The 69,898-nt window shown below is 53.6% G+C and overlaps 2 protein-coding genes across 5 annotated transcripts; both read left to right on the top strand.

Annotated features, from left to right (window-relative positions):
- Positions 1-21,204: 21,204 nt before the first annotated feature.
- Positions 21,205-48,853, top strand: ITGA3 (integrin subunit alpha 3; the record flags this gene model as incomplete). 2 transcript variants are annotated; one of them, XM_084239100.1, is made up of 25 exons in its annotated part: positions 21,205-21,410; positions 28,876-29,003; positions 29,318-29,397; positions 31,068-31,317; positions 33,682-33,768; positions 34,118-34,325; positions 34,777-34,973; positions 36,505-36,593; positions 36,710-36,846; positions 37,003-37,089; positions 38,034-38,101; positions 38,174-38,310; positions 38,871-39,020; positions 39,125-39,222; positions 39,594-39,741; positions 40,006-40,074; positions 40,643-40,722; positions 40,834-40,911; positions 41,760-41,862; positions 42,018-42,203; positions 42,374-42,496; positions 43,206-43,319; positions 44,557-44,655; positions 47,351-47,476; positions 48,698-48,853. In XM_084239100.1, 25 exons carry the CDS (start codon positions 21,205-21,207, stop codon positions 48,851-48,853), a joined length of 3,204 nt encoding a protein of 1,067 aa, XP_084095226.1. The 2 variants fall into 2 exon arrangements, with proteins under 2 accessions (XP_084095226.1, XP_084095227.1); XM_084239101.1 differs by lacking the exon at positions 48,698-48,853 and adding an exon at positions 47,845-47,955.
- A 6,761-nt stretch (positions 48,854-55,614) lies between these two features.
- PDK2 (pyruvate dehydrogenase kinase 2) lies at positions 55,615-69,588 on the top strand (the record flags this gene model as incomplete). Of its 3 annotated transcripts, none has more annotated exons than XM_084236881.1 (11): positions 55,615-55,747; positions 57,558-57,699; positions 63,618-63,689; positions 64,067-64,251; positions 64,747-64,836; positions 65,034-65,111; positions 67,496-67,572; positions 67,668-67,766; positions 67,941-68,048; positions 68,629-68,742; positions 69,268-69,588. In XM_084236881.1, the coding sequence occupies 11 exons, from the start codon at positions 55,630-55,632 to the stop codon at positions 69,406-69,408; spliced, it is 1,224 nt and encodes a 407-aa protein (XP_084093007.1). In that variant the 3' UTR covers positions 69,409-69,588. The 3 variants fall into 3 exon arrangements, with proteins under 3 accessions (XP_084093007.1, XP_084093006.1, XP_084093005.1); XM_084236880.1 differs by having other exon boundaries at positions 55,630-55,747; positions 64,729-64,836; XM_084236879.1 differs by having other exon boundaries at positions 55,630-55,747; positions 64,067-64,278; positions 64,726-64,836.
- Between the last annotated feature and the right edge of the window lie 310 nt (positions 69,589-69,898).

Genomic DNA, 69,898 nt, shown 5'->3' with positions numbered 1-69,898 from the left:
TAAAACACTTACAAAAGCATCCCTCTGCCTGCTAGCCACTCCCAAACTTCTGACCACAGAGAGATAGCTGAGAGGGAATTCGAGAACCCTGAGTTCTAATTCTGGCTGTGCGACTAATTTGCAATGTAACCTGAGGCTAGTCATAATGGTGCTCTGAGCCTCAGTTTTCCTGAAGAATTACAGGAATGGACTGGTGGTCTCATGTTCCAGACCAAAGACAGAACACCTAGCAACCCTGAATTGATTAAAGTTTTGACAAGGTCTTGATTTGGGACATGGAATTGTTAGGGGGAAAAGGATGTCCTAAAGCTAATTCCATACAGGCTTTGTGGACTCCACCCCCACCCCAGGCCAAAGCCAAAGACACTGGGAACTCCAAATCCCATCACCACCAAAGGGAAGGTGGCTGGGACCTGAGGGTGGGGTTAAGCAGCCAGGTTGGTATAAAGCCAGACACGTGGGCTTTGGAGGGGCCCCCCATTTTGACTCTCCGCCAGCTTGCAGCGTCCGGCCAGCTCAGAGAGTGCTTTTTGGGTTTCCAGGTCGGCGGATCAGGTAGGACGCATTAAAGACTTTATTTCCCTATTTTCTCCCTGAGTTGTACATTTTCCTTATTTCCTTTTCCCTTGTAAATAAACCTTTTATTAACCTTTTGTGTATGCCTGTAGTGGAGTATTAATAAGTCCTTTGTAAGCGCGCGGGTGAGGACCCACAGCCAGGCAACCCGTTCAATATTGGGGCTGCCCTATAACAGAAGAAGACATCATGGAGGTTTCTGCCTTTGGAGACAACTTCATTTTGTTTTTTTAGGCCACTCCCTGGAGCACCCCTCTCCCCCTCCAGTGTTCCTTACCCTAGGCCCTTAGACCATTCTCTTATCAGAAAAATGTGTAAAAAATAGTAGTACTACGAATATCTTCACACACACACACTCCACAGCCAACATCAATCTTAGTGATGAAATACAGAAAGCTTTTCTTCTGCAATCAGGAATCAGATAAGGATATCACTATCAATACTTCTGTCCAACACTGTGCTGGAGGTCCCAGTCAGGGCAATAAAGCAAGAAAAAAAATGTTATGAGGATTTTAAGAAGGAAACAAAACTGTCAATATTTAAATGGCATAATGAATTTTTGGAAAAAATCCAGAAGTTGTACATACTGTTACAACACATGAATTTAGTGAAATCATTAGCTATAAGATCAATATATGAAATCAAATGTTTTTCAATAAACTTCTCTAATGCACAATTAGAGAAAAGAACTAAAAAGACAATGGCATTTACACACAATAAAACTATCAAATATCTACCTAGATGAAATCTAAACAAAAAGTGCAAGATCGCTCAATACACACAAAAAAGCCAAGTATTGTGCAATACTTAGAAATAACTAAATTAATGGAGGCATATACCATGTTCATGGATCGGAACGCCCATTATTATAAAAATGCTACTCCTCCACACAAATCAATATTAGGTTCAATGTAATCACAATCAAAATCTTAGCAGAAGTGTGCATGTTTGTGTGTATGTGTGTAAATTGACAAGTTGATTCTAAAATTTATTTGTAAATGCAAAAGACCAAGAAATGTCAAGAGAATCCTGAAGACAAGCAAAGCTGGAGAACATCTAGTCCCAGATATGAAGACAGTGTGGTATTAGTGCAAAGACAGGCCAGTAGAACAAAATAGAGAGCCCTGAAACATTTCCACATATTTGTATGGATTTTTGATACAGATCATAGAGCTATACCACACTGGGAAAAAGATGGTCTCTTCCAAAACAGTGCTGGGTCAATTGGACATTCACATGAAGGAGAAAAAAGGAATCTTGATCCCTAATTCAGACCATACTAAAAATAAATTCCAGATACATTTAGATTTAAGTATAAAAGGTAAAACAACAGGAGAAAACATCGAATATCTTCCTGATTTGGGGTGGGCAAAGATTTCTTAAACAGGACACAGAAACATGCTAACCATACAGGAAAAAAAGTTGATAAGTTGTTCTGCATTAATATTAAAAACTTACCAGCAGTCACCACTAAAAAGTGAAAAGGCAAGCTATGGAGTGGGAAAAGACATTTACAATGCAAAGGGCTTGTATCCAGAATATATAAAGAAATCCTACCGATGACTAGGAAGAAGAGAGACAACCCACAGCAAATGGGCAGGAGACATGACCAGGCACTTCCCAAATAAGGTTTTCCAAAAGCCCTATAGGAAGGTGCTCAATAGCACCGTCTAGCCAGCCTAGGGGAGCGCAAGTCGGCACAACCACTCTGGAAAACTTCACAAGGGCATCAACCCCTGTGGTCCAGTAATGCCTCAGGTGGGGCATAGCATATCCAGTGGAATAGCATACAGAGACCCACTTTTCTGACTCACACCTCAAGAAAACATGCAAGTTACAGTAAAATAGAATGGTGGTCAAGAGAGACTCATTAGCTTGCCCAGGGTCACACAGCTCTTACAAAGGCAGTTGAACGTCCTGGCCACCTATTCCTCACCACCTTGGGCCATGGGCAGGCCACTTTCTCTTCAGGGCCTGTTTCCCACCTATGTGGAGAGAGAGGAACAACAAAACTACTTTTGTTGTAAAACCTGACTGCAGAGGGAGAGAACTCTGCCTGGGAACAAGCTTCTGGACTTTCCCTGGCCATGAAAGGGATGAGGGGTGGGGGTGGGGCTCCTGCTGGAAGGCTGGGAGCACTCTGGAGACAGTGCCTGAGGAGGCTGGGGCAGGTAGAGGAAGAGAGGTAGAAAGAGACAGAACCAGCAAGATAACAAGATGGTGGGCAAGCAGGGTGAGAGGAAGACTCAGCCAGCCTGGCCTTGAGAGGAGAGGGGCTGGGGTGTTCAAGAGCAGCGAAATCTGATATTCAGTGGTGGGTGAAAAATAAGCCTCTCCCTCCTCCATCACTCGAGCTCCTCAGGAATGATTCCCCCCACCTGCAGGCCCAGGCCTCCACTGTTCTGCATCTACCATCCCCCATACTGAGTACTTAGGGAGGAATTAAAGGGAGAGGGGCTGCATTCCACACCTGGGCGGGCCAGAGGCAGAGCCCAGAGCCTTCAGGTGAGAGAAGAAGCAGAGATGTTAGTACAAGGCCACAAGCCGGCCACTGGAGAGAGAGGGGCACCCAGCTTGGCTTTCCCTGTGAGAAGGGTGGGCCTGGAAGGATTCAGGTGCCTGTGACTGATGCTTGGGTTTCATGTGAAACAGCAGGAGATTAGATGTAACCTGGGGCCTATCCTGCTCAGAACCTTCCCTTCCGCCCTTTCCTGCATGGGGCACAGGGCTGCAGGTCCACCCCCATAGACACAGAGATGTGTGTGGGCCGGTGACCCCCCACCCATGACTGGAAGGGGCCATGGAGATTCACCTCACCCTCATCCAGAGGCTAGAGCAAGAACCCTCCTTCCCACTCCCCTACCCAGGCCTTGGGTGAGAGGACTCTGGTCCCTGAAGAACAGGGATCAAGACAGTCCACAGACCCAAGGAGAGCAGGCCTGAGGTACTGGGACACAGGGCCTGCTGCCTTGAACTGGGGGTGGGGGGAGTACAGCCCTGGGCCTTCACCTCCCCCACAGGGTGAATGGGCTTTGAGAACCGGTTCCTAAGGACACACTTTATGCAGGATCCCAGCTGTCCCAGCGCCGTCACCAGCAGACCTCCCGTGGACAAGAGGGACTTTCCTATCCCAGGTGCCCAGGTGAGTCATCATCACACACAGGGCGTGAGGAGGTGGGGGGCACAGGAAGAAACCATGGGTTGGGTGTTCAGGAGTGGGGGCAGTAGGGACTCAGAGTGAACTGGCTGGAGGGCAAGGGGCATGCTCTGCTCCTGTGGTTAAGGAGGCTCCAGGTCCTGTTATAGGACAGCCCCGATATTGAACGGGTTCCTGGCTGTGGGTCCTCACCCGCGCGCTTACAAGGGACTTATGAATACTCCACTGCAGGCACACACAAAAGGTTAATAAAAGGTTTATTTACAAGGGAAAGGAAATAAGGAAAATGTACAACTCAGGGAGAAAATAGGGAAATAAAGTCTTTAATGCGTCCTACCCGATCCGACGACCTGGAAACCCAAAGTCACTCTCAGAGCTGGCTGGATGCTGCGAGCTGGTGGAGAGCCAAAATGGGGGACCCCCCCAAAGCCCACGTGTCTGCCTTTTGTATCCACCTGGCTGCTTAACCCCACCCTCAGGTCCCAGCCACCTTCCCTTTGGTGGTGATGGGATTTGGAGTTCCCAGTGTCTTTGGCTTTGGCCTGGGGTGGGGGTGGAGTCCACAAAGCCTGTATGGAATTAGCTTTAGGACATCCTTTTCCCCCTAACAATTCCCCCTAACAGTCCTTGTAGGGGTGAAGGGCGGTGGAGATGAACAGTCTCAGGAGAGATAGCACCCTCTTCACCAAGTGCCATCTCCAAATGCCACCTCCTCCAGCAAGCCTTCCCAAATACCGCATCAGAGAGGCTTCCCCTGGCTTCTCCCCATCCTCCAGTGCACAGACTATACCAGCCCCCCTCGCAGAGTGGGCACCTGCTCTGCCTATCTCCCCATCTAATGCTGTCACCTGAACAGCAGGGGAAGGGCTCCTCTGGTCTCCCTTAAGGTAGCCTGTGTGGATCTGGGGGACGGTAGGACCAGCACTCTCTCTGGAAGACTTCCTGAGGGAGGTGTGAGGGAGCACAGAAAAGGTGGAGAACCTTCTAGAAGCTGGGGCAGAAGTGAGCACTGTGGAGAAGGGCGTGGATCTCCTAGGATAGCCACATTTCCCACCACACACCCTGATTCTGGAGTATTGCCCTGGCTGCTCGGACTGGGAAGGACCAGTCTGTGCCTTCAGCCAGTCCCAGCTAGGAACAGCCAAGGTGGGGCAGGGGAGGCTGGCCCCAGGTGTCCTGGAGTCTCTCTGGCTAACAGCATCCCCCTTTGGCCTTTAGGCAGAATGAGGTGTATCCAGAAGGCAGACTGGGCAACTCCCCCCCAACTGTTCCCCAGGGTATTTGTAGGTCAGGGGTGCCTGGGGGCAAAGGGGAGCAGGTGTTTACCTGGTTGGGAGGGGCTGGCTGTAGTTCAGGCTAGCTACTTAAGCCACACCAAAAGGGAGTGTCCCCAAGGGGGACAACACCAACAGTGCATTCTGTTCCTGGGTGGCAGCCCCAGGCTTCCCAGGGCCCAGGTCGGGGCTAGAAGGGCCGGAGAAGCCTGCAGGTCTGAGTCCTCAACACCCCCAGAGGATCGCCCACCACTTCTCCTGGCCTGGCCTCCTCCTCCCCCCAAACCTTTTAGATAGGCGGGACCTGGATTCCTGTCCAAGCCTGTCTATGCAGGGATGAGAGATTAGCAGAGAGAGGACGGAGAAAGGGGGAGACAGGACTTGGGGTGGAAGTGGAGCGATGGAGGCAGAGGAGGGTGCAAGGGAGAAGGTTCCAGAAGGGACTTGGGCAGGGACCGTGGAGTGGGGCAGGGCTGCCCAGGTTCTCCTGGCCAGGAGGGAGTGAGCGGCACAGAACTGGGCCCTGTGCTCTGCCCAGAAACAGCATCTTAACTTTCTGGGGGCACACCCCAGCCTCTCTGCACCCATGGCAGCTTGGATGTGTGGTATATACTGGGAGGTGGCTGCCGCTTGCTGGGCGGACAAACCAAGGGCAGCACCCCCACCCCTGTCAAGCTCCTTGATTATTTTTTCCTGTCAGTTCTGCCTCCAGGGAAGGCCTCCCGCCCAGGGTGTAAGGCAGGCAACAGCTTGTCTGACCCAGCCTGGCCCTGGGGGAGTCCTGTTCTTGGGGGGCTGGATAATCTGAGCCAGGGAGACAAGAGAGACTACTCTCACCCCCATCCTGGGATCCTGGGAGGCCCCTTCTCTGCTCCCAACCTCTGCTGAGAATAGGCCGGGCTCTTGGGATCCTGCCAGGCGGGTGGGCTGTGGGAGGGACTGGGAGGGACGCAGCAGCTACTGTTCTGTGTCTCCCATCCCCCACGCAGGGCGCGCCAGGCTCCTGCCTCCTCCCACTTTCCTTCCCTCCCTATGTCCAGTGCCTGTTTGCCCGAGTGAGACAAGAGTAATGGACACAGCCAGGGCCTGACCTGAGGGCCTTGGCTCTGGGCCCAGCGCTGGGAACACTGTCCATAAATATTTGGGGAGTGAATGGTGCCCGCCCCTCCCTACACAGCCACTTCTTTCCCTCAGCCACAGAAGGCTTGCCGGAGCAGGAGGCCATGGTGTCCATCCCTCTGCCTCCAAGCTGGGGTCAGCAGCAAGGATCTGGAGTCCAGGCTGCTGGGTTCCTGCCAGGTCTGCACAGACTGGAGCACCATCTTCATTACCCAGGGTGGCACCACTTGGCCACCCCTCTGCCTTGAGGAGAGTCAGTGTCTCCTGCAGCTGGGAGACCCCAAGTCTTCTCTCTTGAGTAGCGAATCCTTTGTTGCTGGATGTTTTGGGTTTTTTTTCTGTAAATTTAACTCTTGCCCTTCCCAGACCCCTGTACTTGGTACAGGGGTAGAAATGAACCCTGGCTGGTCTTTGGAAAGTTAACCGTGGTCCTCACCCTGCTCTTCAGTGCCCCCTCTTGCAGAGTTGTTCCCCTGCTGTCACCTTGCCTGGTAAGTCTTAGCCCTGGGTGGATGCCCCCATTCTTTGGGGGAAACCTCTTTCTTGTCCCACTAGGAGTCTGGAGGCCATGGAGAATGGGAACGGGCAAGGGCGGCTGAGGGCATTCTTCCCATTCTGCCCCTTCCCATTCTCCCACGGCCTCAGGTGGAAACAGGTATGTCTTTGGGAGGAAGCTTCTGGAAAGCTCCCGCACCAGCCCCTGCTGTAGTGGGGGTGGCTGGAGTAGTCTCAGGGTGTCCTTTGCTGCATTCCTAGGCCTCAGGAGAGGCTGCAGGTGCGGGGCTGTGTGGGGCTGGGCCGCAGAGGCTGTCTGTGCCCTGTTCAGCCTGGCTCCCTTGCCCATCGCTCGACTGCCACCCTCATGTCGTGGAACTCCTTTGGCCCGCTGCGCTGTTGAGTAATTTTGGGCAAGTTATTGCAGTCCTCTAGGGCTCAGCTTTCTCATCTATAAAATGAATGAGAGTACCTACTTCATAGGATTGTCTTAAGACCCGGTGGGAGAGTGCACGCAGGGCACTTAGCGTGGGAGAGAGTTGAGAGTAAGTATTTGATAGATGTGAGCCATTATGGGGAAGCCTTTGAAGACTTAAAGGCCAAGTCTTCCAGCTGCTCCTAGCCCTCAGTTCCGGGTGTGCTTCTTATGGCCTGGGGGAGGAAGGTTGTGCGGGAAATAACGTAATTTCAGTCTGGACAGACCTCGTGCCAACCTGCCTGGACCTGCTCCTACCCACTGTTGCCCTCCCCCACCCTGGTTCTCATGGGTCCCCAGATCTGGTCCCTTCCTGCCACCCTGCCAGCCAGGCTGGTGCCCATCCCACTTCCAGGAAAAGGGAAGTAAACATGGCCGGGATGCATGGGATGCCCCAGCATCCTCTCCGGAAGCACCGGGGCTGCTGGTTGGGGCCCCTGTCTCTGTCAGGGTCTGGGAATTCCTAGGGCTTGGGCTAGGGAGCCCAGGGAGGTGGGGAAACACCCCTTCTAGGAGCAGAGGGAAGAACAAGGTCCTTTTGGGTGCCAGTGGGGTAGGGTGATTCCCTCCAAAGGCTCTGCCTGCACTCCTGCCTGCACACCTAGTGGGCATGAAGTGGTATCTCGCTGTGGTTTTGATTTGCATTTCCGTGGTGACTAATGCTGTTGAGCATCTCTGTAAGTACTTAATGGCCACTAGTAGGTCCTCTTTGGAGGAATGTTTATGCTCTGTCGCCACCTCGCAGGCACCAATCCCCCAGGCTGTCCTGACATTCATTCAGGAGCAGTGCTGGCCAGGCCCTTCTCCTGCGTAAGCCTTCACTGGGATGTTGCTTGTAGCTATGAAAAGTATTTTGAGAGGCTCCTGTGAAGATACTTGCAATGCATTGCAAGCAATGGTCAAAGCGTTGGAAAACCCAGTAGGCAGACTCTGCCCCTCTCCAGGAGTTTGCCAAGGCACATGGGCTTAGAGAAGCCACAAAGCCAATGGTCCCTCATTCACCCAGAATTTCCCAAATGACTTTGATGACAGGTTCCTGTGCATGCCCATAGGTTCCTGTTCACAGCTTTCTCGAGGTATAATTCACACACTGCGCCATGCACTCATTTAAAGAGTACAAGTCAGTGTTTTTTAGTCAATTCACAGAGCTGTGCAACCATCACTGCTATCAATTTTGGAAGCTTTCATCACTCCCAGAAGAAACCACATACCCTTTGGTGATCATCCCCAGACTGCCCTCTTCCTTATTCCCACTCAACTCTAAGCAACAACCGACCTAGATTTGTCCCTAGATTTGTCCATTCTGGACATTTTGTAGAAATGGAATCATATTCTGCTGACTTCTTTCACTGGCGAGACCTTGTGCGGTCTGTCAACAATGGGATGTATATCAATTCTTCATTTCTTGAGACCAAATCACAGGCCATCATGGGAATATACTATGGTTTGTTTACCCGTTCATTTGATGGATGTTTGGATTGTTTTGTCCTTGGGGCTACTAAGAATAATGCTGCTATGAACATTCATGTACAAGTTTTTGTGGGGACTTGTGTTTTCATTTCTCTTGGGAGTGAACTTGCCTGGTGAAATGGTAACCTCATGTTTAATTATTTGCGGAAATGCCAGACTAATTTTTGAAGTAATTGTATCATATTTCATGCCCACCTTTGCCTGCTGAAATTCCCACCAGCAATGTCTCAGGACTTCAATTTCTCCACATCTTCACCAACACCAGTCTGACTTTCTGCTTCCAGCCATCCTTGTGGGTGTGGAGTGAGATCTCATTGTGGTTTCGATTGCATTTTCCTAATGATTAGTAGGTTTAAAAATGTACCTATTGGTCCTTTACATATCTTCTTTGGAGAAATGTCTATTTCTGTCCTCTGTCCATTTTTAAATTGGGTTATTTGTCTTTTTACCATTAAGTAGTAAGATTTTCTTATATATTCTAGAAACAAATCTCTTATCATATATGTTACTTACTAATATTTTAGTTCACTCTATGGGTTATCTTTTTACTTTATTGAAGATGTCCTTTGACATAAAACATAGAAGTTTAATATTTTTTGAAAGATTAATTTTTTTTCAATTTTTGCATAGAAGAACTGGGATGTAGGCCAGAGGTGCGGAGAATGAGAGGATTCACCAGAGATGGAGTGAGGAACAGAACAGGTAGATTGAGTGAAATACACTGCTGAGGGGAGCAACGGGTGAGACAGGAGAGGTCTGCTGCACCATGTGGGTCAGCTCCCTGGCTGGGGATTGAACTCAGGCCTCGCGGTGGGCCATTGCGGTAGTAGCACTGAAACTTAACCCCTAGGCTAGCAGAGAGGTTGCAGAAGTTTTATATTTTGATGAAATTCAGTGTCTCGGTCCATTCAGGCTGCTATAGCAAATACCATTAGCTAGAAGGCTTATAACCAACAGAAATGCATGTTTTTGGGGGCTGACTGTCCAAGATCAGGGTGCTAGCAAGGTTGGGTTAGGGCCCTCTCCTGACACAGATTTCTTGTAACCTGACATGTTGGAAGGGTTCAGGGAGCTCTGTGAGGCCTGTTTTATAACAGCACTAACCCCAACCATGGGGTCTTTGCCCTCATAGCAAGTCACCTCCCAAAGGCCCCACCTCCTAACCATCACCTTGGGGATTAAGATTCAACATATAAACTTCGGAAGGACACAGACATTCAGATCATGCCTCCTGTTTATTTTGTGCTTTTGGTGTTATGGTTCGAAATTCATTGCCAAATCCAAGATCACAAAGATTTATCCCTATGCTTTCTTCTATTTATAGGTTTAGCTCTGGCATGTAGGTCTTTGATCCATTTCGAGTGAATTTTTGTATATAGTCTGAAGTAGGAATCCAACTTCATTCTTTTGCATGTGGACATCTAGTCCTCTGCCCCACCTCTCCCCTTGCATATTTACAAAGCATCCAGGAGCACCTTGAGTGCTCCAGGGAACACCAAAGGGGAATGCCAACCTGCAAGGTCAGGTCCAAGCTTCTCAGCCTGGCCAAGGTTTCTCCCTATCTGCCCCCAACTTGCCTTTCCCCAGTTTACCTGGACTAGCCTCTTGCTATAACTTAGTCTTGCACCGGGCTTTCTTGCCTCCACACCTGAGAATATGCTGCTCCAACAATTCCTCCCCAGCCCTATTCCCCACCCCTCACACATACATCACCCACCTCTGCCTGCTGAAATTCACTCACCCGCTAAGGAGTAATAACACCTAACATGTATTGGGCCTGTGCTATGTACCAGACACTTCTGTAAGCACTTAGTGGTACATTATTTCATTCTTGCACTAGCCCTGTGAGGAATATACATCTACTATCCCCATTTTACAGACGAGGAAATGGAAGTTCAGTGTGATTAACCACTGCCCATGGCTGCGCAGGTAGAAAGTGATGGTAGGAGGATTTGAGCCTAGTCATCCCACAGCAGAGCCCCTTCTTTTAACTACCCTCCCACGGACCTCTGATTATTGACACCACTTCATTGGCACCAAAATATATTTACTGAGCTCTATCTACTGTGCATTTCTCTGAAATAACAAGTCAGCGAGTGAGTAAAAGAATTAATAGAACTGCATTGTCAGAGCTGGAAGGGACCCAGGCAGTGGTTCTATTGCAGGATAACAACTTGGTCTGAGGGTGGGGAGGCTCTGTGACGCGTTCAGGCTCACGGGGTGGAGGCAGAGACCATGTCAGGACTGGGTCTCCTCACCTCCTGCCTGGCAGTCTGGGTGCCACACCTACAGCTCCTCCATGCCACTCATAGTTATCGAATACCTTCTCTGTCCCAGTCTGAACGCCTCTCAGACAATCAGGACCCCTGGGACCCTGCCCTGTCTCTCTCCTCCAAGAGACAGGGGCTCAGGCCTGACAGGCTCCTCTAGAGCCTCAAGACCCTCCAGTTCCTCCTCCATGCAGGGCCATCCCTGGGCTCCGGCCCAGCTCTCTGTTCCCTTGGACAGAGCACCAGGAATGGGAGGCGGCAGGCGGCCAGTGGCACAGGGCGGGCCGGGAGGAAGGGCCCTGGGTCCAGTTCATTTCCTGACACCCTTGTTTGCCGCGTGCCCCTGGCTTCTGGTGGCTGTTTCCGCCCCGCCCACAGCCTCCCTAGTGAGTGGGCAGCTCTCCTGGGGCTGGAACTCACCCGCCTTCCTTCGTTTCAACTGTCTTGCAGCTGGGGCCTCTCCTCAGAGCCCAGCCGACCCAGAGGAGAATCTTGCTCCCTCAACAGCTGTATGACCTTGGGCATGTCACTTTGCCAGTCCAGGCCTTTGTTTCCTCTTTTGGATAAGGGAATGATGAGGCTGACCTCATAGTCTTGTCATGAAGAACAAAGGACAGAATATACACAAAGCTCCCAGTGCAGGAGATGCCCAATAAAAACTGTTACTCCTTTTCTTAGCCCACTTCTCCACATTTACCTCCTCCAGGAAGTCTTCCAGAATACTTACTCCCCCATGTCTCCAGATCTCTGTGTTTTCCAAACACCTCCTCACACACTTTCACATTGGGGGCTCAGTATGAGACCTGGGAAAGGCAGACTGGGCTTCTCTGTATTGGGGTGCTGTGACAGATTCCCCAGGTATCAATACCTTCATTAGCTCTTGGGTGTCTATTTCCCTGACATAGAAACACCCACATCTCACAGGGACCCATCAGGAGCACTGTGAGTTCTTCAGTAGACCAGAGAAGATTCCATGTGATGCACATCACGTTGTGTAGTGAGAGCTGTTGTCAGGATGGAGAAAGGAGCGTGAGCTTGCTTTTCCTAGAGGTCATGGCCGTGAGGGACAGACAGCCACTGCCATCCTCACCACCATCCCAGTAAAAAGTACCATTTATTGAGCTATTACTCTGTGGCAAGCACCTTGCAAGTTCTCATTTACTCTCCACAATAACTTCATGATTAGGACATGATTGTTAACTCCATTTTAAGGAAACTAAGGTACAAAGAACTTAAGTGACTTTGCCCAAGCTAATAAGTGACATGTGGCCAAATGTGACCAAAGAGGTGGAATCAGGATTAATCTGGAGCAGAGAACATCTGTTGAGACCCAGGGAGCTTGGGAAGAAGGTGGATTTTGGCTGGCCTTGAAGGCAGGGACACTATCAAAGGGCAGGAAGCTGGAGTATTGCCTGCAGGCAGAAGGAACAGCCTGAGCAAAGACCTCGAGAAAGGGGTGGGAAGGGATGGGGGGATAAAGGTCTCCCCCGAGGGCTAGGGTTGTGTGGGAGACTGGGAGGATGTGGCAGGTAAGGGCTAAGAGTAAGCAGGGGCCATGGAGAACCTCAAGAGCTGGGTTTTGGACTTTTGAGTGGGGTCAGATCAGAGGGGGCAGGAGGGCCTCCTGGGGCCAGATGACAATTGAGGGAAGAAAGGGATGGGCACAGTGTGTAGCCTGAAGCCAGTTCTCCGTGTGTGACTCAATCAGGCTCCAACAGTCTGCAGATATGAGCATGATCCTCACCTCTTCACAAATAAAGACACCGAGGTGATGAGAGACATTGGTCTGGGGACACACTGCTTGGCAGTGAGAGTGGGTGACAATGCTCTGAGGTCTTCTTGGGGTGTCTATGGGCACAGAGACTAGGGTAGGCCTGGGATGAATGCAGTGGGGTCCCCTGAGATTGACACTGGGGGCACCCAGACAGCTAAGACAAGATGCTGGAAGGGAGGAAAGCAGGACTGTGGGGTTGAAGGCCAAGGTGCAGATGGTGAGAGGCCTGTGGGGATTGGGGTCCCAGAGAACTGTTGTGCTGGCTGACCACGTGCCAATGGCTGCCACCAAATCCAGGTGGGTGCTTCTGGGGAAAGAGTTCTAAGAATTTCCCCTGGCTGGTGGGCTTGGGGTACACCACCTTGTGGTCCCTCCTGGGCTCTGGCCTTATCTAGGGCCTAGGGTAGCCGCCAACCAGCCCTGCGCCTCCATTCAGGGTGCTGCTGTCCTTCCTGGGGCCCGGCATCCCAGCCATCGCTCCACCCACACCCCTTGCCTAGACACCTTAGCTCTGTCGACATCTCTATAGCCATTGACTCTTACCCTTTCTCTTTCCTTCCCCACACCTGCCCCCAGAGGTATCCTCCAAGCTCATCCATAAGGGCTGCCAGCATACTCCCCGATGAGCTCATCAGTTCTGTTTAGTTCCAAGACCAGCAAGCAGGAAGCTCCCGCTCCTGGCCCAGGTCCCAGTGTTCTGAGTGTGCCCCTAACTAACAACTGTGCCTGGGATTGCCTCTCTGTGGCCCTGTGCCCTCCCTGGCAGCTGGCTGCCTTCCACCTGTGTTCCCTGAGCCAGAGCTGCCTTGAGCCTCAAGCCCCATCCAGCCCCTCACAGAGGAGGCCTTGCCTGTCCAGGCCAAGGTGGGGAAGAGGAACCTTAGAGGGAAAAGACCACGACCCTGGGGGACTGGTTTTGCAGAAGATGAAATCTCCATTATTTCTTCCTCAAGCTCACAATTAACCTGAGCAGGCAGCCCCTGGCGGTAGAAGCCGCCCAACTGCTCACTTCCACTGAGCCATTCCTGCCCCAGTTCTCCCCAGTGGCCTTTCCCTCCCTCCCTCCGCCCCTTGACAGCCTGAACCTTCTACCCAGGGTCCTGGCTTCTGCCCTGCACTTTCATAGGCACTTCAGGGAACAAGGCCTTAAGACACAGGAGCGGTTTCTAACATGAGGATTTCTGTGATCCCACAGAAAAGGAGAGGCCACTCCGAGGAACTCCCCTCTGAGGCTGCCTCCTCGCTGAAACTCCCCAAGGGCAACCTGCACACACACCCAGGGGCAGCGCTGGGAGAGGGCTGTGCCTGTGGTGCTGCTGACCCCTGTGAGTCCAAGCTGAGGGGCTTGGGGCATTAGCACTGGGTGGGAGCTGGGAGGAGGCTACAACCTGTGTTACTCAGGCCTCCGGAGAGGCGGGGAGGAGGAAGTGAGTCAGTGGGCTCAGCCAATTCATGCCTCAGAGGCCTGACTTTCCTTTTCAAGCCACTGAGCCAAGACCGGTGGGGGGAAGGGACAGGAACAGGAGGACATTCTGAGCCTCCACTGAGCAACTTTTAGGACCATGAGAATATGTGGCTGAGTGAACTCGGCAGGACAGTGTTTGGAGACCGACTGTGGCCCGGGGACGTTGTGGGGTACAGGAAGCACTTGGGGGGTACAGGAAGCACTTAGCGTGGACAGTGAGCACAGCAAGCCCTTAAGGAGCCTCTTCTGGGCTCCAGTCCTGACACTTTTCAACAAACCTGTGATTCTGGTACCTTTATGTCCGATTTATAAAAGGAAAACTGAGACCGAGAGAGGTGAAGGGACTTGTCCAAGGTCATAGCCTATAATCATTCTACAAGCCCAAGCTAGAAGTCAAATGAATGCAAGGCATGGGGGGTAGGGGTGGGGGTGGTGCAGGGGACTGGATAAGGGAAGAAAGTGAAAAGTCATGAAAGATTTCGAAGAAAAAAATGGATATTTTCCAGGTGGACAACAGGGTAAAGAGCATTCCACGCAGAGAGACCATGTGCAAAGGTCAAGAGGCATGGACCAGCTGGGTGTGTCTGTGGAACCCTGCTGGAAGCAGGGATCAGGTCCTGAGACAGGCAAGCAGGCTGTAGGGACCAGAGGAAGATGCTGAGTCCATCCTGGACACCCAGCATCTGAGCGGCCCGTGGCAGGCAGCTGTCGGGGCTGGAAAGAATTAGACATCAAGGCTGGAGCCTGGAGGAGTTTGGGTGTCGGCATACAGGAGAGTGCAATGCAGAGGGCCTCAGGGGAGATGGAGGGATGAGGCCCTCCAACAGAGCCCAGGGTGGGCTGAAGATTCTCACATGGGGAGGAGGTACTAGGACAGGACAGTCAGGGGAGGGCCAGGGCAGACAGAGAGGAGTTACATGTAAGAGTCAAAGGGTCACTGCTGCTGCCTCAGAGAGGTCAGGGGAGGGGGCCAAAAAAACCAAAAAACAAAAAACAAAGGCAACGAGTGGGTTTGCCCATCAGAGAGGCTGGTGCCCAAGGGGTGAGGGATTGAGGGAGATAGAAGGGGCTGAAGCTGTAACAGGGTGGTCCCCAGGAAAGGGGGGGGTTCCCTGCCCCACCCAAGGGAGGGTGGAGCTGAGCAGGAAGAGGAGAAGCTGCAGAAGAGACTGAGGAAAGAAGCAGGATGGAGCCAGGAGACCTGGAGGAGGCGCATGGAGCCTAGAGACACGTGAAGAAACTGTGCTTGTCTTTTGGTCGTGGACTGGGTGACACAGATGTGGGTGAGACCCGTGGGGAGGTGACAATGGCAGCTTTTATCTTGATGTTGATTTTGCTCTTTTCCTCTGGGCTTGTCTGATTGTTTCTGACCCTTTGCTGTGGGTCCCCACTGGAAGGTGCTTTAGACTCATGGCAGGCTTTGGGGCCTTGCTCTGGGCCAATCCCATTTGGATGGACTTTTACCCACGAGGGGACGGGTAACTTTGGGTGCTTCACTTAGAAACTAGACTCTTTGCCTTACCTGTATTGTTTCCTAGTTTTATTAAAGTTCCTTCCCATTAAAGTCTCCTATGTTTTGTGTTGATGCGGCGGATGGCAGAACCCATTTAGAATAGGCAGGTTTGCGGGGTTTTGGGCTGCCCCTCTCCCTGTCCTATAACAAAGCCAGGCTGGGGGGCTACTGTAACCCAAGGGTAGGATCCCTGCTCCAGGGAGAGCAGGCTGGTGACTGCTCAAGCAGCCGGGATGACAGGGGGCTTGGCGGCAGGTGAAGGGGTGCCTGGTGGAGGTGCTTGCTGCTCTTGCATTTCAGGCATCTCAGTATTTTTAGCTATAAAGTGGGAAACATTCAGGGTAGTTAAAAGATCACACATAAAAAGGGCCAGGTACACAATAGGCATCAATAAATATTAGTCCCTTTCCATTCAAATGTGCATAAAACATTCAGAGACACAGTTGCACAAACACATGACTACATGACAGACACACCTTTGAATCAACACACATGGGGGATCTATCTGTGGACAATCACATCATCTCCCACCCCTAGCAGAATATCTCATGAGTGTGTGTAGGGGAGGGGTGTAGATGAGGCCCTTCCACCCCCACCTGCCCAGATTTCCCACCTGAGCACTGATCCCTGCCAGAAAGAAGACTTCTCCCCAGAAGATCCCGGGGGGCTGGTGACTCTGCTCAGCTGGAGCTGCCACGTGGGCCCCTGTGGCCTCCAACCCCAAAGGGCTGCCTTAGTAGTAGGAGCCAGAGAATACTGTAGAACCTAATCTCCAGCCAGGAGGGTGAGGCATGTTCAGCATGAGGAGACCATGCAGGAGGAACTGGGGAAGCAGAAGAGGGTGGGGTAGTCGATGGCAGGGAAGTGTCCTGATTTTTTCAGTCATTGCCTATTTGTACCCACATCCCAACTGCTATTTCCCTCCTCTACCCCAGCAGGCCCTACTGCACCTGTACCTAAAGTTCAAGTCAAATCAGTGTCACTCTCTCCCTCCTTCTGCCCATATCCCTCTCAGCCTGCTTCACCTTACTCACATTATCACAGCAGCCCCCACTGGCCCCTCCACCCCAGCAGGTTTCTCTGGCAATGCAAGTTCATGCTGTGGCCAAAATGTTCTCAGCCCCCATGGCCCCACAAACACCAGCCCTAAATACCACACCATGTGGCTATAGCCTGTCTAAATTTGAGGGCTCCCTTTTTTGGATCCTCTACGTTCCTCCTAGTGAGACCATCCGGTATTTTTCTCTTTCTTTCTGGCTTATTTCACTGAGCATGATAAAAAAGTAACTATAAGAAAGTAAAAATCAAAATCAACAGACAATTATAAACAAGAGACATTCTGTAGGGGGGTAGAAGGGAGTAGGATCAAAACAGGGGTGGGAAGAGCACAAGGGACCATGGAGAGAGGTCATGGTTGAATGGGTGATGGGAATTTCATGGGGACTATAACCAAGGTGAAAATGCATACATTGTCCAAAAATGTAAAATAATGTGAAAATATATAAAATTATATATATATATATAAAGAAAAAAAATAAATTTGAGGGCTCTCAGAATGTGCAGCCAGGATGAAACCTCGGCCTCCCCAAAGATGTCCTTCTTCCTCTGATGCCCCTGGGGGGACTCAGCTCTGTGCCAGGATTTGATAGGTTGTTGACGAGTGTTTGGGGCAGACAGATTCTGAGCCAGGGAAGTGGCCAGGACTAGCCGCCTGCCCCGATTCTGTATCTGGGTCACAGGAGAAAGGAAATCTGATAAACCTTTGCATGCTTCACTGCTCTTCCCTCCCTCCCCGGTAACTTACATTTTCAAGTCACATCAGAGATAGAGCCCTGAGTCTTAGTTCAACAGCTGAGATTTGGTCCACTTAGTTCATAAATATTAGGAGCTTTGGGACACACCGAACACCAGTTGAGGAACAATGAGGCATTTCCTTCAGCGCTTTCATTTCACAGATGGGGAAACTGAGGCCAGGAGGAGGAAAGTAACCGACTCAAGGTGAGCGGCGGAAGAGAGTGGGCATTCAAGTCACAAGGCACCGTCCCACTGTTCCACCAGCAGTGGCCTATGCACCCCACATTTGTGTGCAGACCTGTGAGGGGTGAGTGACAGGAGGTGTTTGGGGAGCAAAATTCATGGGGGGATATCAGGGAGGTAGGCAGAGGAAGGCTGTTTGAAGGCAGCAGGCACTAAATAATTGGAAGTTTATAGAACATAGCCCTTATCATTGTTGCATCTGAGGATGCTTCACCCCCAAACAGGTATGCCCCTCTCCTGCTTTCCTCTCTCCTGAGGCTTCCTCTTGCTAATTCTTTCTCCTGGTGCATCCAAACACTTCTCCAGGAAGCCTTCCTGATCCTACAGCAGAACCCCATTTTGCACTTTATTGGGGACACCTCAGCGGTCAACGGGCCACACCCCATGTTTGGGGCTTGTGAAAGGTTTATTATTTACATCACTGAGGTCTCTGGGAAGAGTGGGGCCAGCTTCTTAAGCAGGTCTGAAATGTCATGAGAGAGCAATGGAAGGAGATCAGCCTGGGGTTTTATTGTGGTTAGGGAGTGAGTTTGGGGTGAGCATTTGCTCAGAAAGAGGCTTTCATGGTTCAGTCTCTCGTGGACACAGAATGGAGCACCTGGGCTTTCTTACCAACCTGTCCTGGTGTGTGCCCCCAGGGGATGAGGGCTAGTCAGTCTAAAAATTGTCTACAAATGGTAAGGTGAGTCTTAAAAGCTGTCAGCCGCCCACATCAATAAATGGACTCAGATTTCTCAGTAAATATTTTTTTCACCCATACTTGTTTTTCTCTGTTGACATTTTTAGGGGGTTCCTCATGGAAAGGATGTGCATGTTCAAGTCAACGGAGGGAGGAGATGAGGACACCAGAACCAGAGGAGTTCAGACCTCTGGTATGAACATGGGATTTTTCTCTGCATCTCTCCAGTCCAGAAAAATCTTCTAGTGTCCACATGTCTCTCCCCATCTTAATTCATTCCCCCCCTTCTGTCTGATACTCCCCCACATTCCTTAGCTCAGGCCCACCCCCTACCAGGCGCCCCTGCTCCTGCTCCCACATTCCCTCCAAACACTCCCCTGGAATGGAAAAACCATCCCTCATCCCTTTCCTGCTCCCAACCCTGGGATCGGACATGCTGGTCATTCCTGTTTGGGATGGCCAAAGAGATAAGGCCTGGCACGGGGCCCATTTGTCATCACAGAAGTGTCAGAGCTGTTTCAAGCGGGACCCCTGCCTACACTGAGTGCCCACCCTGACCCCTGCCCTCTTGGCCTTTACTGTATCCCCTTCTCCAGGAACAAGATGGAGGACCCAGCTACCGGCCAGTAGGAGAGCAAGGTAACTGTTCAACTTCCATCCGGGTCAGTTTCCTGTTCCTTGACCCCACATATCTCCTAACCCCTGGACGCCCTGGGCCACAAATCAGAACATGGAGCAAGCCTGCGTGGCTCTAGCAGTCACAGCTCGGAAACGAATGCTGTTCTAAGGGCAGACAGGGACAAGTGTCCCTTTCCAAACAGCTCAGAGAAAGCTGTTATCGCAGCTGCTTTTGTTTAGGCAAGACTGGCTATCTGACCAACATCTGCCTGGAGTTTGTCTCTTAAAGACACAGCTGTGGTCAGGAGCCTCCAGTCCTAGCTCTGCTTCCAGAGTTGCAAGCCGTTGGACATCCAGGTTACCCTGGTAGTCAAAGGAGGATGATAATCCTGACCTCATAGAAGGCGGGAGGGTGAAATGAGATGATTCATGAGCCGGAAAGTGTGGCTGGAGTTTCTTCCCAGGTGACGAATCTCCCTTTGGGCTATTAATTCTTATTCTCTTCCTTGCAGAGGCCTCCAAATTGTACAAGCTCTAGACCCTGAGTATTGTACAAATGTTAATTATTAGCATGCGCGGTCAAGAATGGCTCTGGGGTCAGTTAGCACAGGACTGAAATCTCAGCTGTGTGACCTTCACCACCCTGCTTAACCTTCCTGGGTCTCAGTTTCTTCATCTTAAAATAGAAGTAACGCCTGGTTGTGAGATGGTTGTGAGGATTTGCTGTAATAATATCGGTAAAGCACTTCACATAAGCCCTTACCACGTGGTAGTTTTCTTATTGTTATAAACTCACAGTGACATGGACTCCAAACTGAACTTAGGAGGAATGAGTGTTGAGGGCTGGATAAAATAAGAAGGCAGCTGTAGCCTCGAGAGAAGAATGCTCGGGCAAAATGGGTCCTTGTGCTGCCAGAGGGACACCTGAGTTAGATCTAGAAAGTACATCGTGACCTCTTGAAGATTCCTTCCAGTTTGATTCTTCCCCGGTAACCAGACGTTTGGGTCCCGCCCACCTACATCCACCTGGCACCACCCACTACATACCCAAGGGGCCTGGCGCCAGGTGCCACTGCCCGCGCTCAGTCTGGGCCAGGTGGGCGGAGTAGACCTTTCGGATTAGGTTGGGCTGGGCCCCTAGGGCGGGAGTGAATGCGAAATGGCTGCAGTGGGGACCCACCTTGCGGGTCAGGTCACTCAGTGCAAGGGGAAGGGACTCATTCCCACCCCGACGGGCTTGCAAGGGAGATCCGAAGGCGCAGCCCTTTGGGGGGAAACGCAGTCTGGGTGCTCATTGCATTAGCGGTGTCATTACTCCCCGCATTCTAAATACCCGGCTTTGCTGAGGGGCCATCCCCGGCTCGGGTCGGGGTGGGTAGGGGTGAGTGCGCAAAAGAAATAAATCTTGACGAAGGGACCCGGAGAGGGGGAGAAAGCCCAGAGCCCGCCAGCGGCCTCCCGGGGACTCACCGCGCGGCGGAGCGGGTCGGGCTCCCCAGCGCGCGGGCGCGCAGCGCGGCGGGCAGATGCGCGGGCGCCGGGGCTCTCCGCGCGGGGCGGCCGCGCCTGCAGCGGCCTCTCCAGCCGCGCCACAGCCCAGCGACGCGGCCGCACAAATCCCACCCTCCGCCCCGCCCGTCCAATCCATCTTGCCCGGGCGACGACGTTTCCCCGGAGAAACTAGGGGCGGAGAGGGGAAATGCCAGCGTCTGGGGGCTCCCGGCAGGTGTTTGGGGGCGAGGGCGGGGCCGGCGCGGGGGGCCTGAGGAGGGCGGGGCGCGCTGCCCCTTTAAGAGGCGGCGGCCGCGCCGGGACCTTTTCTCTTCCCCGGAAGGAAAGCGCGGCCGGGCTGGGCGCGCAAGGTGGGGAGGTGCGGGGCTGGGCGCGGGGAGGCGGGGCGCGCGCAGGGTGGGGGGCCGCTCCCCGGCGTCCTCCTTGCGGTCTGCGGGTCCGCCAGCCCAGAGCCGCCGCCGGGCCCGGGCCGAGGGCGACAGTGCGCCGAGGGGGCGCGGCCGGGACGCGCCGAGGGGCAGGGCGCCCGCGCGGGGGTGGCGTGCGCCCCGGGGCGGGCAGGCGGCACAGCCCGCGGACCTGGACGGGAATCGGAGAGCGCGGGCTCTCCGCGGGCGTGGAACTGACGCGGGCTGGGGGGCCTGAAGCCGGTCAGCGCCGCGGGCACCCCGAGGCTGCCGGCGGGAGCGCCGCGAGCAGGTGAACAGGTCCTCGCTGCCCCCGCACGCCCTCGCGCGTCCTGGTCCCGGCTCCCGCGCCTGCTCTCGGCCATGGGTCCCGGGCCCCGCCGAGCCGCCCGGGCCCCGCGCCCGGTGCTCTGTGCGCTCGCCCTGATGGTGGCCGCCGGCGGCCGCGTCGCCTCTGCCTTCAACCTGGACACCCGATTCCTGGTGGTGAAGGAGGCCGGGAACCCAGGCAGCCTCTTTGGCTACTCGGTCGCCCTCCATCGGCAGACAGAGCGGCAGCAACGCTACCTGTGAGTCTGGCGGGGGCGGGGTGGGAGGGGGGCTTGTGTGCAAGATGTGGATCCAGAATTGAGTGGGAACCCTGGATCCACTGGCAGCCAGACCCGCGGCCGCCGGCCCTTGCGAGCGAGGACTAAGGGGGCGGGGAACTGGACAGCCCTCTGGCTGCAGAGGCTTGGCGGGAAGTGGAGATTGGGTGTGAGATGGGGGCAGTAATCACTGGCAAGTGCTGACCTGGCCAGAACCTGTCTAGATGAGACCCCTCGGCCCTTTAAACCTCTCTTGACAGCATGAATGGGGTCCCCAATGCCTGTGAACCCAGTACCTAGTATGCTGAATGCCTTTTCTCTGTAGGGCTGGGAGCTGGGGCAAACTGCAAGATAAACATGGAGGGGTCCCCTTTATCTCTTTCCTGGAAAGAACCTGTGGGCATATGCATTTAAGCTCCCCCACACCCTTACACCTTGCTTTTAGTCTGCGGCCACAGCAGCCACACCCTCTGCAGAGTCAGACCCAAGGGCCTTCTCCACTGCTTGGTGGTTGGAGGATGAGTCTGGGTGTTTGGAGCTGTCCAGGAACTCCTTCTGACCCCTGGAGAACGAGGGAAGTAGGAGAGATAGGAGGGGTTGTCCCAACTCCTGCTCCCCCATCCCAACACCCAGCAGTGACACCCTCCCACCAGACAGCTTCCCTGCATTCCACAGATTCATGTTGAATCTTCAGCCCTGAGTATGTTTGTTTTGGTTTGAAGAGGGAAATGGTGTTTTTCTCTTTCTTCTGGTCTCCTTTCCCAACAGCTGCAAGGAGTAGGAGGGGGAAGAACTAGGCATACTGGAGAGAGGGGAAGGAGAACTATTCCAGCTGCTTGGGTCCTTCTCGCCCCACCCCATTATACATACTCAGGCTCAGCCCCCTGAGGGGTGGTGGTTTGGAGAGGTCAGGCAGGCTCCATCTGCCTCTGCTGGCCTCTCTGAGCTGGGTAGCTTACCAGACATCCACCCCCAGCTGGTGTCTGAACTCCCTGAACAGACATCAAATAAAAGGTGTGTTGAAACCTCTCCCAAGTCTGGTTGGGTCCTGCAGAAACTTGAGGAAGCTTATAATGTCCAAGGTCCACACTTTGCCCCAGCCCTGGTCCCTGCCCTGCTGGCCAATCCCCGGCCCGACTATCTACCTGAACTTGGCTGCAACTCCGTCTTGCTTCTGCAGAGGCTAGAGCCACCACACCCTTCCCTGTCCGGTCCCAGTGACAGCTCCTTCTTTTGGAGGATGTAAGTGGTCATCTGCACAAATGTCTATATTGGTGCTCTTTCAGCCCAGAAGATTTTTAGATCTTCACTGCTGATTCTGCATGATATAAAGCAGTACACAGTAAAGAGAAGATCAGACTGGAGAGCAAGAGTTAATGACTCCCCTCACCCTCTTTACCTTAAGCAAGATATTTCCCTTCTCTAGGCCAGATTTCTTCAAGGAGGGGTTGGACATGGATGTATATACTCCTTCCTGTCTCTGTTGGCCTATAAGAGGTGCCTGGGGGGGCCTCCCCGGTGGCACAGCGGTTGAGCGCTGGGTTGCGAAGCTGCCTGCAGCCTCTGCAGCGCTGGTTCCATCCCTGGCTGCTCCCCGGCCACCGGAGGAGGGTCCCACATGGCGTGCAGACCTCTCCTGCCGCCCGCTGCTCCCCTCAGCAGTGTACTTCGGTCCTTCTGCCTGCTCTGCTCCCTGCTCTGGCTCTGGTGAATTCTCTCACCCTCTCCAGCGCTTCTGACTGTACCCAGTGCTTGTATAAATAAATAAATAAATCTTTAAAAAAAAAAAAAAGAGGTGCCTGGGGCCTCCCCTGGTGGCGCAGCTGCCCGCAGCCTCTGTAGCGCCAGTTCGCTCCCCGACCACCGGCAAGGGTCCCCCCAAAAAAAATTAAAAAAAAAAAAGAGAGGTGCTTGGACATTGTGGAGACAGAAGAGGTTACCAAGTCCATTGCCAGTTTCCTGTCTTGGATTTGTCACTACTACCTGTGTCTTAATTTCCTCAACGGTCAGAAGAAGGGAAACAATACACCTTCTTCAGGGGGTGGAAGTACCTTAATGAAACAATGTGTGTAAAATGCTTTGTGTTTACCTGCTTTCTGAAGAGCAGCTGAGGGTTCTTATGTGGAAGCCAGGATCTGAAATGTACCCCTGCTGCCCAAAGGCCTTACCCAAGATGACTGAGCAGAGAAGTGCTACTCTTAATTCTTGGGTGAGCCCAGAAGGTTCTAAAATAAATGAACTTTGGTGAGGCAGGTAGTTCTAAGTGGAGTTCTGGGTCTCCCTTTGGGGTATCCTCAGTCTTTCCCAGAGGTGATGCTATAACTTGGCTCATCTCTCCTCACTGAATTCTGCCTGTTGGCCCTTTGGAAAAGCCAGCTGGGCCATATGGGCTTAGCTGCTGCCAGCTGCGTAGCCAGATGTGAGCAGCTGCCTGAGTGCATAGTTCAGGGAGGCTAGCAAGTCAAGTTGCTGTCAGATATTCTATTGGCTTCAAAGTCCCTTTGGCAAAGGGACCATGTTCATAGTCCTGAACAAACTCTTACTTAGCCCAGGCTTCATAGTAGGTTTTCAGGAGATGCAGGGATCCCTGAAAGTAAATTCAAAATCATTTGTGTTTGTGCCTCGTTCTGGGAGGGGGTGCAGTGGGGAGCATAGGTCCATCAGATTCTCCAGGAAGACCTTGTTCCAGAAATGGTCAAAAGCCCAGGTGTAGACCCTCTTTGTTGCCCCATCATTTTCTTTTTTTTTTTTTTAAAGATTTATTTATTTATGCATACAAGAGCTGGGGTACAGGCCAGAGATGCGGGGGGTGAGAGGATTCACCAGAGACAGGCTGGGGAACAGAACAGGCAGCCTGACTGAAACACACTGCTGAGGGGAGCAGCGGGCGAGCAGGAGAGGTCTGCTGCGCCATGTGGTTTCTCCCCGGCCAGCTGGGATTCAAACTTGTGCTGCAGAGGCTGCAGATTGTTTCATAGTGCGGTGCTTAACCCCTTGCGCCACAAGGGAGGCCCTGCCCCATCATTTTCATCTCTGCACTGGGGTTTCCTGCTCACAATATCAGAGACTCACCCCAGGCCGGGCCCCAATTCCCTAGTCCCCAGAAGCGAGGGGTGAGGAGCAGGGCAGAGGACCAAGGTGCTTTGACTTCTTGGTGAGGTATATGAGGGCCAAGGAAAGGAGAGGGAACATTCCTACGGAAGGTGGTTACTCAGTCCCCAGCCCCCGGCTCCTGCTCTGTCTTCCCCTCCTGGGAACCCGGGGGTCCTGGTCTGGCCTCGCCTCATGGGTATGTGGGCTGCCTCTGGGCCCTTTCTCCCTTTTGCACTTGCCTGGAAATGAGGGTGTCTGGGAAGCCAGGCACGGTGTGGGGAATGCTGTGGCTCCTGGAAGATGAAGTCATACCTGAGGTAGGCAGCAGCCAGTTTACCTGCCATGCTCTCTTAAAACATGTTTTCTGGGCAGGGCAGGCGCCTGGCAACCTCCAAGGCTCGTGCCAGAGGAAACGGCACAACAGCTGTAGGCACAGGCAGAAGGCCTGGAAGTGGAGTGTTCGTTGCTTCCGGCTCTCTCCAGTGACCAGTCCAGACCAAGGTGTTTTAAACTGGACTGGAGATAGAGGGAGCCTGATTGTGTAGAAAAAGAAGTAGAAGGGGCTTGGTCAGAACTGAACAAAGGAGGAAGGAGGTGTCCATAGCAGCAAGAGGCACTGAGGTTAGATGACATGAAGAACGCTCTAAGGGATCAAAGGTGGAAAAAATACCAAAGAGCGAGGAGAGGGAAAAGAAATGAGAAAAACAGCCTTGTTCCTTTTTATCTGTGGCTTGGGCCAACCCTCTTTCTCCTGTCCTCTCGGATTGTCTCATTCTCTCGTTTCCTCCAGCTTGTTGCTCTGGTTCTAGGGCTGAGTCACCAGAGGGGAGAGGGGGCTGGGTGGGCAGCATAAGAAGTAGGGGAGGATGGAGAGGGCTGCAGTTTCAGCTACCACAGGAGCAGCCTCTGGGGAGATGGCTAATTCGGGCAGCGAGATTGGCACAGAGCTGGGATCCAGGCATCTGAGCGCTGTCCCCACCCCCACCCAGGACCGAGCTGGAGTGCTGGAGCGGCCTCAGACCTGCTTCCTGGCCTGGGGTGGAAGGGAAATTCAGGTGGCTAGAGAGCTGGGCAGCAAAGCACAGAGTGGGGGGGCCTGGGCCTCAATGCTGGCCCCTCTGGCTCCTCCAAGGTAACAGAGATCTTTCCCTTGCACCCACCCCAGCACCTCCCTGAGCTGAGGGGTCTGGGAAGCTGAATCTTATGAGCTGCTTGTCTGAGCAGTGCTCTAGCCCAGTGCCCTCCAGCGTGCCACCTTCTCTGGGATGAGCCAACTTGGTACCCTGGATGCTCCTGGGCCCCGCTCCCCAACTGTCTCCATTCCGCTACTTCCTACTTGACTGTTTATTGCTTTATCCATTCCGCTACTTCCTACTTGACTGTTATTTGCCCTGGATGCAAGATGGAACAGGGGTGAGGAAGTGCTTTTCTGGAACTTGAAGCTCAGGAGGCTCCCCAGAGACCCAGGAGGGGCTGTTTGGCTGGAGCCAAAGGAGAGGTTGAAGGAGCAGCTGTTTGAAAACCCTGAGAGGTTTTTACCCATCCACCTTTCTCAGGGGTAGGGGGACCCCTCTCCTCCTCCTCCCCAGCCCAGCCTGACTCCAGGAGAAGAGTCCAGTCTCCTCTCTTCCTTGCTTCAAGAGGTGGGCATCCCATCCAGCTGACTCTGCTGGGAGGGTGGACTCAGAGGTGGTCTGAGAGGAGTCTGCTTTGGGACTCGTAGCAGATGCTCATTTGCATATTGATATACATTGTATTTACATATAAGTAAGTTCTCTCCCCTCTGGATTCTCCCGCACCTGACTGTGGCTGGAGGAATCTGGACCTGACCCTCTGCATACCCACCCTCCTTCCCCCATCCACTCAAAGTCCCCTGGCTGTAGACCCATTGGATCCCGGGCTGGGTGCCAGAAGGCCTTAAAGGGCCTCTAAGCGGGCCAAGCAGGAGCTAAAAATATTCCAGGGGGGTGGGGGGCTCCCTGTGGAATCTCTGGTGGGGGAGGGGAGGGGCCTGGGATGTGGGGCTGGGATTCAGGCACTAGCACTGCCCCCCTTCCCATCAGTGAGCAAGACGCTGGGGGAGTGAGGGCGAGAGGTAGAGATGGTGAGGGGATTTTTTCAATCCAATTGCCATTCACACCCAGCTCTGCCTGCTTGGTACCACAGAGGCTAAGAGGAGGGATCTCCCAGCCCACTTCTGAGATGAGGGAGCTTCGAGGGCATGGCCACCCTGCTCCTTGGCCACCTCCTGCCCGGGAGCCTGGGCAGTGTGGGCAGCAACACTTCTACTGCATTTCACACCCTGGAATGCAACCTGGGCTCCCCAGGGCCCAACTTTAAAATCATTTTAGCCAACCCCAGCCTCGATAGCTCCAGCCAAATGTGAGCCCCACCCTAGACTAGCCCTAGCTCCCACTGACCTGGGTCCACGTTCCTGGCTGCTTGGTACTCATGTCCCGGGAGCGCCATGTATCTCCTGTCTTCCTCTAAACTGCTGAGCTAGTTTACTTTCTGCCCTCTGCTCTAGGTTCCATAATCCAGGGAGGGGAGGGGAAGTGCAGAAATTTCTAGGCTCCTGGATGGAGGCCTGGGAGGTCCTAGGGCTGTTAATGGAGCCACAGAAATCAGAATATCAGTGCTTGCATTGCCATGGCTTCAGACCGGAAAGCCCTTCCACAGAATGAATCCATGTGCTCCCCCAGCCGCCCCAGAGGTTGGCAGGACAGCTACTGCCCCCATTTCACAGATGAGCACGCAAGGCTTAAAAAGGGAAAGGAAATTGATCTGAGGCAGAACAAACCCAAGAGCCAGGTCCATTGCCCCCCAGGCAGAGAGTACTTCCTTTCCCATGGGACTTTGGCCTCCTTCTCTCATCTTTCAGGAGCACCAGGGAGCCAGGGAGTGGATGTCCTTGGGTGGTCAGGCAGTGAACTCACTGGGCACCTTCCCCAGCCCAGACAGAGGGTGACTAACTGGGCCTGGCTGGCCCCCTGCCAGCCTTCCTGTTCCACTTAGAGAAGCTGCACCCCTGCCCCCAGGAGAACTTCCCTAGGGTGAGGTCTGAGCTGTGACATGAAGTGCAGGCACAGGGCCCGCCCCCCTTTCCTGGCACCCCCAGGCAGCACATTCCTGACACCCACTGGGCGGAGGCACCTCAGGCCCCAGCATGCCCAGGCCCTGCCCTGCCATTCCCTGAAACCCTTGCTCACAGGTCCCAGGCAAAAGCTGCAAGCAGGGCTGTTGCTCGTTGCTCGGCACTTCTAGACTCTGGCAGGTGGCCCAGAGCCCAAGTTTCTGAGCTGGGAGTCTCAGGGCGACACATTGCTGGGACCAGATGAGGGGTACTGAGGAGGTGCCTGCCACCCAGGAGGCTGGATCCATCAAGGCTGGTCCCTTGCCTTCCTCTCTTCTAGTCACTTCTCTTGTACCATGGTATCAAGGGCCCTAGCCCACTTGGAGGAACTTGCCATTGGTGTCCCTAAAAAAGGCAGATCAGAGCAAGGCAACAGGCAAGGATGGTCACTTTGTCCATTCCCGGAGAACTCAGCCCTGGGGCCACATTCCCAAGCACCTGGAACCCAGCCCCACCCTTACCTGTGCCTGTGTAGGTGTTATATGGGGAGGGGGGGCAGGGGTGTGTGACACAGCTCCCAGGTCATCTAGGGACCCAGACCTCCTAGATAAAGTCCTCAGATGGCTTAGGGAGGAAAAACCAGACCTCTAACAACCCACCCTTCACTCACTCTCCCCTCCATCCCCCGAAGTTGAACCCTGCCAGGGTCCTCCAACCTTGCTTTTTTCTGGTCTACCTTCACTGTAGAGGCCAAAGCATTCCTTCCCAAACCTAGATCTGACCATGTCACGCCCTTGCTTAAAATCGCTCCGTTGCTGTGCTCCCCACCCTGCCTGCACGCCTCTCCCCGTGCTCCTGGGCTCCAGCTGTGCTCAGGATCTTGCAGATCCCTGAATCACCCTGCTTGCTCATGCTTCCTGGCCCTAGCCCGGGCCAAACCGTTGCCAGAGATGCCCTTCCTCCTTCACCTGGTGAACCCCAGTTGTCCTCAAACTCAGGCCAGGATCTTTTCTTCTGTGGGTCTGACTGCCATCCAGGCTGAATTGGGGGGAGCTAGTCCTGATTATGGGGCACTGACTGAGGTGTCTGTCTTCCTGTCTTCCTTGCACTGGGCACTCCTGGAGGCCGGGGGCTGGGATCCATTTGTCTCCCGTCCCCCAGTGCTTGGCATACAGCCTGGTACAGAGCAAGTACTCAGTAAATGCATGTTGAACAGCAAGTAGTTTGAAGCAGACTTTGGGGAGTCTGGGCCCCAGCATAACCTACCTTCTTGCCCCCTAGGCTCCTGGCTGGGGCCCCCCAGGACCTTGCCGTACCCGATGGCTATACCAACCGGACTGGAGCTGTGTACCTGTGCCCACTTACTGCCAATAAGGATGACTGTGAACGGATGAACATTGTGGAGAAAAGTGAGGGGCTGGGGCTGGGATCAGTGCCGGGTCTGGAGCCCCAGAGGGGAGGTGGTGTGGATAGAATGACTGGAGGAGATAGAAGGTTGTCTGGGCAGTTTCTTGTCACTTCTTGTCCAGCTGGGAAGAGCAAGCCCTAGGAGAGAGGGGGGCCATACGGGATTTGTAGAGCTCAGGCTAATAATGGGCTGGGGAAGGGGAGCATGGCAAGCTGACCTGCTGGAGTGGAGAGTCCAAGAGGGAGCAAGCCCTGCCATCTGGAGGCTCTGGGTACTGGGAGGATGGGGTACGCTGGCTCATGGTCCCTCCTACAGGTAATCCTGGCCATCACATTATTGAGGACATGTGGCTTGGGGTGACTGTGGCCAGCCAGGGACCTGCAGGCAGAGTCCTGGTAAGTGGGTAGTCACCATCAGCTCCCCTTGTCCCACTGTCCTTTCCTTCATTTCCTGGGCGCTGGGGAGGGAAGCAGAAGGCAGGAGAGGGGTCCTCAGTGTCTGAGCTGGGGCCTTGCAAATGTCCATTTCTGTGACTGTGATCTTCAGGGGCTTGAGTGTCCCTTGATCCTGCACTTATGGGAGGGGTGGGGACTGGCATGCTCTGAATCACCCACATCCTTCCCACACCCCCCCCTCCAGTGTGTTCGCCCTTCGTGGGAACCAGCTGAGGGAACTGCTATGAGGAAAGGGCAGAAAGGGCCTCAGGCAGTGCGGCCTGGCCACACTCCTTTCTGGGAGGCTGGTGGCGGAAGAGGCACAGCCCTGCTGACCCCCCGCTCATGTGGTTTTGGGGCCACTCCCTGCTGTCAACTGTCATCTCCTGCCCACATTCTTCAGGGCCAGTCTCAATGTATGCATCCCAGATAGACAATTATTTTTTCATTTTTTTAATTGCTGGAAAATTGAGATACAGCCAAATATACAGATTTTAAAGTTCCAGTGCTTTTTTGACAAATTATACACATATATAAACAACATCCATTAAAGAAAGGGCAGAATCTTCGCTCCAGAACGTGTGCCCCCTTTCAATCCATTGTCACCGCCATTGCCATCACTGCTGTGATTTCTGTCACCTTTGAACACTGCTTGAAGTTCCGGTTTGCATCCATTCACTGAAATACCTTGTTACGGATGATGTGGGTTTAGGGTTCCATTTAAGACAGTCCTTCAGCAGATGTCTCTTCACCCATCTGTTCATGCAGCACATTTTAGTGAGCACCTACTACGTGCTACGCAGTGTGCAGGCCCTGGGGAGTTAGCAGTGACTCGTGACAGGCACAGGTTCTGTGCTAGTGGACTCAGAGCTGAAAGGGACACAAAGGCAAGTCAACAAGAACCAGGCTTATTTCTGGAGTTACTTCACAAACACCCTGTTCTGATTGATTTACTAACGATTTCCCGAGCTCCTCTAGTATGTGGGAGAGGCAGCTTGCCCTCACACTTCTGCCCTCAGTCTGGGGAGCCAGCAGCTTTGGTTTGAATTTTCTCTGTCTTCAGATATTCAGGCAGAGATTTAGTTCTCTGTGCCTCAGTTTCCTTATTTAAAATGGGGGGAATAATTGTCCCCACTTCACAGGAGGAGTTACGAGGCTTAAAAGAGTTAATATGCAAAGAGCTTAGAATTGTGCCTGGCTTGCAGTAAGCACTCGGTCGGGTTATCTGCTGCTATTATTGCTGTTGTTATTATTTTAATAATGGTCCTTTCATCAAGAGGGCAGGGTCATCTGGGGCCAGCAGAGAAGCTGCCCGGCATCTAGCTCCTTGTAGACCGTAGAACCTGAACCCCATATACCCTCATCCTTTTGCCAAGATCTCTAAGTAACTCTATACCTTCTGACCCTATACCTTCTGACCCTCCAGAATGTGTCCCCCGCCCCCTTCAGAGCAGATCTCTGAGTTCTGGAGAGGAGCTGCGGGTCCAGGTATCACTGTGGGAAGGAAGGAATGCCAGGACCCCTTCCAACTCCTTCTCTGCACTCAGATGTGCCCAGGTGCAGGGAAACAGCTGAATAGACAGCTGGACCCCACTGCAGGCTCAGGCTGTGTGTGTTGGGGGGGTCCCCAGGTCTGTGCCCACCGCTATACCCAGGTGCTATGGTCAGGGTCAGAGGACCAGCGGCGCATGGTGGGCAAGTGCTACGTGCGGGGCAACGACCTGCAGCTGGACCACACGGATGACTGGCAGACCTACCACAACGAGATGTGCAACAGCAACACCGACTACCTGGAGACCGGCATGTGCCAGCTGGGCACCAGTGGGGGCTTCACCCAGAACACTGTGTACTTTGGCGCCCCTGGTGCCTACAATTGGAAAGGTGGGAACCTGGGGAAGGGAGGAGGGACGGAGAACACCCACCTCCCCATTAGCCATGGGGCAGCTGGCCCAGACCCTCCACACCAGCAGGCAGAAGAGACAGGACCCCTTTGCCAATATCAGGACCCCTTTGCCAATATTGGTGTTTTGTTTTTTTTTAAAAGATTTATTTATTTATGCATACAAGAACTGGGGCACAGGCTAGAGATGTGAGGGGTGAGAGCTTTCACCAGAGACAGAGTGGGGAACAGAAAAGACAGACTGACCAAAGTACACTGCTGAGGGGAGCAGCGAGCAAGACAGGAGAGGTCTGCTGCGCCATATGGGTTTCTCCCTGGCCAGCTGGGGATCCATCTCGTGCTGCAGAGGCTGCGGACTGCTTCATAGTGCAGTGCTTAACCCCTTGAGCTACCAGGGAGGTCCCAATATCGGTGTTTTAAAGCACTTACTATGGGGCCTCCCTGGTGGCTCAGGGGTTAAGATACAACCTATGAAGAAATCCGCAGCCACTGCAGCACAAGTTCGATTCCCAGCTGGCTAGGGAGAAACCCACATGGTGGGACAGATCTCTCCTGTCTCGCCCGCTGCTTCCCTCAGCAGTGTACTTCAGTCCGTCTGCCTGTTCTATTCCCCACTCTGTCTCTGGTACATCCTCTCACCCACCTCCGTGCATCTCTGGCCTGTACCCCAATTCTTGTATAAAAATGAATAAATCTTTAAAAAAAAATAAAGCACTTACTATGTGCCATAGTCTTTAGACATATCATCTTAACCTTAAAATACTCTCATGAGGCGAGTATTATTATACCCATTTTACAGAAAACAGAGCCTCAGGGAAGTGCAGTGCACGTCCAAGTTCAACAATAAATGATGAAGCCTAAATTGCAACGGAGGGCCACCTGACTCCAGTTTAACCTTTTAAAGATGTACCAAACAAAACACACACCTTGTAGAATTACTAATAGTACAGTAGGGTCAGTAAGATAAAGAGTAAAATGCCCTTCCTCCCCCACCTCCAACTCTCTCAGCACAAGGATCTTGTGGATCCTTCCAGATTTATTTTAAAATATAAGGATCTTTTAAAAAAACACACACACACAAAATATCAGAATATCAAGACCCATACTTGTACCTACAGTAGTTCCCCTGATCTCTGTAGTTTCAGTTACCTGCAGTTAACAGTTGTCTGAAAATTCTATGCATAATGAGACACTTTGAGAGAGAGAGCACATTCACCTAACTTTTATTACATTACCTTGTTATCAATGTTATTTTATTATTAGTTGTTGTTGTCCATCTCCTGTGCTTAATATATAAATTGAATGTTAGAGGTATGTATGTATAAGAAAAAGCAGTATACACAAGCTTCAGTATATGCAGGCTTCAGTCCTCTCTGAGGCTTCAGGCATCACTGGGAGCCTGGGGAAATGTCCCACTGTAGATGAGGGGGCCTACTGTTCCAACTGCAAGTACCACTCAGGTGTCTGACACCTCCGCTGACTGTCTCTTAGCCACACACATTGTACAATAGCCTCAATGACCCGTTCTCCCTTGCTGCACCCTCACTGTTGCAGAATCAATAGGCAGAGGGTGCCCTGAATCTCCTCTGGACTGCCCAGGTAGTTGTAGCTCTGGGATCCTCTTAGGCAGAGACCTCAGCTCTCCCCTCTGTCCTGCCTTCCACCCCCTAGCCTTTCAGAGCCTTGGCACACCTTCCAGTAGCAGCTCCAGGGGATCTGGGACAGGTGGGCAGCTGAGTTTGGGGGAAGGACCAGGAGATAGTATGTGGAGGCTGGCCTCAGTGTCTAGCGTGGGGAAACCCCACCTAGTCCCCTGGAGCCTGGATGATCACATTCCCACCATATGTCTACAGCTAACTGCCCATCCCACTTTTATTTCCTTTTTTTAAAAAAAAATTTATTTATGCATATAAGAGCTGGGATGCAGGCCAGAGAAGTGGGGAGTGAGTGGGTTCACCAGAGACAGAGTGGGGAACAGAACAGGCGGATCCACTGATATACACTGCGGAGGGGAGCAGCGGGTGAGACAGGAAAGGTCTGCTGGGCCAAGTGGGTCAGCTTCCTGGCCAGGGATTGAACTCGTGCTGCAGTGGCTGTGGACAGCTTCATAGTTGCATCTTAACCCCTTGCACCACCAGGGAGGCCTCCATCCGCCTTTACTTATCTGTAAGATGGGGTCACCATTCTACTTCACAGAATTGTTAAGATAAAGAGGAAGTGATTTGCAGATAGCAAAGTGTTCATGAATAAAAGTGGTGACTATTATACTTATCTGGGTGGTGGGCTGTGGCTGGACATGGCAGAGAAAAGGGAGGGTGACGTATCCCCCCCAAATCCTTGTGAAGGAAACAACTACATGATTCAGCGGAAGGACTGGGATTTATCCGAGTACAGCTACAAGGCCGCAGAGGACAAAGGAAACCTCTATATTGGTAAGTCCAGTTTTGGTGGCTCATTGGATAATGGAGGAGGAAGGGCTTGGGCTTAGCACACTGGTCTCTCACCTACATGCCTGGTCAAGTGTGAAGTCAGGGTGCAGGTGTTGCCAATGGCATTTAGTTCAACTTGCACACACTTACTGAGCACCACCTGTATGCACCAAAGATGCAAAGTCACTACCCTCATGGACCTCACAGTCCAGAGCGCAGGAAGGCCTGGGGAGCTGGGCAGACTTCTGGGAATAGGGGAACAGAAGGTAAGGGTCGAGTCTTGGGGTGGGTCCAGAGTAGAAGGGGACAAAGCTTACTAAGACCTGAACTGACCACCTTCCTCTCATCCCAGGGTACACAGTGCAGGTGGGCAGTGCCATCCTGCACCCCACGGACATCACTATTGTGACGGGTGCCCCACGGCACCGACACATGGGCGCTGTCTACTTGCTGAGCCAGGAGGCAGGTGGAGACCTGCGGAGGAGGCAGGTGCTGGAGGGCACGCAGGTGGGCGCCTATTTTGGCAGCGCCATTGCCCTGGCAGACCTGAACAATGATGGGTGAGAATCCAGGGACATCCTCTGGGGCTGGGGAGAATGGTGAGTGGGGCAGGCTTGCCCCAACCTGGATGGAGAGATGGAGGATTGCCATTGTATTTTTGTTTGGATGCTATTTGCAGGGATTTGAAAATCAGTTTTATCTATTGATTTACAATCAAATTTATGGGATTCTGGGTATTTGTCTGTCGTTTGCATGGCATCTACATCTCCTTGTCTGCCTCCTGTATAGCTCTAGTGGATGTGGGCTGTTTCAGTGTGATTTGTGTCTCCATAGCATCTCCATGACATGTATTTTATGTTTAATAGGTCAGGTTGGCATTTCCATGTCCTTCCTGCCAGAGCTGCTATTTGCACAGCTGTGTGCCCTGGCACAACTGTGCCCATTATATGGAGTTATGCCACCTATTGGGGCTGACCTCATACTTTCGTTTCTCCCTCCTCTCCTGTGCAGGTGGCAGGATCTCCTGGTGGGTGCCCCATACTACTTTGAGCGGAAAGAGGAGGTAGGGGGTGCTGTCTATGTCTACATGAACGAGGCAGGCACCTCCTTCCCTGCCCAGCCATCTCTCCTCCTGCATGGCTCCAGTCGCTCTGCCTTTGGCTTCTCTGTGGCCAGCATTGGTGACATCAACCAGGATGGATTTCAGGGTATGAGCTAGCACTTCTGCCCCAGCGCACACACTGACTGAGTGCCAGTGGCATACCAGGCTTGACAGCACCCAAGAGGAGATGGGATGGGGCCCAGGCCAGGGGAGCTCAGAGCAGCACTACAGACAGGACTTGCAGAAGGGGCCTCGGGAGGTGAGCTCAGTGCACCACTGGGCATGGAGGGTTGGGGAGAGCATGCGCAATGCGGGGGGACAGAAGGGCACCACATGAGTGCAGGGTACTGTACCCAAGTCTATTGAGTATGGGGTGTTCATGTCAGAGATGAGGCTGGAGCAGAATGAGGGCAGGGAGAACACTTTGAAAGGCCGAAGACCTGAGGCTTTATTTAGGTCATGGTAGAAGAGTGTCCAGAGAAGTTTGTGGGGTGGGATGTGATGTATCTTAAAAGATCATTCTGGATGGTGGTGTGGGATGGATTGGGGAGGGGGGAAGCAAGGCAAGGGTGTTAAGATCTAGAATGTAGTATATCAGGAGAGGGGTATTAAGAGCTAGGACCAGTGGGGGCCCCAAATAGAAGGAAATGCCACTAGTATTCTGTAGAACTTGGGGACTAATCAGACTAGCGGTATCATGGAAAAGGAAAAGCAAGGGGTTGAGCTTGGTTGCCATGGGAATACCTGTTTTTCTGGAAGTCATTTCTCTGATAACCTCATTTTCCAGGAATGTAGCTGTAAACCAAAAAAGAAGGCAGGGGAGCCTCCAAAGAGCCAAAATAGATACCAAAAGGTTCTATGCACAAAGCCAAGCACTTACTGATACAAGAGTCATCAATTTCTACTTAAGACTTCTTGACATACTTTTCTAATAAGCTCGGCTTTCTGGTTACTTAGACCTTTGTAGATCAAAAGCAGCAAAGTTGGAGTTCAGTAGAATTTAAGATGTTAATAAAACGTGGGGTTTATTTGTGGACATAGTCAAATAAAAAAAGTCTCGACATTTTAATAAGCCAAGGTCACTGTCATGTCATTGAAGTCCCAGGCCCCATTAGACAGCAATGCCTTTGGGTTTTCTGAGTCTTTTTCCTCGTCTATAAAGCAGGGACATTAGTAACGACCCCCAGCACTCTTGTGAGCATTAGATGAGGCAAGTGTTTGAAAACTACCCGAGAAAATCAGCAGTGGGTGACACCTGCATCAGTGACCCTGCTGGTAAAGGTCTCTGGAAGAGCCATGTCTCTGGAGGAGCCGTGTCTCTGAAGGTGGAGAGAGGGGCACCACGGGAAAACACCAGCCAGTGGTCAGGCACCGAGTGTGAGCCTGCCTGGGACATTAACAGGCTGTGTGACTCTGGATAAGTCACTTCCCTCTCCTGGACCTCCATGTAAAAGGAGGCAGGTGGGTGCCTGAGGGTCCCAGTTTCATCCTGGTCTGCAGAACTGTTCCCAGGTGCTCTGAGCACTGCCTGGCAGGGTGAGGTCACAGCTGTGCTGGGCTCGGTGGCCTGGTGCATAGGCCGAGGGAGTATTGGTACCACAGCACCTGAGGTGACCCCTCCTGCCTCTCTTCCCCAGACATTGCTGTGGGAGCCCCGTTTGAGGGCTTGGGCAAAGTGTACATCTACCACAGCAGCTCCAGGGGGCTCCTCAGAGAGGCCCAGCAGGTATGGATGGACAGGGACTGAGGAGCCCACCCCTCCTTTCCCTCACCCACCCTCTCCCTACTCCCCCAGGTCCCCACTCCCCAGAGCCTGTCTCCACTGCTTTCACCCGCCCCTAGGTAATCCATGGAGAGAAACTGGGGCTGCCTGGCTTGGCCACCTTTGGCTACTCCCTGAGTGGGAAGATGGATGTGGATGACAACCTCTACCCGGACCTGCTGGTGGGAAGCCTGTCAGACCGCATCGTGCTGCTGCGGTGAGTGGGCGGCATACCCGGGGCCTGCTCCTCCAGCCCGGTTTGTGTGGAGTTCTATGTCCATCTACCTTAGGCACCACACAAGCTTGAGTCCTGGCCCGGCCCACCCTGGGGCAGGCAGGAGGGGATGCGCTGATGTCTGTGTTTTCTACGCAGGGCTCGGCCTGTCATCAACATCCTGCACAGGACCTTGACGGCCAGGCCATCTGTGCTGGACCCTGCGCTCTGCACGGCCACCTCCTGGTGAGACTCCCAGCCGCTGCTCTGCCTCCCCATTCCTCCTTAAGTATGGGCAGCTCTGGAGGGACTCTGGCTCCCCAAAACCCTCTCCTGGCAACTCCTGCTAACCACCCCCCACTTTAGAGGGTTGATTCTTGGGGTAAGCCTCGCCCTTCCTCCCCAACCTCATTAAAAGGCAAGTTCCTCGCAGGAGGTAATGGACGGATTGGGAGAGTATAGGGCATGGAGGCTAGGAGGGCGCTGTGGACTGCCTGGTTCAGCTGTGGCCCTGAAGTGTGCAGCCCAGCTGTGGGGAGAGGTCTGGGGGAGGAGGGGGAGAGGGAGACCCTTAGGTGGACGGATGTGAAGCAGGACAGCTACCATGGGCAAGTTATTAATTTTTCTGAGTCTCAGATTCCTCCCCTGGAAAAGAGTCAATAACCAATTTGCAGGGTTGTTGTGATAATTAAATAAGATAATGCACAAAAAGCCCTTAGCACAGTGCCTGTTACACCGTAAGTGCACAAAAAATGTTAGTTACAAAGATGGTGATAATAATGGTAATGACCCCAAGGTCTTTGTGTGAACAAGGAGATTAGAAGGCAAATGGAGTCAGAGCAGGGAAGTGGGTGCTGGGATGGGGCAGTTGGCGGGGGGTGGGGGGGTGGGGGGGTGGGGGGGTGATGGAAGGAAATCTAGACTGAGCTGGGCCAACAATAGATGACTTCAGGCAACTCCTTCTGCTTCTCAGGGCCTCAGTTCCCCATTGGTGACCTTTAACTCTGTTTTCAAAGACTAATAAGAGAGGGAAGGAAAGGGACCATCTTTGTAGACATCCCCGGGCTTGTTTTCTGACTTCCCCCTGAAGGGTCCTGGCTTCTTGCCCAGTACCAGGGAGGGGAACTAGGCCTGGATATCTGGGTCCCACTGTAACCGGGCCCTCCTGTGTGTCCCCTGTCCCCCAATAGTGTGCAGGTGGAGCTATGCTTTGCTTACAACCAGAGTGCTGGGAACCCCAACTACAGACGAAACATCAGTGAGTGCTGGGACACAGGGCAAGGGGGTGCATGCTCCCCGGCTGCTTGCTGACCTACCTGTCCACCTGCAGCCCTGGCCTACACACTGGAGGCCGACCGGGACCGCCGCCCACCCCGGCTTCGCTTTGCGCGCAGCCAGTCCGCTGTCTTCCACGGCTTCTTCTCCATGCCCGAGACGCGCTGCCAGAGGCTGGAGCTGCTCCTGATGGTGAGCAGTGGGTGAGGGCAGGACATGGGCTCTGTGACTCCTGGAGGAGGTAACCAGAATCCCCCAGGTCAAGGGTGAGGGGCCGGGGTCACCCTAGAGATGGGTGAGGGAGGTGGGGGGGAAGGTCATGGGTCTGTGGGAGGTATAGTCCACAGTACTCAGCACGTGGTAAAGGAGAGAAACCCTTGCAGTGGGGACGGGGGCTACAGGGCTCATCACCCTAAGAAGAGTGAGGGTGCGGGACTGCTAGCACACCTGTGGGGGAAAAGGCTGTGTGAGTGGAGGGCAAACTCTGGGCTATCAGGATGGAAAGACATAGCTCAACCTGGGGATCCTAGAGATGGAAGTTCAACCCCCATCCAGAGGGGATGACGAACCCCATCTCTTCCCTTGTGGATGAAGGTGGTAGGGAGGGGGTCAATTTGATGGTCAGAAGGGAGAGGGTTCCGTCTTGGGAAGGTGGGACAGTTACGGGGTGGAGGGGGCCTTAGCTCCTCCTAGGGTGGTGTGAGATTTCAACTGGGCAATGCAGAGCTGGGCTCAGCGTGCTCCCTTCTCAGGACAACGTCCGCGATAAACTTCGCCCCATCGTCATCTTCATGAACTACTCTTTACCTTTGCGGATGCCCGAGCGCCCCCGGCTGGGACTGAAGTCCCTGGACGCCTACCCGGTCCTCAACCAGGCGCAGGTGCTGGAAAACCACACCGAGGTGGGTAGGGCCAGGGCCAGAGGGGCAGCGGAGGGGAGGCGGGGAGAGCTGTGGAATCAGAGGGCGCTGCGGGTGGTGGGCCCTCACGCCTGCGGTCACCCCAGATCCAGTTCCAGAAGGAGTGCGGGCCGGACAACCAGTGCGACAGCAACTTGGAGATGCGCGCGGCTTTCGCCTCGGAGCAGGGGCAGCTGCTGAGAAGGTGCGGCTGGGCCAACCTGACCGGCTGGGGCGGGGCTTCGCTGCGAGCGAGCGAGCGGGGCACCGAAGGGCAGCGCCTGCTGGTCAGGGAGCTGGAGAGCCCGAGGGGTTTGAGCCGCGCACCTTCTGGCAGGGGGCGGAGTCTCAGCGCGTCTGAGAGGCGGGGCTTTTCTCGGCCAGGTAGGATTCTTAGGCTGTGCATCGCTGGTCCCACAGGAACTTCTTTATCAGGTGACACCACCGGCAGGGCCGCCGGCTGTCCCAACAGGGGGCTTCCCTTAGGCATCAGTAGGCCCGAGGGCGGGGCCCAATAGATGGGGGCAGATCCTGGGCAGGGCTTTGGCTCAGTGCGGGGGCTTCCCCCCCTCTCAGGCTCCAGTACGGCAGAGATGTCAAGAAACTGCTCCTGAGCATCAATGTCACGAACATCCCCAGCCCGCAGAGGGCAGGGGAAGACGCCCACGAGGCTCTGCTCACCCTGGAGGTGCCTCCCGCCCTGCTGCTGTCCTCGGTGCGCCCTGTAAGTGCCCTCGGCCCGCCTCAGAGCCCAACCACGCTGCACCTCGTATTTACGTCCTTACATGCATGTCACTTAGCTGTGTTGTCATTTTCCATATGTGCCCCCCGACCCCACCTCCGGCTGGGCCGCCTCAGGTGCCACTGTATTTCTGCTGCTAGGGGAACCCGGTTCTTAATCCTCTAGGGCTTCTGACCTTGTGCCACATGGAGGGGTGGGACAAGCTGTATTCTGACTGCCCAGAATTGATTCATCTTCCTTCCTCAGTCTGGAGCCTGCCAGGCAAACGAGACCATCCTTTGTGAGCTGGGAAACCCCTTCAAAAGGAACCAGAGGGTGAGAAGCGGCCACACCCTCCCACTTGGGTCCCTGTCTTCTCCCATGAGCTCTTTATCCTCCTTCTGCCTGACTGCTTGGGGTTGGGATCGGGGGCTATGCTGACTTGACACAGTGGGGGACAGGGAGAAACATTGGGAAGTAGAAAGAGACCCAGAGACTTAGTAAAATAGGGCCCCTCGGGAGCTGTGCTCAGAGCTAAAGCAGGTAAAGGTGAGGAAACCAGTTTTACTGAGCATTTGTGCCATGCCCCAAGTGCAACACTTTGCTTCTTTTATGTGATATAATTCTCACAACTTTTGAGGGACTAGATGCTACTTTTACAGATTCTGGTGACTTGTTTAAGGTCATATAGCTCAAAAGTAGCAGTTGTTACTGACAGAAAAAGGGAAATAAAAATGAGGCTCAGAAGATGAAAATGCAGACATGGGTGGGGAGGTGACACCCTTCACACAGATGGGAGGAGTAGGAGTAGGAGGTCAAAGAACCACCTGTCTGCACCTGTCTCTCTCTGCCCCCGGTCTCATTCCTGCGGACACCAAACATCCCTTCCCGGCTCCCCTGGCAGATGGAGCTGCTCATCACCTTCGAGGTCATTGGGGTGACCCTGCACACAAGGGAACTCCAGACACAGCTGCAGCTCTCCACGTGAGTGACCTCATTAGACCGGTCTGTCAAAACCGAGGTGTGCTGGGGTCTCTTGCAGCCCCAGGCTCAGCGGACACATCTTTTCCCCTGCCCCCTACATTTCCTCCCCAGGTCAAGTCACCAGGACAACCTGCAGCCCCTGAACTTGACTCTGCTGGTGGATTACACACTCCAGGCGACACTCAGCATGTGAGTGCCCTAACCTTCCCTCCGCCTGCTGTGCCTGAGCTAGGGCCTTCCTGTCCCCACAGTGTCTTCACGAGCCTTTGACACACTTCTCTGGGCCTTGTATCTTCAGGCCTCCGCTTCCCTTGGGTCTTCCCTAAACAACAACAATCACTGTCCTTATTGTTATTATTAATAATTACTGCCCTTGCAAAGCAGATAGTAGTGGAAGAATCACCAACACTGGGGCTAAAGTGTTGGAGTGACATTACCATTTCTTTTTTTTTTTTTTTTAAAGATTTATTTATTTATTTATTTTATTTATACAAGCACTGGGTACAGTCAGAAGTGTGGGAGGGCGAGAGAATTCACCAGAGCCAGAGCGGGGAGCAGAGCAGGCAGAAGGACCGAAGCACACTGCTGAGGGGAGCAGGGGGCAGCAGGAGAGGTCTGCGCGCCATGTGGGTCCCTCCTCCAGTGGCCGGGGAGCAGCCGGGGATCGAACCAGCGCTGCAGAGGCTGCGGGCAGCTTCGCAACCCGGCGCTCAACCACTGCGCCACTGGGGAGGCCCAACATTACCATTTCTTCACAGCTCAGCGTGCTACGGATTTTGTGTACATTGTCTTATTATGTTGCTTTTCATAGCAGCTCCAAAATATAGTAACTATTATTAACTCTGCTTTACAGATGAGGAAATTAAGTCTCAGAGTGGCCTAAAAACTTGGTTGCCCACACGGCTATTAAATGGCAGAACTGGGATTTCTCTCCAGTCTGCTGGGTATAGAGGACTGTAGTTAATCAACGCATGGTACCCAGCCCTCTGCCAGGGCCCTCCCATCCCTAGTGACTCCAGCATCTTTCTTACCCCTAGGGTGACTCAGCGGCTACAAAGCTTCTTTGGGGGCACAGTGATGGGTGAGTCTGGCATGAAAACTGTGGAGGATGTGGGGAGCCCTCTCAAGTTTGAGTTCCAGGTAAGAGAACTGGTGGGACCCTGGACTGGGGACTCCTGGCATGGGTGAGGGGGTTTCTTTCTGGGTCTGGGGTCTGAGGATGTGAGGATTAAGGGTTGGTAAGATGGAGGTAGTTTTCCAGGAGACAATGACCATAGCACCCCTTGTGCCCACAGGTGGACCCACAGGTGGGCGAAGGACTGGCGGCTCTGGGGACCCTGGTGCTAGGGTTTAAGTGGCCCTATGAAGTCATCAATGGCAAGTGGCTGCTGTATCCTACGGAGATCACCATCCATGGCAATGGGTCCTGGGCCTGCCAGCCACCTGGAGACCTTATCAACCCTCTCAACCTCACTCTCTCTGTAAGGACACTCTCGGGAACTTTGATTCACATGTTGTGGGGCAGAAGGGCCAGTGTCTTCCCCTCCTTTCCCTCATGCCCATTTGGGAGCCTGCCTCTACCCCTGCCCTTTCTTTATCTCCCCATCTTTGCTCCCCCTTCTTCCCAGCAAATCTCCTCTTGCCTCTTCAGGTCCCTGGAGATAAGCCTCCATCTTTAAAGCGCAGGCGGCGACATCTGGACTCAGGGGGAGATCAGGGCACCCCACCTGTCACTCTGGCTGTTGCCAAAAAAGCCAAGTCTCAAACCACACTGGTGAGTGGCCAGGGCAAGATCAGAGAGTACTGTGCCCACCCATCACAGGGTGGGTGGGCAGCAGGGGTGCATGAAGCAAGGGAGATGGGTGCTTCTCCCTAGGAGACCCACATCTGATGAGGTGATATGGCTCCTGGACTCAGGACTCCCCAGAGGGAGTAACTCATCTCTTTCCCTCAGAGGACATCCCACTTCCTGGGCCTTGGGGAGCAGCCATATAATGCAGCAAAGGAAAACACACTGACTCTGCTCCCAGGGTCCCCAATCTTTTGGAAATGATGAACTCAATGCCTTGACATTGAGTCTGGGGAGTGGGGAGAGGCAGGGAGATATGAGTGTGGGGTGCTTCTGTAGGAAGGGAAAGGGTAACAAGCCTGGGAAGCAAGTTGAGGCCGCACTGGATGGAGTGGCAGGAGGTGGTGTGTCAAATAGAGAGAGGTGTGAGGGGTTGGGGCAGAGGTGTCAGGGACTGGGTCCCAATTACATGAGCGGGGATCATATTTCATGTTTCCTGTGTCCCTGCCTTCTGTCATCTCTATGTGCTTGGCCCAAAGAATGTGTCTTAAACATGTAAATGTCGGGGGGTGCGGTGTGCAAGAGTGAAGTGAGGAGGTTGGGCCTCGCCGGGGGTGGGACAAAGCAGGGGAGAAGCATGAAGCATCTGTGGAGACCGGACTATCTCATGTCCTGCATTCCCTGTCCACCTCAGTCCTGTGAGAATAACAAGACGCGCTGCGTGTGGCTGGAGTGCCCCATTCCCGATGCCACCGTCATCACCAGTGTGATAGTGAGGGCCCGGGTGTGGAACAGCACCTTCATTGAGGTCAGTGCCTGGGTCCCAGGGTCTCTGCTGGGCTGGCAGAGCAACAAAGAGAGGGTGAGGCTAGGGTCACCGCAAAGCCTCCTGCATGTGTGTCAGTGACGGTGTCAGGTTTTACACATGACAGGCTATGCACTGTCACACTCGTGTGAGAGGGCCATGTCAGTGTCCGTTTGTGTGTCCATGTATGGACACACACATGACATGTTTGTTTCCAGCCAGATGGACCTTCTCTCATGCATGCTGTTCTGTCTCGTGTCTGTTACTTTGCCCCCTCCACGCCCTTGCCAATGCCATACCTTCCCCAGGGAATGCCAGTTCCCATGTGTAGCCTCTGCTTACAAAGTCCTAGTCAGACTTTAAGGTCTTTCTCGGTGAGGTCTTTTTGGACTTTTCCAGCTGAAAATGACCTCTCCTCCAGGGACACCCACAGAACTTTCTCAGAAGCCACACATGCACTTACCACATGCTGTGCTAGGTCGTAGTTACACATGCTTCACGTGCTACACAGACCAGACTTCTTCTCTAAATGACTAGGATTATAGGATTAAAAGTATTTTTGGCTTTGTAGGCCATATGGTTTCTGTTGCAACTACTCAGTTCTGCTGGCGTAGCACAAAACTGCCACTGATGATATGTAAACGAGTAGGCCTGGTTGTGTGCCCAAAATAGTTTTACCAAAGCAGGTAACATGGGCCTCCCTGGTGGTGCAGGTGGTTGAGCGCAGCACTGTGAAGCTGTCCGCAGCCTCTGCCGTGCCGGCTCGATCCCTGCCAGCCGCGGAACAACCCACATGGCGTGGCAGACCTCTCCTGTCTCGCCCTCTGCTCCCCTCAATAGTGTATTTCAGTATTCTGCCTGTTCTGTTTCCCGCTCTGTCTCTGGTGAATCCTCTCACCCTCCCACACATCTGGCCTGTACTCCAGTTCTTGTATAAATAAAATCTTTTAAAAAAAAAAAAGCAGGTGACAGGCCAACTTTAGCCCTCAGACCTGACCTAGACTGTGACCTTCATTTTCTCTAGCAGCTCACACAACACCTGATGTACAAAGGAATGAACAAATGAATGAATGATGTGCACTTGTGGGGGTTGGGGGGAGAGGCCTGGTGGTCAGATCCTTTGATGTGCTGCTTAAGGATGTTGTGTGGCGGGAGGTGTCCTGGGGGTATGCTTAGAATCAGGACGGAAACTCAGAGGGGCTTCAGTTATTTCTTTGGATCCACTCATTCTTCCCTTCAGGATTATAGAGACTTTGACAGAGTTTCTGTAGCCGGCAACGCTACCCTGTTCCTCCGAACCAACATCCCCACCATCACCATGAAGAACAAGTCTATGTGGGTGAGTGAACATGTTCACGAACAGCAGTCCCTGGCCAGGGTGTGGGAGTAAAGGTATCTTTCCCCAGTGCTTCCACACACTTTAGCTAATGGTTCTCAATGCCGGCAGCACCTTGGAATCCCTTGTGGGACTTCTGTTGTCTGGACTGCACTCTTGAATAATGAGACCTGTGTCTGTGGAGAAATGGTATCAGATATCGGAGCTGGTGTGCTTTGAGAGCCCCCCGCCATCTAAATGTGCAACTGGGATGAGAATCTTCTTGATCAGCCCAGTATGTTGTAAAGATGTTCCATCTCCATGGAAACTTGAGAAAAGTTTCTCAAACTTGATTCTGATTTACATCTAGAAGAACATGACAAAAGAGTCGACATCTTGTTATAAAAAAGATGTCAGTGGAGATATGGAGGAGATATCTAGTATTGATGAATGGAGGGTTCATTAAATACATTACGGTACATTCCCTAAAATAACGTAGTTGGAGGAAGGACTAGAAAGATCAGTGGAACGGAATAGAAATTTAGTTTATGATACAGATGGGCTTTTTAATAAGAGAAAGGTAGTTGGTTGAGCAATGTTGGGAGAACACATTTGGGAATTAAAGACAAATCCCTATCTCATACCATAAATAAAAATATATTTGAGTTAGATTAAATGTTAACTATAGGAAATAAAACCTAATGTGCCAGGAGAAAATTCAGAAAGTAATTTCATAGTAATCTTTAGTTGTGGGGAAGTATTTTATTAAACCCAGCAGTCACAAAGGAAAAACTCAACCAATTAGCCAATAAGAAATTTTAAATCTGTATGTAGTAAAAGAGATGAGAAAGAAACTACAAGGACAAAGGAGATGCTTTTTTTAAAGTTTACAGCACATATCACAAAGTTTTGATAAATATTTTTTGAAAATGTAAACAAAAAGGAAGCAAAAGTTAGACATAGAGGGTGAACCATAAGTGCTCAACTCAATAGTAAAGAAATAAAAATAATAGCAACAAGATTTTTTCCTATCAAATTGGAAAGAAATAGTGATTTCTGATGCTAATGAGGTAGAAGGAAATGCTATCGCTTAGAGTATAAATTGGATTATTTTTGGAGATGAATTTATCAATACTTATTAAAATTTAAAATGTACATTTCCTTAGATCTAGTACATGATAATATTTCTTTAGGAGCTAATAGGACAAGTATGTGAAGATAAATATATGGGGATATTTTAAAGCATTGTTTATAATGGCATAAAATTGGAAACATGCTAAATGTCCTTCAGTAGGAGGTTGGCTCAATAAATTATGGTCCATTTCCTGCCATAACTATGCAGTCATCAGAAGAGATTAGGTTGATCTTTATTAATTGACATTGAAAGATGATGATGTTAAGTGAAAAAGGAAACAGGTCTCAGAAGAATGTGTTAGTACATATAGATCCCACTTATGTGGAAGAGAAAAAAGTGTTTATTTGTAACATACACATTAAAAAATATGGAAAGAGATTCACCAAAATACTGAAGATACGTATTTCTAGAGAGTAAAATTATTGGGAGTCTTTCATTTTCTTTACAACATTTGTATTTTTTTAAATAGTAATCTAAGTAATATTATAAAGTTTTATTTTTATTTATTTATGCATGCAAGAACTGGAGTATAGGCCAGAGGTGCAGGGGGAAGGAGGTTTAGTGTTTCACCAGAGACAGAATAGGGAGCAGAACCGGAGAATCTAGTGAAATACACTGCTGAGGGGAGCAGTGAGTGAGACAGGAGAGGTCTGCTGTGCCATGTGGGAAGGTCCCTGGCTGGGGAATGAACTCATGCTGCAGTGGCTGGTGAGATAGCTTGAGAGTACTGAGACTTTAACCCCTGTACCACCAGGGAGGCCCCAATAATCTCAGCAATTTTTAAAGAAATTACCAGGTATAGTGAGAAAAAAAGTCTACATATTTAAATATGTATCATAATTAATATAATTTATGTTATAAAATGTTATAAACTATGATATATATTAAGATATGTTTATGTAGATGTCAATATATAAATAAATAGATATCACCAATGTAGTGGAAGAAAAAGAATGATATTCTATGCTCTCCATTCTTTGCTTTTTGGTAAATATTTATGAAGTGCTTGCTGTGTACTAGGTTTTGCTCAGAGCGGTTTACTCATATTAAACACATTTAATCCTTCCCAGCAACCTATGAGGTAGGTATTATCATAATCCCCATTTTACAGAAAAACAACAGAGAGGTTCAGTAACTTTCCTAAGGTCACACAGCTAGTGAATAGTACAACTGGAGCTGGAACCAGGTAGTCTGGCTTTAGAACACATGCTTTTGACCTTTCTGCTGTACTGAGATAGGCATTAGGATTCCCTTATCAGAGAGCACAAAATGGAGATTCAGAGAGGTGGAATCACCTCTCCATGATCACAGGGTTATCAGGGATGGAGTTAGTACCCAAGCCCCGATGTGTGGGTCAGAAGGCCAGACTCTAGCTACCTTCCACAAAGGAGAGGGTCTGCTCCTTGGGAGCTAGGTCTACAACTAAGAGAAATCAGAGGGTAGGGGAATCTGCTGGCGTCAGCAGTGGGCAGGCAGGAGCTTTCCCTAGTCCCTGAGTGCCCCCTGCTGGCAGCAGGTCAAGCAGCAGGCTCTTGGGCCCCTCTGGAGCAGGAAAAGTGACCAGCTCCTGCTTTCTCCCTCCAGTTCTCCGTGGACATTGACTCTGAGCTGGTGGAGGAACTGCCAGCGGAGATGGAGCTGTGGCTGGTGCTTGTGGCCGTGAGTGCCGGGCTGCTCTTGTTGGGGCTAATCATCATCTTGCTGTGGAAGGTTAGGACCCCTACCCAGCACTCCCACTCTGGGACCTCCTGCCAGCAGATCCTCACCAATTCTCCCTCATCCCATTCCTGACTTCCATCGCACCCCACCCTCCCCCATGCCCTACCCACCTTTTCCCCAGCTTTCAGACTCCCCCTGTCCCATCATCACCTTACCTACAGTGGTACTCCCACTTGGGTTAAGGGGGACACTGAGCCAGAAAAGGGACACCAGGAGCTCTGACTTCTGGCCACACCACCAAGCTGGGCCCGGGAACCAGACATCCAGGCTCCCCAGCCCTAAACCCCAGTCTATGAGTGCTGCTGGCAAGCACCTCCAACGCACCCTGATGGCCCGTCCCCACCTCCTCCCCTCCGCAGTGCGGCTTCTTCAAGCGAGCCCGCACTCGCGCCCTGTATGAAGCCAAGAGGCAGAAGGCGGAGATGAAGAGCCAGCCGTCAGAGACAGAGAGGCTGACTGATGACTACTGAGGGGGGCAACCCCCGCCCCCGGCCCACCCGGGTAACATGGCCTCCTCCGAGCCCTCTTCCCTGAGCCCTCTAGGTGGCTGGGGCCTCTGACTGTCCTGTCTGCTCCTCTTCCTCTATGGGCCCTCTCTGCACTTCACTCTGTCCCCAGCCCCACCCCAAAGCACCGGACACTCTGTCTCCCCCGTCCTCACCCTGGGGAGCTCAGGGTGTCTGCTCTCACAAACTTCCCCACCGAGCCTCTCAAGGACTTGGGAACCCTTTTGCCTTCTGTTGATTGGGAAAGGGTGAAGGCCGAGGCTAGGCCACATCTCTGTAGACCACAAGGCTAATTCCAGAACAATTCCACAGCCCCATTCCTACCTCCAGGGAAGGGGAGGCTTAGCAGAGACCTTCCTCCTGGGAACCGGCACTTTTCCTCCTGGGAGCCCCCCTGGGGTGTCAGACAGCCCTCTCAACATTGTGGTCAGTGCAGGCCATCACCCTCCTGGCCACTCAGCCAGTAATCTGAGCGCTGCCCTTCTGTCTCCATCTGCCTTTCCCTCTCCTCTGCCTTCCTCAGCTCCTCCTTCCTCTGGGGCCTGTGGTGGGGAGCCTCCCCTCTCAGCTTAGCACAGGGAGATGGTGTGTATTAGGTCGGAGGTCCTGATTCTGAGGACCCCGGGGTGGGGGAGGGCCTGGGCAGATCAACACACTGGCTGGAAGCTGGATGCTGATGCCTTTCTTCTTCTCCCCCCAACTCCAGTGTGACTTCTTTAAACGGACTCACTATTACCGGATCATGCCCAAGTACCATGCAGTGCGGATCCGGGAGGAGGAACGCTACCCACCTCCAGGGAGCACGATGCCCACCAAGAAGCACTGGGTGACTAGCTGGCAGACTCGGGATCGATACTACTGACACCCCACCCCGGCCCCATCCCTACTCCCCTAGTGCCCCTTTCTTCTATTTATCATAAGTTATGCCCAACAGTCCACCGGGGCTGCTGCCTTTAGGCTGGCATCAACAGGCACGGGCGCACACACCTCTGAGCGCCTGCATGTGCCGTCAGGCCGCGGCTTCTCCGGGAGACCTGGACCGTGGGTATTGCTAAGCCGAGCACACTGCAGCCTGGTGCCCTGGATGTGTGGGCCCACTGCTCATGGACCGTGTCTGTGCACTGCTGATGGTGCATGCACCTCTGTCTGTGCCTGGACCCAACCAAAGGGCCTCCGCCAGAGCCAGGAGGAAAGGCCCCAACCGTGGTGACACACTGGATCTGTCTTGAGCCATAGTCACTGGATTGACTCCGCCCTCGAGATTAAAGCTACTGACAGGGAGCAGCCCACCAGGCCCCAGCTGGAGGGACTGGAATCCTGCCAGAGAGCAGGGGACCTGCCTCAGGTTGTCTAACATGGAGGTTGTTTTTACAACCCTGTGTGCTCAGACCCAAGAGCAGAATGAACTAGAAAGAAGGTCTCCGGGATGACTTTCTTTCATGGATCACTTTGAAGGCCCTTTGCCAGCCACAGTCTGCACTGGCAAGGAATGCAGCCTGAGGAGCAGAGGGACAAGCCATGAGGCAGCCTGGACATGCCGTGTAGGGCCTGCCATGGCAGCACAGCTGGATCCTCAGCAGAGGAGAGGACCTATCCAAGGCTAAGGAGATGCCAATATGAGACACAGGAGATACCACTTCTCACCCACCACTACCATCTGGGCTCCAGAGGCCTGGAGAGACCCCCACGATATTACCAAGGGAGCGACGCTTGAATGTAGAACCAGGAGGGTGCCCTGCCCCATCTGGCCAGACCCCACTCTACCCTCACTGATCATGGTTCGGGGGCCTAGAAGTGGAGTTCTTAGCTGTTGTTTGCTTTCAGAGTCAATTGGCTCTGCCTTCTGAGTCGTGAAGTTCATTCTAGAAGTTGATGCTGGTTCCAGAAAACCTTTCCTGACCCCTACCTGTTGGTAGGGCCCTTCCCAACCCTTACCCCTTTCCACGGTACTGTAGCAGGGGAGCTGCCTCCCCCTCCTTGTGCCTTCTTTGTATATAGGCTTCTCACAGCAACCAATAAAAAGCTCCCAGTTTGTACATGCTGCATCTGCCTCCATGTACCCCCGCTCCTTGCCACCCCCAGGTCAGCCTGGTGGATAATGCCTCCAACTGACTCCCAGATGACAAAGGAGGTTGGAGGGTAAAGATCTATAGGGAGACACCAGTTCCTGAACTTGGGGATGCCCTAGTCTGAGGGATGGTGATGCACATATAACCGATGCAGAACATACGATGAGGGGACACTGGGTAGAATCCAAAATGGCTTCTTGGAGGGCAGTGTGGCCCTGGGGCAGGAGGAAGGGTATGGGGGTCGAATGTGCAGGGTCTAGAAAAGCAGGAAGTTCCCTTGCTGTAGAAACAGGTAGCCCTGGATAATGGTGAAGGAGGCTGGTGAAAGGGCGGAGAATGGAGAGCTCCCTGAAGTGGCTGAGCTCAGAAAAGAGCCTGCTTTCCAGCCCATTTCTCCACCCCCCCAAACATTCTTCCCTCTTTCTCATACCCCCAGGCACCGTGAGGAGTAGAACAGAAGATAATCCGTGACCAAGACTGGGTCATAATATTCATCCCCAGCTTTGGGGCAGGAGTCCCCTGAATGCTGTCTTGTGGGCAGCTGCTCCTGGTGGGAGGTGCCCAGCACGGAGAACATAGCACCAGGTCAGCCGTTGGCTTCCTCCTCCTCCACAAGCCCAGGAGTGCAGCAAGAGGGCTGTGCCCGGGCTTCTTTAGCTAAATTGCGGCATAGTTTCTTCTGCTAGTTGTCCATGAGGCTGTGACCTTTGGCGAGACTTCACTGAAGGCTGAAAGTTACTGTTCAGAGGTGCCCAGGGGCAGAGTCTCAATTCAACTACTTTGAGAGACCACAGGCCCAGACGATTCTCCACCTCCTGATGTCTGTCTGGCCGTTGCAGCCTACCTCACCTACCTCCTACCTCACTGTGGGGTTGTCTGCCCTCTATTCCCTCCCCCAGAGCCCACCCCTTTCCCCTCCATTTTGCCCTCCTGGGCTGGGATTTGCCCCTTTCCAGGTTAGTTGGCAGGGAACGTCCAATTCCTCTAAGAAAATCCAGCCCCCACCCAGAGCTCCCAGAACCAGTAATCAGAGACTTGAGTTTGCTTTCCAGACACAGCCAAGAATTACACCCTGTGTGGGGTGTCAAAGTCCAGTTCATGGAGAGTGAAGCCCTGTCATTGGCAGCCACTTCTTGCTTCAGAAAAGGGTGGCATCTATATATGTACCCCCAACCCCATCTTCACAGCTTCAGTCCCTAGGCCCCCAGCCTCATGCACACGTGTCTGTGTGTGTGAGTGTGTGTGTGTGTGTGTGTGTGTGTGTGTGAGAGAGAGAGGGAGAGAGAGAGAGAGAGAGAGAGGCTGTGAGCTTCACATGCCCACACACACATTCCTGAGAATAAGTTATTTTCAGGACTGATGCTATGACACTTTTATGAAAGAAACATAAGACAGAAGGAGCAATAGCCATTTTTTATATAAAAGGAGCCCCCTACAACCCCACCTCGTCAGCTCCTTAGAGCTGCAGCACCTCCAAACTGTTCCAGGGGAAGGTCTTGGCTCTTATATTGCTAGAAGGACCCATCAAGGTGATTCTCCCCCTTCTGGGCACATGGCCAGATTGTACTTCCGGGGTCCAATGGTTAGATAAGGCCATGTGACTAATTCTGGCCTACAGGGTGTGAGCAGGAGGGAAGTGGATTGCGTCTGGGCTGAAACAATTCAGTGCTGGAGGAGACCCTCCCAGTTCTTTCCTGCCTGTGCTGCTGTGGAAATCCTACGCTGACACAAAGCTTCTGTCTGTCTGGGTGCCTGAGTGGCCCCCACCAACTCACACTGTACATATAGTGGGGAGCTGGGGGTTGGGGTTGTCATGTCCTAACCTGTTTATCACCTCAACATCTCCTAACCATCCCTGCCCCTCACCCAGACACACATACACAGCAATCTCTGCAGAAGGGATTTCCTTTCAAGTACAGAGCCCAAGTCACAGAGGTCCAGCTTTAAGGGGAGGATCATGGGAAATCCCTTTCCTTCTCCCACACCTATGCACAGCCTTTTCCTTGTTACCTTAATTTTGAGAATCATAGTAAGAGCTGCCATTTAATATGTACTGTGGGCCAGGCATAGGTCTAGGTGTTTTTACGTCTAGAATCCTACACACTTTACCAGGGAGTTTGAATACTGTACTTGTTAGGGGGAAAAGGATGTCCTAAAGCTAATTCCATACAGGCTTTGTGGACTCCACCCCCACCCCAGGCCAAAGCCAAAGACACTGGGAACTCCAAATGCCATCACCACCAAAGGGAAGGTGGCTGGGACCTGAGGGTGGGGTTAAGCAGCCAGGTCGGTGTAAAGCCAGACACGTGGGCTTTGGAGGGGTCCCCCATTTTGACTCTCGGCCAGCTCTTTTATTAACCTCTTGTGTGTGCCTGTAGTGGAGTATTTTTTTTTCTTTTTTTTAATGGAGGCATGTTTTTATTTATTTGTTTGTTTGTTTTGTTTGTTTATACAAGCACTGGGTACAGTCAGAAGCTCAGGAGGGTGAGAGAATTCACCAGAGCCAGAGCGGGGAGCAGAGCAGGCAGAAGGACCGAAGTACACTGCTGAGGGGAGCAGTGGGCGGCAGGAGAGGTCTGCGTGCCATGTGGGACCCTCCTCCGGTGGCCGGGGAGCAGCTGGGGATCAAACTGGTGCTGCAGAGGCCGCGGGCAGCTTCGCAACCCAGCGCTCAACCGCTGCGCCACCGGGGAGGCCCTGTAGTGGAGTATTAATAAGTCCCTTGTAAGCACGTGGGTGAGGACCCACAGCCAGAAACTGTTGTAGAGCAACCCCGATACAAAACGGGGTGCCTGACTGTGGGTCCTCACCCGCGCTCTTTAAAGGACTTATCAATGCTCTACTGCAGGCACACGCGAAAGGTTCATAAAAGGTTTATTTACAAGGGAAGGGGAACTGAGGAAATGTACAGCTCAGGGAGAAAAGTGGGAGACAAAGTTTTAAACGAGTCCTACCCCATCCGCCAATCAGGAATCCCAAAGTGGTGCTCTGAGAGCTGGCCGCAAGCCAGGAGCCGTGAAGCCAGGAGGCGAGCGATAGTGAGCCCCCCAAGGCCCACGTGTTTGGTTTTTATATCCAACCTGGCTGCCCAACTCCACCCTCAGGTCCCAGCCACCTTCCCTTTGGTGGTGACGGGATTTGTCTTTCCCAGAGTCTTGATGGCTTTAGTCTGGAGTCGGGGTGGGGTCCACAAAGCCTGTATGGGATTAACTCAGGACATCATTTCCCCCTAACAGAACCCGTTTAATATCAGGGCTGCCCTATAACATACTCACTAACATCATCAGTGACCTCCTAGCTGCTAGGCCCGTGGCTGTTTGGTGATCTTCCTGCTGTCTCTGTGGCAAGTCTCCTTGTCTATCCCATCTTCTCTGCTTACTATCTTCTCTCTTCTGTGTACCAGGCACTGAGCCGGTACTGGAGACCCTAGGACCCATGATGGAGCAGCCCCCCATTTCTGACCATGGAACATAGTCCCATTGCTGACAGGCAGACAAGGGCCAGAGAAGGGCAGACAAGGTGACCAGCTGGCTGGCCTTCGACACCATGTGTTCAATGTCTATGTGGGTTTGGCTGTTTCCTCCCAGACCTGAGTCCCTGGGGAAGGCAGGAGTGGAAGGAAAGAGGGAGGGGAGGTAGAAGGTGAGCAAGCAAACAAGGGGAGAGGGGGCGGGGCTGAAGGAGTGTGACCATCGTCCCAGCAAAGAGTAGGACAGCCAACATGGATGGGAATGGGGTGACTGCTAATCCTGATTCTGTGATTGGGGCCCAGCAGAATTAGCACAAAGCTGTGTACCAGAGTCACACTACCAGGGCTCAAATTCAGAGCAGTGAATAAAATTGTGGAGTTTAAAGTCTAGTCGGGGAGATGGAAGAGTCCGTAGACAGTTACCGCTCAGTGTGGTAAGAGCTAAGGTGGGTCTAAGAGCAAGGGGTCTAAAAAGCGCTGGGAGGGAGGCCATTACCCAAACTAGCAGGGTCAAAAAATGAGCTGGCTGAGACCTGAAGAATGGGTAGATGAAGGTGAGAATGATCCAGACAGAAGAGATGGCATTTGCAAAAGCCTGGAGACTGGAGGCTGGCTCAAGGCAATAGAAAAGTATGGCTGGGTATTGAGCAGTGGAGAGACATGGCTGGAGGGTTAAGCCAAAGCGGATCGTGCAAGAACTGGAAAGGCTCCAGAAGTGGAGAGGAAATGAAAGGCAGAGCAGGGAAAGTAAACAAATACGTTACTGAGACTGACCTGAGAGCCTCAGCTTCCTCATCCGTAAAATGGGTTTAATAGCACATTTGAGAATTAAATGAGACAATCCATGCAAATAGTGCTTGGCACACAGGTTATATATTCACTCAGCTATGAGTCCCTTCCATTGTCAAGCCTTGCACATGACTCTGTGTTGGCCATAATCACAGGCTGCCGTATATAACTATTTGCTTATGCATTTCTCTCCCAAACTGAGAAGTGACCGATGGAAAAGACCATGTCTTAATGCTGTCTGGGTTTCCAGTTCCCAGCACAAAGCTTGGGGCATATTCCGTACCTGGTGGGTGACAATCCAGGACTGAAAGAGAACCAAAGCCTCCAACATGCCAGTCGCAAAACTGGCCACATGGAGTTCAATCACAGGAGCACCTGCGCACCTGCCTAGAAGGCAGGGGCTGCTGGGGAAGAGGGGGCTCTTGCCCCACCACAACACCCCCAAGCTCTGACCCTGCCCCCAGCATAAATCACCTTCCAGGACCTTTCTCTAAGATGGTCCAACCTAAGGAAGGTTGCTTTCTCAGCTCAAAAGAACTAGAGAATGGTAAGAGGAGATGCTTTGAATGTCGTCCTAGTAGGGCTGGTAATGGGGATGACCCCCACCAGGCCCAGTTATTGAGGGTTTTGACCGAGTAGTTTCTAACCAGAAAAGCAAATGCCTTTTCTGAGCCATTTGGAGCTTTGGGGGTGAGTGGGTTGCAAGACCACAGGAGGAAATAGGATGGGCCTGTACCCCAAGTTCGCAAATATTCTCATCTCAGCCACCATCACCTAGACTAGGAACCCACTGGCGCCCCGGGGAGACCGGGACAGGCCACGCGGGCAGCTTCGGGAGGAAAACGATTCGCTGTAATTTATCCTACAGTTTCAAGGGAGAGCGCCAAGGCGGCTCGGGGAGGGGAAGGGAAAGGAAGGATCTCGGAGCAACAGCCGGCATCCGGGGCCGGAGGGGTTAAGCCGGGCTGGCTGCGGAGGAAGGGGCGGGACAGCGGGCCGGGAGGAGGCGGGCTCGCGGCGCGGACTCCGGAACCCGGCAGGCCGCGGGGCGCACACACCGGGTTAAGGGGGCGGGCCCCGGGGAGAAGCCACGTGCCGGGGCGGGCGCCTATTGGCTCCCCGGGAGTTGTTTGTGCGCGGCCATTGGCGGCGTCGGGGCGCCCCGACGAGCCGATTGGCCGGGGCCCGGAGGGCCGCCGGGGCCGGGGCCGGGAGGAGGCGGCCGAACCGCGTCGCTGGGCCGGCTGGGCCCTGCCGAGTGCGAGCGCCCCGGAGCCGAGCCGAGCCGAGCCGAGCCCGCCCGCGGCCGCCATGCGCTGGCTCCGCGCGCTGCTGAAGAACGCGTCCCTGGCAGGGGCGCCCAAGTACATCGAGCACTTCAGCAAGTTCTCCCCGTCCCCGCTGTCCATGAAGCAGTTTCTGGACTTCGGTGAGGGCTGGAGGGGGCTGGCTGGCAGCCGGGGCCGCGGGGAGCCGGGCGGGGCGGAGGAAGGGGCCTGGCCGGGGCGGATTCGGGCGGAGGGAAGGCGAGGCCCAGAGTGGCAGGGAAGGGTGCCTGGAGGGGCGCGGGCAGGAAAGGGTTAACGGGGAGAACGGGACTGGCGGGCCTGGAAAGGTTAAGCGTTCCCAGGTTGGAGACGTTCTGACCGGACTATTAATGGGAAGGGGTGGGGGGCACTGAGATGCAGGGGTCCGAGGGGCCTGCCTGGGCTTTGTGAGGGGCTCTTGGAGAGGAGGGGGCAGTGCGGTGCAGTAGGGCGCCAAGGGAGTAGTGTGGACCAGGCTCTACAGGCTTAAGGGTGGTTGCCCTGGAGCTTCTCAGAGGGGGACAGAGAAGAAATGTTGGGGGAGGGTGGTTGCTGGTGGGAGTAACAGGCAAGGTAGGGAGGCACCGCCATCCGAAAGGACGCTTGAACTGGGCTGGACACGGAGGTGTCAGTTTGGGGAAGGGCCCTCTGAGAAGATGCCAACAGGAGAGGGGCCCCCGGCCAGTACAGGAACTGGCCATCAGCCGTTCCAGCGGGCAAGGACACTTGAAGATCAAGTCTGTTTTTGCCTGGCCGCCTCTCCACAGCTGGACAGTGGCCCAGGACACCATGAGGTGGAGTCAGGAGCTTTGTACCCACCCCTGGCAGCCCCTGCGTTCCTGGGTCAGGATCCCCACCGCTGGCATTCTGGGGGTGGCTTCTGGAGCAGGAGCAAGGCTGTACCAGCACGGTGACGGAAACAGGCATTGTGTGGGCTCTCTGTGTCCACACGGTATTTCCATGGTGCCGACTGGGGGTGTCCAGGCCTCTCAAGAGTTGAGGAGCTGGTGCCTGGCTCACATTACAACTGCGTCACCAGTGGGAGGGGGCAGAGAGGCAGCAGGCATGACCAGGGCACCTATTCCCCAGGACTCATTGGCCTGGCCCCCTGCCCTGTTTGAGCCACCTCCTTACAGGAAAGCCTCCTGGGCCCACTCCTAACAGCTGTCCAGTCCAGGCAGGATCCCAGTTACAGAAATGTCACAGCCAGGAGGGACTCACTGTAGGACTTGGTCCACTTATAGTATAGTGGGGAAATTGAGGCCTTCAGAAGGATGGTGACAATACGGAATATGATAGTTGGAGCAGAACCTGGACTAGAACCCAGGTCTTCTGATTCTAGGCCATGGCCTCATTCTTCTTCGACCTCCTCTTCATCTTGAAGCCAGACCAAGGACCAAGGAATAGAGGGCTCATATTTCTGGGCTCTGGTCATAGGTAGGCATTAGTGCAGGGCAGCACTGCCGTGGGCATCAAGACCAGCAAGGTGCCAGTGGGCTGGGTCCTGGGTCCAGACAGCTGCAGTGGTCCAGGCATAGCTCCCCTCAGCCAGGGTCCACCTGGGTAGGGGTAGATTTCCCTCTACCTCCCCAAACCACCCCCCAAAGTGAGTGGTAAGAAGAAAAGATAGAATAAATGAGGTAACTTAGGCCAGAGACAGCTCCAAGTGGGCTTGGGAGTGACCCTGTCCCCGAGGTTGAAGGCAGGCAGACTTCAGCTGGGGCTCGGGAGAGCATGCAGCCTCGTAAGAATCAGGCAGGCTGTGGAGGTGGCAGCACCATTGGGGATTAGGAGAGTTGTCTTGCTCTTTGACCCAGGTCTTGTCTTCTCTGAACCCTCAGGAAATGAGGGACATGGTTAATCAGATTCCGGAGCTGACCTCTGGCTCAGTGGGTGCCAGTTCTGCAGGCTCAGGGTTTTCTCTACCCCCAGGGTCCAGCAATGCCTGTGAGAAGACCTCATTCACCTTCCTCAGACAGGAGCTGCCAGTGCGCCTGGCTAACATCATGAAAGAGATCAACCTGCTTCCGGATCGGGTGCTGGGCACACCCTCAGTGCAACTGGTACAAAGCTGGTGAGCCCTGGCTAGGTGCCCCTGGGCGTGGAGGTGGGGTCTTTTGCTCCCAGCAGCTTTGAGGGAGGGGAGGTACACAGGCTTCAAGTGCCAAGTTGTTGCCCAATGTCTAGTAGGAAGACTAGGCCAGAGCAGGGACTACGATCAAGTGCCTACACATACTTTCTATGTCTGTGCAACAGCCCTAAACTTACCAACCTGCTTTCTCTGGAAACCCAGGATCCACCTAGGAAATCACTGCTTTCACAGTCAAAGCCCCAAGTCAGGCTAATGTCAGCGTTCTCCACCAGCTCTGGACCTAGAATCCTAGCACCTGTTGGGTAATATTTACCTGGGGCAACTTTGTGGGAAACAGAGAGACAGAAAGAAGCAAGTCTTCAAACAAATTATATAACCCAGGTTACAAGTCAGACTGTTTGGGATGTTGGAAAACATTCAAATAGATAAAGGGTTAGCCCAGTACACCCCAGAGAGCCCTGGAGTGGCAAAGACTGTAATTGTATTGCACAGAACAGCAGTTGCAGGGGAAAATCTCAGGGAGGTTCACCTAAGAAGACTGTTCAGGGTTAAGCAACTGGATGGCATTAACCCATGGCCAGTCACGAGAAGAATAAACCAGAGTTTACTCTGTAACTGGGCATGTAAACAGCTGGTCTTCCTTGGTCTCCAGTGGTTTCTGTGCAGAAACCTTTCCCTTGATCTCACAGCTGCGGGACAGTGCCAGGGGCATGGCTGTGGTTTCCTCTGCACCCAGGAGCATGTGTCACACCTTTTTATCCAGCACCATGCTGGGTATAGGAAACCGCAGCAGCAGCTGCTGGAGGCGGCTGGGGTGGAGGGTGGTAATCTTGTGGGGAAAATAAAAGAGGGTAACCTGAGGGCTAGATAGGTAGTGACAAGAGCAGTGAACTGCTGGAGTGGCTTTTATTTAAATTAATCAAACTATTGTTCAACATGGCGGGGTTTCCCCTCATTGCAGAAGTATAACGTGGACTTTGACATTCGGAAAAGGTAGATCGACAAGAATGGTCACCACCGCCCTCCGCCCCATAACCAAACACTGTTATGGCTTTGCAGGGTTTCACTGCTGCCCCTGCGGCATGTTTTCCTCCCTGTAGATAGACACATACATGACTTTTTCTAACTAAGTGAGGTGTGACGAGGAAAGCAGCTTGTACGCCGGGCTGGTATGTAGTAGACACACAATGAAGGTTAGCTCAATCAGAAAGTGGTGTAGAAGTCAAAATGGACACACACCAGAGGCGAAATGTCCCTGGACCCTGCAGGGTTCCTCGGTGAGCCTGGACCTCAGACAGAAGGGAAGGGCATTCCAGGCCAAAGGAGCCGCTATGTGAAGGTGTGGAGGAGGAAAGGGCCTGGCTCGGGCATCCAGAATTTCCTCTGTGGGTATAGTCCATCCTGGGCTGCCTGTGGAGGTGGGATGGGCGGGCAGAGGGCCAAGGCTGATTTTCACGCAGCCCAACCAGGTCACCCTCGCTGGGCCCTGAACCACAGCTATCCAGGACCTCTGAGCCAAGCAGCATTTCCCGCCATGGGGAGTTATGGAAGTTTCAGGGAGGAGACAGAAGGTGCCATCTGTTCTCTCCTCACCTCCTCCAGTCTGTCCGGCTGCTAGACCTGGCTGCCTCTCCAGTTGGCCCCTGATTCCAGGACAGGGCTTCTCAGCCCCTCCCTGAACACTGTGTTCTTGGGAGAGCTGGGGAGTACAAGGGGGGTGGAGCAAGCAACTGCTGAGCTGCCCATAACATTCTGTGCCCCCGACAGAGGACCTTCCTGAGAATCAGCTACCCCACGTGGGAGCTTGGCATGACTGATTCTTCCCTCAAAGCCTGGGAGTGGTGACAAGCAACAGCAGGAGGGAGTGGAGTTAGACAAGAGTGAACACTGCCCGGTGGATGATTCAGCGTAGAGGGGTGCAGGCCAAGGGATTGCTGGAGCGTCCCGACACACTGAGGAGACAGCCTCCTAAGATTGTTCCAGAGAATGGGCATCAGCTGCAGCAAGAGAGACTGAGGTCTGAGGGCAGGAAGATCTTCCTGACAGGGACGAGAGTGCACAATGCAGAACTCCTTCTCTAGGAGAAGCCCCTTGCCAGCTCGGGTGCTGCAGGCAGTAGAGGGTAGTGGCTGGGTCTGCATGGGACAAGGAGGTGACCTAGAAGGAGCCTGGCAAAGGGTCACTAACCTCAGAGTCTAAAGAGTAAGGAGCAAAACCTCCCTTTTTGAAAACAGGAAAGTCCTGTCCAAATGCTATTAGTAGCAACAGTGGTAATAATTAATAAGTGGTGAGAGGTAATAGAGTTTGTACTCAGCTGGTGAGAGATTCTGGGCAGGAATTACTGTGGGCAAGTTGAAGATTCTTGATTCTAAGTAAATCTGATAGATTAGTTCAGACTTGGACACCCTGGTCTAGCAGGACTCTGTTTGGGAAGGGACTGGAAGGCAGTGGAAAGCCCAGGGCCTGGTGTCAGCGTGCCTGTCTTGGAGGCTTTGCCACTTTCTAGATGCATCGTCCTTGGCAAAGCACACTGCCTTGCTGAGCCTCAGCTGCCTCATCTGTCAAATGGGGACCCATTCTTCTTTCTAAGATGTGTTTGCAGAGCTCTGCAAACACAAGCTTCGGAGCTCAGCGTGGTGGGAGGGAGGAGCTTACAGAAATTTGTGTGCCGGCTCCTGTCTAGAGCATAGACGGGGTAACTCGAACTCCTCTCAGGAGAGAAAGAGCTGAGGAAGAGTGTGCAGCAGGAGGGGAAGTGCTTCCAGAACATGGAGGGTTAAGAGAGAGTCTCAGAGTCGAATCAAGTCAAGAGTCGAATCAAGAGTCACTCCTCTCACTGAGTCCTGGGGTGGGAGTGGGGGTACAGTTTGGGCGGTTTGGCCAGCACCTTCTCATGAACTTCCCTTGCCTGTCAGCCTTGGGCCGGGGGAAGGAGCCCACCACCCCCCCACAGGAACCAGTCCTGGTGCTTGAGAAGAATCACTACAGCATGGCTGTGGGCTCCCGAGGCCTGCTCGGTGCCCGGCCCGGGACTGGGGCTTAGGCAAGCCCTCCCCCTGAGTCCTTGCACCTCTCCTTGCATACTCCCAAGAGCTGCGACCTGCATCTCCTTTCCCCGCACTGCAGTCCCAAGTGCTGACTGCCTAAAACCCATTCTGTGGACAGGGGCCTCTTTGGGCCACAGCCAGCAATAGGACCTAAGTGGGCCTGGCTCAGGGCCGGTGCCTGCCACCTTCCAGGGGGCACTTCCAGATGCAGGACACGTGTCCCCTCCCATCCTCGCACGGTCATTGCCTTGTGCATACTCCTGTCACCAGCAGCTGTGGGCACTAATGTGACAGTGCTCACACCCGCACACATGCAGGGGCACAGGCTTACTCTGCCCTGCTCCCACACAAGCTTGTGTGTGCTGCCTCCCCCCACCTCATGCCCATGCACACACGTGCACACTCCCACCCACACTCCTTGCACCTCTCCCAGATGCCACCCCTTTCCCCACACAAATCCAGGGCTCTGGACTGGCTAGACAGCCCTGGAAAGCAGGGTTGAGGGCCTCCACATTCCGTGGGTGAGGACAGGCAGACTGTTTGCTGCTGAGGCCGAGGTGCTCCCTGTGGCATCACCATGGGCCCCACCACCTACTCTGCCTGACAGAGCAAGTAAACCCGACAGTGATGAGTGACAACATCTGTCATCGCACCACTGCGTTCACACCTCCTGTGTCTAAGCCCAGGTCTTTTTCTGGCCCTCAGAGAAGAGGGCTGCCCAGGAGCCAATGCTGCTCCCTTCAGCATCTCTCCCTTTAGGCCCACAGATCTGCTGTGCTGGGTCCATGGGGGGCTTCAGGCCAGGGCAGGGGCCTCCAGGGAAAATCCTCATCCCCTCCTTTCCCTTCCCACAGCATGCCCAGGACTCCTCCTCTGCAGGAGTGATGGGGAGGCAGCAGGAATTGTTGCCCTGCCTCACAGTTCAGGAGACTGAGCTTGAGCCCCCAGCCCTCAGTCCCTCCTGGTACCTTGTGCTCTACTTCATTAGTCATGTGACCCCACAGGGTTCCTTTTGGCAGCCACAGAGAGGCTGCACCAACAGCTAGAGCCCAGGCCCTACCCTGGCTGCTCGGACCCTGATCCTCCTCCCAAACCCCCATCCGCTCCCACCCCCCATTCCACTTCCCCCACTCCCACCAAACAACGGCCAAGTGAGTCAGGGCCTTCTGCTCCAGCCCTTCCCTCCTTGTCTGCCTCCCCCCAGCTCTTGGGATAGGACTTCCCGCTCTCCAGCTGCTCCCCCTTTCCTCTTCCTGCCCCAGCATTGCCCACTTACCGGTCCTCTCCCCTAGCCCCTCCTCTGGAGCTCTGTCCCGGGTGTGGCCAGGGAGCTTGGGGGTGGAGGCATGGGACCTTGCAGAGAGAATCCCAGTTCTGCACATTAACACCTCATCTGTAGAATGGGCCCAGCGTAGCGCCTCCTCAGGGGTCACTGTACAGGTCGGAGGGGGAGCACAGGCGGGCACAGAGCAGGGCCTTGACACCAGGCTGCTGGCTGCCACTGCATCTACGTCAGTAGCACTGCTGTTAGGACCAGTGTAGATTGCTGAGTGGATGTTGTATGGTATAGACTTGGAGTCAGTCAGACCTGGGTTTGAATCCCAGCACTACCACTTGACTGTGTGGCCTGGAATATATCACCTGCCCTTTCTGAGCTGGCTTCCTAGTCCCCCAAAAGGGAGCAATACTGCACGCTGAAGGCTGCTGGCGGGGTGGGAGCCTGTGTGGACTCTGAGCTGGGGTGGGCTCTGATGCGCATTATGCTCCAGGGAGGATGAGGATTGTCTGCTGGGCGCCAGTGGATTGCTCCTGCCCCTGGTGCTCCCCTCCCATCCTCAACAGTGCCACCTCCTGTCACACGCTTTGCCAGCCCTGGTTGGGAGGGCAGACCAGGAGCGCCAGGACTGAGACAGGTCCATCCTGCCATTGGTGCTGACCACAGCACGACAGACTAAAGCACAGTGTGATTTGGAGCCTGTGCCCAGCACAAGCAGGCAGAGGGGGTCCGTGCTGCTCAGAGACTCAAGATGCCCTGAACTGCTGACAGTGCTTAAAGCACCACTCATGAGGAGGCGACGTTTCGGGAGTGCGCGCTGTGTGCTCCGTGCTGTGCAGTGATCACATTTAATCCTCACTGAGAAGCAGTGACAGCAGAAGGCACCAGTGGGCACCTTCTGCCTCAGCGGACCTGACCCTCTTGCAGAAGTGCCTGGCCTTCCTGGCTCAGGGCACCCCACGCTCCCTTTGCTTGCCCAGCTCTTTTCAAGGTCCTGGGGAAACTGACCTTCTGACCAGATGTGGACGGAGGGGATAATGGGGGCCCTTTGGAGTAGAAAGAGCTCTCCAGGCTCTCCATGGGCTCCAGCCCCACCCAGGGACAAAGCTGGGCATGTGCCTACCCCAACCCCATGCGCTCACCCCCACCCCACACTCCCCATCCACCATCCAGGCCCTGAGGCAGAGTGACAGCTCCTAGTGCCCAGCCCTGGCCCACTTGGCCTGGTGTCCTCTTTGCTGGCCCTTGGTCAAGTTCCCCTCTCCAGTCTGGGCCTCAGCCTCCTAATCGGTGAGAACATGTGGTTGGGATGACCTCCCAGCCTCTTCTGAGGCACTGCTCTGGGATTCCAAAGCAAGAATGCCATAAAGGGGACCAATAAATTAGAGGTTTTCTGGCATAACTTGCTGTGTTGTCAGGGAGATGCACTTATGGATGAAACAGAAAACTGGCGAGGCTGATTGTTACCCAGCGCAGCTCTGCGGGTGACCCCAGGAGAGACAGAACTAGGGTGAAACCTGTGAGTTGGGCGGGGGCTCCTGGCTCGAGCTGAGCAAGGTTTTCCTACACACATACAGGTATGTTCAGAGTCTCCTGGACATCATGCAGTTTCTGGACAAGGACCCCGAGGACCATCGTACCCTGAGCCAGTGAGGAAGGGCCCTGCTTGGGAGTGGGAGGCAGATGCAGGCCAGGGGCACCTTGGTCATAGCCCTGGGGCAGGACACTAGCAGGTTGGAAGGAATGACTCCTGCCCTGCGGGGTATCCAGTCTGGGGGGAAGACCCGTCCTCTGTGTGCCCTGAGTCTGATGTGGGGATGCAGGACCCACTCCTGGGGGTGGTCACACAGGCAGTGGGGGAGTCAGGGCAGGCTTGGGGAGGAGTGTGGAGGACGCTGGTGTCTGTCAGTAGGAAGGGTGGAGGTGAGGGAAGACACAAGAATGAAGATCAGAAGCAGGGGGGGGTGGGAGGAGGGTGACCTGGGGCTGGGACTGGGTGGGGGCCTATGTGTACCCTCCCCCGCAGGTTCACCGACGCACTGGTCATCATCCGGAACCGCCACAACGACGTGGTGCCCACCATGGCACAGGGCGTGCTGGAGTACAAGGACACCTACGGCGACGACCCCGTCTCCAACCAGAACATTCAGTACTTCCTGGACCGCTTCTACCTCAGCCGCATCTCCATCCGCATGCTCATCAACCAGCACAGTGAGCGCGCGGCGGAGGGGCACTGCCGTGGCCACCTCGCCATTAGGGCTGAGATGTTTACAGAGGCCAAATCACTTCATCTCTTTAAAAAGTGTTAAATGCAGTGACCATCAGAGGTCATAGGCATCAAAAGTCATCACATAAGGAAACAGTGTGTTGTTTAGGTCCTCATTTCAGGAGTATCCCATCCTTTACAAGACGGCAAATTTTTTTTAAGTGGTATAGGGAAAGGGAAGAATAACTACAATGTGGGATGAGATCCTGGAGAACAATGGTTCAGGCCTGCCAAGGCTGAGCCAGGAATGGGGGGTCAGAGCCAGGAATGGGGGGGTCAGAGCAGGGGAGAGAGGGCAGGAGGTTGAGGGGGTGTGGGTAGGGGGTGTGCAGCATTCAGGTGAGAGGCATTAGAAAGAGAGAGAGCTGGAGAGTGCTGGGGGAGAGGGAATGTTGGGGTGGGCTCTGGGGCCCTGCCAGCAGCACCCTTCCTTCCCCCAGCCTTGATCTTTGATGGCAGCACCAACCCAGCCCACCCAAAACACATCGGCAGCATTGACCCCAACTGCAACGTCTCCGATGTGGTGAAAGGTAGGCCGCACCCCCGGCTCCCTTGGCTGCAGAGGAACCTGATGAGCCCTCCTAGCTTCGCTGGTCAGGGGAGTGACTCATTCCCCACGGTGGGCACCACCTACCCATGGGTTTAATGTTGGTGTTGCCCAATGTCAGTGCCAAGGGCTGCCTTCTGGAGGGGACACCCCATTCCCTGAGTGGCCTCTCTCTCTTAGATGCCTATGACATGGCCAAGCTCCTGTGCGACAAGTATTACATGGCCTCCCCTGACCTGGAGATCCAGGAGGTCAATGGTAAGGCTGTGTGTGTATGTGTGTGTCTGTCTGTCTGTCTAAGGGTGAGGACATGGGAGAGGAAGGTTAGATGTGGCATCAGGAAATGGATTGTCTTCTGAGCAGAAGAGAAGTAGCTATTCATATATTATTTTATTTTTTATTTTTATTTTTAATTTTTTTAATAGAGGCATGTTTTATTTATTTAGTTATTTGTTTATTTGTTTTGTTTATACAAGCACTGGGTACAGTCAGAAGCTCGGGAGGGTGAGAGAATTCACCAGAGCCAGAGCGGGGAGCAGAGCAGGCAGAGGGACCAAAGTACACTGCTGAGGGGAGCAGCAGGCGGCAGGAGAGGTCTGCGCGCCATGTGGGACCCTCCTCCGGTGTCAGGGGAGCAGCGGGGGATCAAACCTGCGCCACAGAGGCCACGGGCAGCTTCGCAACCCAGCACTCAACCGCTGCGCCACCGGGGAGGCCCCATATATTATTTTAATTGTCCTTACTATTAATCCATTTGCTAAATATCAATAGTTATTATGCAGTTGAAAAGACAAAGTCCCTGTTCTCATGGAGCTTACATTCTTGGTACTGTGGGGGATGTGGCCTTTAACTAGTGAACAAATAAACAAGACCACTTCAGATTGTGATGACTAACAGACAGGAAATAAATTGGAGAGACATGACAGCAAGCAGTGGCTTAGCTAGGACAACAGCTTGTCTGCCTTCCCAGAATCCAAATAACAGTAGTTTCATTAAAAGAGACGTTTCTGTCTCTCTAGCCCCCAGGGTGGAATGGTCAGGCCAGCTCCCCACTCTCCTGCCTCGTGTCCAGGGAGAGCCCAGTGTATTGTTGAACAGTCGGGTCCATAGCCCTTGCTGCTGCAGCAGCAGGGAGGCTAGGAGTTCAGGCTCTGCATGGGCAGCCACGTGCCCACTTAAAATACTGGGGAAGAAGGTGTCTGTTACTATAAAAGGAGGAAGGATGACTGCAGGGTCCTCCTTTAAATAAGGTGTTCAAGGCCCAGATGGAGCAGTGTGCTGGGCGGGGGGACTGAAGGGCTGATGAGGGGCAGAGACGGTCTGCGGTGTGCAGACCCTGGCCATGGACAGGATTTCGAGTGCAGCTTGAAGGGTCTGAAGGGCTTGAAGCACGGTGCTGACAAGTCTGAGTTACATTCCAAAGATACTTGGGCGGTGGAGGAGGCTGGAGAGGACATGGGAAGACCTGTTAGGAGGTTATGACAGGAAGCCAGGCAGGGGGAGGGGAGGGCAGTGTTGATGAATGGAAGGGGTGGGTTTAATTGATAACTATTTGGGAGGTAGAGGTGTCAAGCCTTGTAGAAGAGCCAGGGCCTTAGGGGTGGGGAGCAGCAGGGACCTGGGAGTTACCTCTTCCCTCTCCCTCTTGCACCTGCCCATGTGCTGAAAGCTTGCAGTGTATCTTGCCTCTGTACTTCGAAGTCACCCTACCCACACCCTAGTCTTCCCTAGGACCCAGTTCAAGTCCAGCTCCTCGGAAAAGCCTTCCCAGGCCCCCCAGACAAGACAGTTAGGCGCTGCCCACCCCAGGTATAGCTCTGTGCGGCCCTGTTGGTGTCACTCGGGGGCAGAGTCCAAAGGGCAAGTGACTGCCTCAGTTGCCCCCACAGTGAAGCCCAGGGTGCAGCAGCCAGTGTGGAGGACTGTTGTGGGTCATTGTGTGCTTCTCTCTCTGGGCTTGGTCTTCTGAGTGGGTGGGGCTGAGTGTCGCTGCTCTCTCTCGCCCAGCACAGGGCTGGAGATCCCTTCATTCATTGACCGGTTGCACATTTATTGAACTGCTACATGCAGAGCTCTCTGCTGGGCACCAGAAACAGACCCGCAGTCCCTACCACCAAGAAACTTGCCAGCTAGAGTAGTTCTTGGGGAACAGGGTGCTGCTGTCAAAATTATCCAGGAAGCACCCTTTTCCCTCCACCCTGGGTGAAAAAGCTCTCCGAGGATTTGTGTGCTAGTCACTGGCTGGATATAGCATAGGTGGATTTTATTGGAATGGGTGATTGATGGGTAGATGGGTGAACCAATGGTGGAGGCGTGGATGGGTCTGTACTCTGAAGGAGCGATGAGGAGGATAGAGGTTTAACAGATGCCTGGACTGCAGGATGTGTGGTGGAATGGACACTGGGTGGGTGGGTAGAGGAGTTAATGGCTGCTGGATGGGTAGATAGGTTTAATGAATGGATGGATGGACAGACACACAGCTAAAGATGGGTACCGTGTGGATAGGTGTGTGGGTGAATGGACACTGGGTGAATGGTGGGTGAATGAACGAATGCTGAATGGGTGGTTGACTGCGGGGTGAAGGGATGCTGAATTGTGACCACTTGACAATTTCCTGATCTCTGGTCTTAATGTCCTGGCAGCATCCGACTCCAAACAGCCAATCCACATGGTCTACGTGCCCTCCCACCTCTATCACATGCTTTTTGAACTCTTCAAGGTGAGGAGGCCGGGGGACGCCCCTTTCCGGATGGAGGGTGCTCAGCACTAGGTGTTTCTCATTGTTTCTCCTTTTCTCCCCCTTCCACTCCCCAGAATGCCATGCGGGCGACAGTGGAAAGCCACGAGTCCAGCCTGGTCCTCCCACCTATCAAGGTCATGGTGGCCTTGGGGGAGGAAGATCTGTCCATCAAAGTATGTGACCTTTGACTTCAGGGACCACAGAACTGTGGGGTGGGGACTTTGCTCCTGCTGGGAGTTGCACTTGGAGAAGACCTCAGGATGGGGAGACCACGAGGTCAGGGCTACGGGGTGGGGGTGTGTGGAAACTGAGGTCTGGCGAGGCCCTGGCACATCCTGTCTCCCCAGATGAGTGACCGAGGTGGGGGTGTTCCCTTGAGGAAGATTGAGCGACTCTTCAGCTACATGTACTCCACAGCACCCACGCCCCAGCCGGGCACTGGGGGAACCCCATTGGTGAGATGACTTCACTCAGCACCTCCTACCCGCTGTCTGCCTTTTCCTCTCTTCTCATCGAGCCGTTGCCCTTCCCCGCCTCTGGCTTCCTGTCTCCCATGGCCTCTCCATGCTTGTGGGGCTGTGTGTGACGTCTGTCACCTTTCCCTTGTCCGGGCCTCCCTTCTCCCATCTCTCCCCAGCCTGCACCCCTCTCCCTGTTGTGGGTGACTGTCATATTTCCCCAGTTCTCCCTCTGCCCTTACCTCCCCCCAAGTTACTACCTTTTTTGTGGCATGTTCAACTCACCAGCACCTCCCTGTCCATTTCCAGCGGAGGAGAGGGCTGAGATGGGGAAATTGAGGCTCACAGAAGCCCTTTGACCCGCCCAACCCCCACCTACCTGTCCTCTCCTTGTGCCTCCTCACCTTCTCCCCTCACCCCTCATGCCCATCTTCTTTCTCTCCTCTTTCTCACCCCTTCTGGGGATTCCCCTTTACAACCCTCCAACCCCAGTACTCCTCACCCAGCACCTCTGCCCCCTGCAGCTCCAGGAGATCAGCACAGCTGCCTCACCCTGCTTTCTTCCTGCCCCTTGCAGGCCGGCTTTGGCTATGGGCTCCCCATTTCCCGCCTGTATGCCAAGTACTTCCAGGGGGACCTGCAACTCTTCTCCATGGAGGGCTTTGGGACCGACGCCGTCATCTATCTTAAGGTAAGGCCCCTGCCCTGGGTCCTGTTGCTGACGGGTCGGGCAGGATTGGCCTGCTTTTAGGCTTCAGTTCCAGCCCTCTGATCCTTTCCTGAGAATCAGAGCAAAGCTGCAGTTCCCCAACCCTAGATACCCCCAGCTTGGCAGGCCATTTCAGGGAGTCCATGGTCCATGATTAAGACCCCTGTTCTGGGAACCCTTGACTTGTCAGACCCTGCAGGGAGGGGAACCACAGAGATTTTTGTCATTCAGCTTGGAGGTACAGAGGCCCAGAATTGGTGACCTTGTTGAAGGTCACACAGCCCAGCCTCCTCCCTCTCCCTCCCTGACTTTGGGGTGGGCAAACTTCTTGAACGGGCAGGAACAAGACACAGAAGGACAGACCCTTCCATGGGTCTCTCTGGGCTGAGTCACCTGATTCGCTGACTCAGATAAGGGGTGGCCTATGTGGGCCTGGTCAGTGGCCCCCACAGCCCACAGTGTGGCTAGACTCAGGGAGGCGGGAGAATTGACCCTGCTGCCCCTCAGGCCCTGTCCACAGACTCAGTGGAGCGCCTGCCTGTCTACAACAAGTCTGCCTGGCGCCACTACCAGACCATCCAGGAGGCAGGCGACTGGTGCGTGCCCAGCACGGAGCCCAAGAACACGTCCACATACCGCGTCAGCTAGGGGTGTGCTGCTCCCATGGGTGTGGACTGCTGTCTCCGGGACTGGTCACCACGGGGACCCTCCCCAGGGCAGGGGAGGCTCCCCCTGATGACCAGCTTCTGTCTAGGGAATCACTGCGGTGACTGGTCTGTCATGGCCCCTAAGTGCCAATCTCTGTCTCCACTGAGACTCCTAGGTGGTCTCCCTGGTGGCCAATCTCTGTGGGCGATGCCTGAGGATTGGGGGTGTCTCCACCCTGATGGGATATCCCAGAGATGTTTCCATGGCAGTCCTCCTCCTGAGGCCAGGGCTGCCACTTTTCCAGGGATCCCAGGTCCCCCTCACTGCCCTTCACAGCCCAGGTTTTCCAAATGGACACCCCTGCTTGCCTTATTCCCCTGTCCCGCATGGGCACCTGGCCCTGGACCGTGGTCAGTGTTAGGAAGGGCTGCGTATCCTCAGGCCTGGGGTGATGAGTGCGGAAGAGGTCGCACCCTGGGCCACCACGAGG

This window comes from Talpa europaea (assembly GCF_964194135.1).
Source record: "Talpa europaea genome assembly, chromosome: 7".
Lineage (NCBI taxonomy): Eukaryota > Metazoa > Chordata > Mammalia > Eulipotyphla > Talpidae > Talpa > Talpa europaea.
Note: the sequence above shows the minus strand (reverse complement) of the source record. Positions and strands in the feature narration are given on the sequence as shown.